General features: G+C 36.2%; 1 protein-coding gene and 1 non-coding gene across 2 annotated transcripts; one reads left to right on the plus strand and one right to left on the minus strand.

Annotated features, from left to right (window-relative positions):
• Nucleotides 1-20,367: 20,367 nt before the first annotated feature.
• Nucleotides 20,368-23,535, minus strand: LOC130625665 (uncharacterized). The gene is made up of 3 exons (XM_057440765.1): nucleotides 22,437-23,535; nucleotides 22,242-22,284; nucleotides 20,368-21,957 (listed from the first exon to the last, which is right to left on the minus strand). Exons 1-3 carry the CDS (start codon nucleotides 22,641-22,643, stop codon nucleotides 21,854-21,856), a joined length of 354 nt encoding a protein of 117 aa, XP_057296748.1. The 5' UTR covers nucleotides 22,644-23,535; the 3' UTR covers nucleotides 20,368-21,853.
• A 1,379-nt stretch (nucleotides 23,536-24,914) lies between these two features.
• On the plus strand, nucleotides 24,915-24,987 carry Trnaa-cgc (transfer RNA alanine (anticodon CGC)). The gene has a single exon. It is a non-coding gene; the product is annotated as a tRNA-Ala (tRNA).
• The last annotated feature ends 47,102 nt before the right edge of the window (nucleotides 24,988-72,089 follow it).

Here is a 72,089-nt window from a genome sequence, read left to right on the forward strand (position 1 = left end):
GCCAAGCGGCACGCATCTCCACAAAAATAGCCCTCGTACACGTACTCACCACCATCGCCCATATGAGCGACCATGTTTTCCATCACATGAAAAAAGCCAGATTTCGTCGTATGTTTTGTACTCACCTGTGGAGGGTTGTATCTCGTGGGGCACCTGACGTTGTCTCACAGTTCTACAGAGCACCAGTAACAGATTACTATTTTATATACATTGCAACAAAGTCCGAAGATTGCTGAACCTCACTGCTCATGCGTTGATTTGCGTTGATTATTAGTACACTATAAGGGAACTCGCGCCTGTAGTATGCGCTAGAATATTATTCATTTTGGTATGATTTAATAACGTCATCACTCACTAGGGACTTTACCCTATCCAGCACCGCATGATAGGGACTTACCCCTTGAATTCTACAGCTTAGCATTGGATAACCATGGCTATGCACCGCATGGTACTGGATTTGTTGTGACGACACTACGTGTGCGTGCGCGATTGTGCTAGAACATACATTTCCCCATCTCTATAGTACAATAAAATAATTACAAATATATTTAAGACCTTCAAACAATGTATGTTGCATACCGCACAGACAATTTACCCGATCCATTTTGCAACCGTCGGCAAAGGCACTATATGCTAAAGGCGAAGTTGTAGATAGGGGCAGTGGTTCTTTCTTACGTGATTCGATGATCCGCTGCTGAATGATCCGACGGCAGCTTACAGTAATTTTACTTACATTAATGATGTAATTATCAACTTTTATAAACAAACGTAAATATCGTATCTCGTGTTTCTTGTCGCATAATACTCAGTTTGATCACGTAAATTTGATTATACGGTAGTTCATCCAGTGAAGATTCTCATTAAACTTTATTATTTTTGTCACAAGCCGTATGTCATAAGCGAATTAGCTCATACGGCAGAGCGCTCGATTTGCATGCGGAGGTACTTGGAATGATGCCTGGATTCTCCACCATTCTGTATCATTGCGTATAGTGGCATATCATGTGCATATGGTCAATCCAAATGTTTCCAATAGTATAGTGAAATAACTACGAATATATTTAAGACATTCAACCAATGTATGTTGCATACCGCGCAGACAATTCACCCGACCCATTTTCCAAACTTCGGCAAAGGCACTATATGATAAAGGCAATGTTATAGATACCCACCAAATGGCGGATTTTGCAGAAATTCTGACTCTGTTGAATAAACTGCGATTGGAAAGAAAAGGCCAGAACTTAATAAATATCGCATAACTGGCAAAAAAGACATACAACTGGACAGAAGAAAAAACTGTAGAAGAACTGGAGAACGCAGAGAAAGAAAATGTGATAAAGAAATGGACGGTAAATAATCGTACTTCCTATCGGTCGACTAAAGAGGTAGTCCGTATTGTCGATAACACAGACAGCTGTGCCACTCAAACAGAACAGGATAACATGGATTATGGTGATTTTCAGTCTGATTTTATCGATTTTAAGAAACATGTTTTTCAAGATTTGAGTTTTTTAAAATCCTCCTGTAAATATTCATCTCCAACTCCTGAAATTAATCATGATTCTTTCGTGGTGCAATGTTTAAAAAAACCACATAAGCTCTCCAGAGAGGCAATTAGCGGATAAACAAAAAACTATTGACAGTTTATTAGGTGCAAAAAATATTTTACCGCATATCGAAATTGGTAATAAAAGTTTAAACGATGATCTTAAAAATTCTACAAATAAAACATCTATAGAGAAGTCGAAATCTCCTGTTAAAAAAAAATTAAATATAATGGTGCTAAACTAAAAGTTTAGCACATGTTAATTGTGGTTACAGAAGGAAAGGTGTGTCTCCATTTACTCCTAGTATAAGACTAACCTGGTTCACTAGTGTTTTGTCATTCTGCATTATTAATTTTACAAATGTGTTGGTGACCTATGACTAATAGTCAACACTATATTAATTTAACCAAAACATTAGACTGCCTTAAGCTTGTTACTTAAGGTCATAGATCCATACCACAAGCAGGGGGGTGTAAATATGGAGTAGAACACAGTAAGCCTCTTGCTCTTGAACAGTTCAGACGTTTTGCAGAACACATTCAGAAAGTGGCTGCTTTTTAACATTGGTGTGAAATTGCTCAATTCAAATAATACTTAATGGCATCTAAAAAAACAAAAAGCAAAGGTAAAACTCTTTTAACATGCGACGAAATGATGGCTGAGCCTCATCTTAGAACTGTTGGCGAGTGGTCAGAGTTAGGCTTTGAAACTCTAACCATGATTGCGAAATCCTTTCAAATTTCAACTGAAGGCAAAACATTGCAAGATATCGCATTCCTTGTTTCAAAAAAATTTCAGGAGGCAGAAAGCCTACCAGAATACAATATCGAAAACCTTGAACAGAATTGCGACGAATACGAGGCGAATTCTGCAGAAGGCGGTGAAGAAGACATCAGTTTCATATCACAGGGCTCCTCTTCAGAAACAAAGAGAAAATCTTTAAAAGCTAAATTTAAGAAGAAAAAGACTTTGCCACACGAACTTAAATCTTTTTTAAGGAATGAGATTCAAAACGAATTTAGAAAACAAAAAATAATGTCACAGCAGGAAGCTCCGACTTACCGTCCACAGTCACGTCAGCCATCTTTTCGTGTTTCCCCCCAGCGATCTCCGACAGCCGGTTTTGTGGAACACGCCAATCTTAAAGATGGCGTGTCAGTCGCAGATCGTTCAGTTGCTGGCCTCACTACTAATGCTTCAACTTTAGCTACTTCGGGTTTGTCTGCGGAAGTGGTAGGGTAAACTTTATCAATTTCTCTCCATCCAGTTCCTAAGCGAATTTTGGATAAGATTAAGGGCGGTGAGTATGTAAATTTCGACTATTTATTGCCTCCATCGCTCAATGCCTTAACAACGTCCTTGTTGTCCTTGCCCATGGACGATGGAGGTGAGTACGAGATGAGGATGCGCACCGTGGATGGCACACCCACATTAGCTATGTGTAGAAAAAACATAACTAAGTCTCGTATTAAGGATTATGCTTCGTGGAGTTTGGCTTGGAGCTAATATCTTAGTTGTATGCTCCAGTACTCACCACACTTAGCTCAGCAGTTAGTCAGATATCAGACGTACATTGCCCAATTTGCCAACCAGTATAATTTTTCATATGTATATGCCTTTGACCAACTACACAGAACACATCTGGCAAATGATACCAGCAAGAGGTGGGATGTTATTGATGACCTGCTATACAACCAGCACCTTAGAGGCGCTCCTGTGTTGCCAAAAAGGAATGCTGTTGCTTGGGGGTCATCGTCATCTACATCCTCCAGCAGGTCGAGCTATGCATGTTTTATCTGCAATGAAGTAGGGCACTTCGCTAACCAATGCCCCACTCGAAATGGCCGGTTTACGAAGGCTGATGAGCAGCAGTTTCGGAATGTCCCCCACCAGTTTCGCAGTAATTCCCAGCAACCACGGTGCATTAAATTTAATAGAGGACTCAGTTGCACATATACCCTATGCACCTACTCTCACAGGTGTTTTTCCTGTGGATCTTCAGGACACCCAGCACTCCATTGCCCACTCAGGTCCTCTAGGCCAAATACCAAATGAATTCTTTCCTGTAAAATCGCTTGTCACAACCCCGGTTAAGGTTGATGTATTAGAGAGTCTCTTGACTGGTCATTCAAACAAAACATTAGTGCGGTTTATTGTATCAGGTTTTAGATATGGATTCAAACTTGGTTTTCAGGACAATGAGTTGAAGTCATGCATAAATAACAACAAATCTTCCATAGAGTATGAAACCAAAGTTGATGAGGCGATTTTGAAAGACCTGAATAGGGGACATACGGTGGGCCCATTTGCTTCACCACCATTTAAATTACATTGTTCTCCCCTGGGTGCTGCACCAAAAAAGGATGGGACGGTGCGAGTGGTATTAGACCTTTCTTCACCACATGGACATTCAGTTAACGATGGAATTACCAAAGAGGACTATTCGGTCTCCTACTCATCATTCGACGATGCGGTTGAAATGGTTAAAAGGTTGGGTAGAAATTGTTACGTGGCTAAGTTGGACATAAAGCACGCTTTTAGACTGTGCCCTGTGCATCCTAGTGATTGGCACCTATTAGGTTATAAGTGGAAGGGAAGATACTTTTTTGACGTAGTTCTTCCTTTTGGTGGGCGTTCCTCTCCTTTCATCTTTAACAACTTTGCTAATATTCTAGAGTGGATATTATTGTGGATTTATTTTGTCAAAAATCTCTTACATTATTTAGATGATTTCATCACAGCTGCACTGTCTAAAAATATATGTCAGGCTATAGTAAAGTTGATTAAGGACGTTTTTGACTTGCTTGGTGTTCCGTTGGCTCCAGATAAGATGGTAGGACCCTGCAAAGTAATTACATACCTGGGGCATTGAAATAGACACAGTAAATTTTGTTGTTCGTCTCCCACAAGATAAGTTCACTGAATTACTATCTTCACTTCATAATTGGTTAGGGATGAAGAAATGCACAAAGAGAGAACTGTTATCTCTCATAGGGTCTTTGTCTTTTGCGTGTAAGGTTGTGAAATGTGGTCGAATGTTCTTACGACGTCTTATTGATCTCTCCACTACAGTTCGTTCCTTGCACCATCATATTTCTCTTACAACAGAGTCTCGCAAGGATATTCAATGGTGGTGTGAGTTTCTCCCCACTTGGAATGGCATCGCTATTATCCACACTGAAACATTAGACTCCTCTTCCATAAATCTTTTTACTGATGCTTCTGGAGTAGGCATAGGAGGATTTTTTTCTGGTGCATGGTTATCAATTGCCTTAAACCTTATTCATGAGTATAGTATCACCTTCATTGAGTTATTGGCCATAGTTGTAGCAGTTTTTTCTTGGGGCGAGGCAAGGAAAAACAAGCAATTAGTGTTATACACAGATAATTTGGCTATTGTTCATGTGTGGTCCTCTGGGTCGTGTCGTTGTCCAAACATCATGCATCTTGTACCTTTTTTATTTTTCTACATAGCAGAACACAATATAAACCTCCTGGTACACCACATTAAAGGCCAGCACAATACTTATGCAGATCTTTTGTCTCGATTGCAGGTACAACACTTCAAACGTCTATGCCCAGAAGCCGAAGCAGATCCAACACCAGTTCCTTCATCGATACTACAACTCTTCAAAGAGATTTAAGTCATTATTTAAACTCGTCCATTTCAACAAACACCAGGGCAACATATCGGTCAGGATATCTCTCCTTTGTGAAGCTACATCTGTACCTACCTTTCCTCTGACAGAATCAACACTTCAACTGTTTGTGACATATTTGGCAAGACGCGTCAAATTTGCCACTATTAAAGTCTATCTTTGTGGGGTTCAGTACGAGAGTGTAATACGTGGCTTTGACACGAAGATAGCCCACATGGGTCGCCTGTACTATGTTTTGCGTGGCATTAGAAGATGTCATCCAAATTCTGCTTCTCAGAGACTACCAATTACACCAGCTGATCTGCGCAAAATGATAATGTTTATAAAAAACTCTATGTTTTCCAACCACGACAAAGCAATGTGGACTTGTCTTATCTTAGTGGCATTTTTTGGCCTGTTAAGGGTGTCAGAGTATGTTTGCCCCACCACGTCCACTTTTGATACAGAAACTCACCTCACACCTGCTGACATATCCTTTTCCACGTGTGGTTCAAATGCTGTAATTAACCTTAAGTGCTCTAAAACAGATCCGTTTAGGCTAGGGTGCAAGATTCGCTTAGCAAAAATTGGAGGCTCTCTTTGTCCTTACAAAGCCATTCAAAATTACCTAGCATTCAGAGGAACCAAACTAGGGCCCTGGTTCACGTTTAGTGACGGAAAGTTTGTTACCCGGAAGTTTGTTTCTTCATTTCTTACAATAAGCTTGCCTAACAATATTAACATTAACACGTATAGTTTTCGCATTGGTGGTGCTTCGGCTGCAGCTTCCTGCGGGATACCCGATTCCGCTATTAAAATTATTGGACGCTGGAGTAGTGATTGCTACAGAAGGTATATTCACCTGTCAGACAACGCTTTGAAAGAATGGTCTACTCGCATAGCAGAGTTAAATGGACTGACAAAAATCTGGGACATTAAGTCTGTGCTTTAAGCTGAGTTTAACTTAACTTAACTGAGTATATATAGTATGTAGGTTATTACAATCCCCTAACATATACAATTTTGAGTTTCAAACGTCTGTAAGGATACTGTAAATGTTGCACTATTCTTTGTATATTTTCCAATATGACAGCAGTTTATTAGTTGCAGATATTTATTTACGATTACGTGTTGTGTTAAATCATAGTATGTAGCTAATGTCGTACTTATAGAAGACTACATATTAGTCAACTCTTGGTTTTTCAATTTGGGGAAATTTGGGGGTGCTGGGCTTCCTTCGTCAGCCGGTTTAGGTGCATATGTCTATTTTGTCGACAGTGATAGAGTTAATTAAGTATTTTGTAAGTATAGAGCGTGTCAGTTCATGTCAGTCTGTTATAATGAGACAAACGTTTAATTGTCATTAATTGTCATGTACTGTCAAAAGTCGGTTGTCAAAATGTCAAAAGAAGCCAGTGGCCATATGGTGAAGGAAAAAGAAGCCCGTGGGCCAATCGTTACGATAAAAACCTCACCATAATAGACATGTAGTGTCATGAGTTCGTTGTCAAAATGTCTAAAAGAAGCCAGTGGCCATTATGTGCAGTAAAAAGAAGCCCATGTGCCAACTGTTTCGATAAACACTCACCATAGTAAGAAATATGTGTCAAGTGTCATGAGTCCGTTGTCAAAATGTCTAAAAGAAGCCAGTGGCCATGTGGTGCAGTTAGAAGAAGCCCGTGTGCCAACTGTTACGATAAACACTCCCCATAATAGACATGTAGTGTCAAGATTCAAGAGTCCGTTGTCTAAAGCATGTAGTGCGAATTGTCTTGTCTGTTAAAATGTCAGTAATTTTTTAATTGTCTAGTCTGTTACAATGTCAGTAATTTATTTCAGTACTTAATTTTTAACGAAGCCCTAGCACCTCAACCCATACCCCAAAAATATAACTGCAAACTATTTAAGAATACATTTTCTACCACTACTTTGTGTCGTTTTTACTTCTGAACCATACCAATTATTATGATCGTAAAATTACAAACGATCAAAAAAATCTAATCATTGGAGACTCGATGTTAATTGGTTTGGTTGAAAAAGGTTTTAAAGAAAATAAAGTGTCGATTAAAGCGCACTCTGGAGCTTCAACAGATGATATCTATCATTACATAAAACCCGAAATTAACAAATCCCCTGACGTAATAATAATACACGGTGGAACAAATGATTTGTCGAAAAACATCAAAACCGTCGACCACTTTAAAATGATACATGACTATCTCAAAGTTCACTCTCCATCTACTAGGTTAGCTATTTCTGCTTTAACTACAAGAAAGGATATACCTGGTTTTGAGAACAAAGTTACAGAATCAAACAGTCGATTAAAAAAGTTTTCCGTAAATAATGACATCGATTTCATTAGTAACAACAATATTGATGATTCGTGTTTAAGTACAAAGAAATTACACCTGAGCAAGAAAGGAAATTCATACTTGGCAAATAATTTTAATAACTATCTTAACTATTTGAAAGATTAAAAATTCGAGATGCAAATAATAGCGAAATCATTGACAGCACTTATGTTGATCGTGATGATATCAGTGCTTTTATGAAAGGTTTGATGTTATCTCATCCAAAAAATGTTATCTTATCTTACGTAAATGTTAATTCGATTATGAATAAACTGGATGACTTGGGCAATGTAGTTTTACAAAATGTAGATGTTCTTTGTATAGGTGAAACTAAGCCTGACGAATCTTTGCCTGGGGGGCGGTTGATGCTAGATGGCAACAAAAAACCATACAGGCTAGGCAACATTTGTTCATATACCTCCTAAACAGGTTGTCTATCGTAGTTTCAAAAAATTCTCTGAAGACGCTTTTTCAAATGATCTTAAGGCAAGTCTTGTGACATCCCAAAGTGGAAATTTTACCTCTTTTAATGAAATGCTTTCAAATACTCTTAGCAGACATGCCCCCTACAAAAAGAGAATCATACGGGGAAATAATAAACCACATATTAGTAAAAAGCCATAATGAAGTGTTCTCGACTAAAAAACATTTATAATAAAACAAGAAGCGTTAATGACTTTAACAAATAAAAAAGTCAACGGAATTATGTAGTAAATCTGAATAAACTTTCAAAGAGACAGTTCTTTGAAAAGGTTGAACGTAATAAAACGAGCAGCAGTTCTAAAGATTTCTGGTCAGCTTGTAAACCCTTTTTTAGCAACAAATGTATTTCAAATGAAGCTGTCTCTTTGATTGAAAATAGTATTGTTGTTCAGAATGAAAAAGAAGTTGCAGATATTTTTAACGATTATTCCACGAATGTTACGTCTTCTCTAGGCATTGTCAAGTGGAAAAATGATTATGTTTGCACTGAGTTATATCAGATCCTAGATAAGTATTCAGATCACCCGAGCATTAACAACATTAAGGATTTATATAATGACGGATCTACTTTCAAATTCTGTCATATTCACCCATGGGAGACTTATCAAGTCATTATGAGTATTAACCACCCCCCCAAAAAAAGTGGTCAAATTTCGACTAAAGTTCTCCAATCTGTTGCTAGGATTTGTGGTGTTCCTCTCACTGATTGCATTAACACGTGTATCTTAGAAGGCACTTTTCCAACGGAGCTAAAGTTAGCTAGTGTCATTCCTATTCATAAACAGGATGACACTACTCTAAAAAAGAATTATAGGCCCATTAGCCTCCTTCCAACCTTATCGAAAGTTTTTGAAAAGCTTCTCTCTTCAATTAAATGTTTTTTTCCAAAAAATTTTTTCAAGTAATTCTTGTGGATTCCGAGCAAAATATAGTACACAGACAGCCCTGATAAATTTGCTCCATTAATGGCAATCTTGTCTTGATAATTCTGGTAAAGTTGGTACTGTTCTTATGGACTTATCTAAAGCATTTGACTGTCTACCACATAAACTTCTAATTGCAAAATTAGCAGCATATGATTTCAGTCAAAATAGTTTAAAACTTCTTAGGCATTATCTTAGTAACTGATTCCAGAGAGTGAAGATAGGATCAGCTTACAGTATGTGGCTTGAGATCCTTCTAGGAGTGCCTCAAGGTTCAATATTAGGTCCTCTATTATTTAACATATTTATAAATGATTTTATTTTGTTCATGCAAAGGACAGAAGTTTGCAATTTTGCTGACGACAATACCCTGTACAGTTGTGCATCATCAATCGATTCTGTTATTTCTGATCTAGAAGTAGATATGGAAAACTCATTGCGTTGATTTAAAGCTAACCAACTCGTTGCTAACCCAGCTAAATTTCAGCTCATGTTCTTGGGCATGGATAAGAGAAAATTAGCTTTGTACATCAATCAGAAGCAAATTATTCCTTCCTACAGTGTTAAATTATTAGGAATACATATTGACAAGAAACTTAAAGTTGATATACATATAAATACTATTTGTAATCAAGCTACCAAAAAGTTGCGATGTCTCCAACGTATTAGGAAATTTGTTACAGATCAACAAGCAATACGCCTATGTAATGCGTTTGTTTTATCAACTTTTAAGTATTGTCCTCTTATATGGATGTACTGTAGCAAAACCTGTAATAATAATGTTAATAGGGTTCACAAAAGAACATTAAGAACAGTAACTGGAGAGTATGAGTGTTCTCTGCGTGATTTTATCTACTGGCGGTGTTACAATACACACCGCAAATATAAATATTATGTTATCAGAAATTTACAAAAGCTTGTTCGGATCAAATGCAGACTTAATAAAAAGTCTCCTTTAATACAAGAACACTTCTCACACACTACGTAATTCGAGTGTACTCTGTCTTCCTCCAACTAAATCAGTACGTTTTGGAACAAACTCGTTGTTATTTAGAAGCTGTCAATTATGGAACTTGCTTCCTCAAAAAATAAAGTTATCTGGTTCTATTGAGGACTTCAAAAAATCGCTAGTATCTTGGACTGGACTAAAGTGTTTATGTCCGCTTTGTAAATAATAGCCCTATTTATATTTGGACAACCTCCTTTATGAAAGTCACTGCGACACAACACCATCCTAAGACCCGTTGTATCTTTTTTATACCTTACAGCGAGCGCAGCGGAGAAAAAAGACAAAAAGTCCCGGGGCGAAGTTACCTGCGACCGTGCAATAACGTCTCGTTTCTATCATTTACATTACTCGCCAAAGAACTTTTCAAAATTCTGAATTTTGGTCAAATCTCCATAAAAGCGGACATCTCGATAAAGCGGACAATCCTTTTTTAAGCTAACGATTTGGGGATATTAACATAAAACTATTTCTTCCTACACTCAAATTTCAAAAATAACTTTTTTTGAGAGAATTTATGTTAAATATTGCAAATTTATGGACTTAGGTTCTGACTATTATATTAATACTCCAGTTCCGTCTGTCTGTGTGTCTGTCCGTCCGTCGGCAAAACAATTAGTCGGTAAAAAAATATTGGTCACTTGGACGAAATTTGATCACTTTTGGCCGACTAAATTTTTGAATTTAGTCACAAATAAAGAATAATTGCATAAAATTGATAAAAAGTAGCAACGAGAAAGGAAAAACGGCAAAAAGTTGGTCGAAAAAAAAGTTAGGTTTTTAATTTTTCTCTATAAAACGTCTCCTAAAAACTATAATCTATTAGCTATAAAACATTTTGTTCACATTTTAATTAGAACAAATCATGTGATAAAACAAATCGACTTGGTCATCTGTATTGTGTATTGTATGCTAAGTTAAATTTTCCGTGATGGGTTTATAAATTAATGTACCGGCAAAGTAACGAACAATTAACATTGTTATCGTGACAAAAATTTATCTATATATATACACGCCATCCGGATAAGCTACTGCGTGCGTTGTAAGCATTTTGCCACACGTAGTGTAGTGGATTCGTCTGTTGCTCTCAACTTTTGGGGCCGCGGATCAAATTTTGCTCACTGTCTGAAGTATGATAATTTAAAACGTTTATTTGCCTTCTTTAATGAAATTAATGATTTAAAAACAAAATTCCACACGGAGAAAAAATACATATTTAACGATAATAAGAAAACTACAAAAATTCTACCCTTTTAAAGAGTTAGCGGATAATTCAATATGTGAATTTTTGTCAAATCTTATTATCTTCCAGCCAAAAATGCATGCAAACCAGTATCCTCTTTCGGGCAAAACGAAGGTATACTCTGCGGAGACAATAAACTTTAGAATCCCCCCTCCCCACCTCCTCACACACATTAAAAAAAAACTGTTTCCTAAGGCACGGATATGTGCGTGGAATAACTACATGTGATATGATGAGTTTTCAATAGATTTAAAAAATTTATACACTGCAAAGTGGAGCATCTAGAGTTAGGTCAAAGAACTAAGAACAGCTTCCTTTGGTCTTTTCTAAATTGGCATAAACCAAAAACACCTGCATATACAGAGGCGAGTTTTGACAACTTTTTTATTGTTACTCAGTTTCGCAAGTGGGTCCCGACTTGCCTAAATCGCCTAATATGAAGGAGCAGCAGGCAAGTGTTTGAGTTTTTTTCGATTTTTTTGTCTGTTCTCACCTGGAAATGCCCGCGCCTGTTCGATTCACCGTCTCGTACCGCCAAAGTTATTAGCTCTAGTTAATTCGGACCTTTAATGGTTTTTAAAGTGAGAGTTTTTTTAACCACCGACGTTCAACTGAAAGCCCCCACGGTACCTTCAGCGTTTCCGGCAAGTACCCTTTTTCATAATCTTAAGCACTATCCTAAACTTGCCATTCCCGCAATGCAATTTGTGACAACGAACGGGGGTGGGATGGGGGTGGGGGCGTCTAAGTTCCTTGAAGGGAAGGTCGACTCATTTTCAATTTTTTATTTTTTATTTTTGTGCATAAAAAGCTTGGGTACGACCCGTGGCTTTGAAGGATTGAATGTTTTTAAAGGATTAAAAGTTTTTAACCGATTAAGTAGTTTTATGGATTAAAATTTTGAATAACTATCTTCCACATGTTTTTAGACAGAAGCAAGTAGTATTTAAGATAAATTTTGGGTGGGACTTTACGCATCCAACCACGGCGGTCATAGAAACCATTTTTTGTTATTTTAATGGTACTTTCCTGCTTTATGTTAGATGTTTAACTTTTGAGCCTCTTACTAAGACAGTATATTGCAGTAAATAATGAATGTTAAATGTGGCGTTGTAGAAGTAGTCAGAAAGCCTCATCCTAAGCAAACTCAGACAAACAGTACAGCAACCTTTTGCCACAATTTTTCTGTTGTTGAAGGCATTAAAGCAAGAACGATTTCTTTATTGGCGTTTTAAGTTATTCTGCGGATAAATTACTGGGTTTTCCTCTGTTTCGGCGTCCTTTTTCTCTTAGAAATTCCGCATCAACTCTCCGAAAGATGATTTGACATTAGTAAAATCCGTTACGTTCAATCCACACACGTGACCCTAGGGATCATAAATGTACTGTCTCAAGTTATGACATTCTCGTTAAAAACCTTGTACAGCTGGCCCTCGTCATAAAACAACAGCGTTGTTGTTTTAATTTTCAAATGTATTTCGTTCCACACATTTTCCATTACAGATCATATAGATTGCTGCCCCAGTGCAAAGAGTGAAAGTGTAAGAGTGACTTCTAATGAAATACTATGGAAGGGTCTCTCTTAAAGTGCATGACTTTTCCCAAACGTTAATTTGCTAGATTTCTGGGACCGCAAGTAAGGAAGTAAGCCAGAAAAGTAATTTAAAGGTGTTTTTTAATCAGAAACATAAATACGATGGAAGTTAACTTCAAAACAAACGGAAAGTAAAAAGTTTAGAAAAAAAAATTTTGGTCCCAGAAATCTCGTGTAAAACAAACGAAATAGTAAAGGTGAAAAATGTTCCGATTTGAGTTTTGTGGGACCTCGCTTAGATTTGTTTTTTTGAAGTCGCGGAACCATAAAACTATCAAAAACAACAACTTTTTTTCTGGGACCGGCAGTGGTCCCAGAAAACTTTTCGGTCCCAGAAAAGCAGCTTGTAAGTGAGAAAAGGTCCCAGTAATCTACCAAATGTACAAACTTACTTACTTACTTACTTACATACATACTTACTTACTTACTTACTTCACTTTAATTACTTCACTTTAATTACTTCACTTTAATTACTTTAATCTGTTAATTATTTGTTAATGGTAACAGAATAATAGAGTATATAATCAGTCTCATAGACATCATTTGACAACATTTGTATGACCTATTCATAATTTTTTGCCAGCGCTTCTCCTGACAAAAGCTTCTTGAAATTTTTGGCTGACTGTTTTTTTTTAATTGGAAAGTTTAGTTAATTTATATACATACTGTACCGGTTTTCAAAAGACTACCACCTACACCAGTAGCAACAACAAAAACAACAACGTAGGCTGAAAAATGATCAGAGATTACAGTAAAACATGGGAGAAAAAGAGAAAATATACATTCATTGCTTATACGCTTCACCTTTTTGCGGTGGGCATAGACCAATCTGCTGTAATTGTGACATTATGGGCTTATTTAACGACTTGGAATGGCCTCGAAAATCTCGAATTGTTTTATGGAATAATCGGCGCCTCATATTATTTTCCCACAGTTTTATTTTCCACCTTTATCGCAAGGTTTGCGGACAGAACAAGACGTACAACATTAATTATATTAATGTGCAATTTTCTTGGCATATTTGGATGTTTTTTGTACATGATCCCCACATCTCCTATCTTTGCCGCAGTGGGACGATTCTTTGTTGGATTTACTACAGTTATGAGAATAGTAATCCGTGCAGAAGTAGCTAGGTCGTATCCGCCCGATGAAATGAAGAGAAAAATGCCAGTTTTAATGGCGTCATTTTTTCTAGGAATCGGACTTGGTCCGATCATTGTTAGTTTTTTTCAAAATATTGATGTTGTCGTTTTTAGTCTGCATATAACTATACATAATGTTTGTGGTATCATCTCCCTATTTCTAATTATTGTGTCACAAACAGGTATTCTCTTACTAGCGAGCGACCTATCCAAAGAATATGACTTAAAAGAAGAGACTGGGGAGGAAGATATTAGAAATCGAAGTTACAAAAAAGAATCGTTCTCATTTGTAATCAGAAAAATTGTTGAAAGTTTTGACTTTATGTTTATAATGTTTTTCACGTTTGTGTCTGCGTTTTGTCAAGAGATCTTCACGCGAAGTTTTCCAGTAATTATCACGGTGTTATCGTTACCTTATTATGTAAATACAATTTTTTACTTCTTCTACAGCCTCGTGATGTTCGGAATTATTGTAGCACTCACATTGACGAAGCTAACTTACAAAACGGTTTATATTTGTGGAATAGCTAGCGTTGTATTTGGTTTTCTGGCAGGATGTTTCCAGACTATATTAATAAAAGGACACCATATACACATTCCTATCATAATAATGCTGACAATAATTCTGGCTGTATGCATTACTATAGGAGAGATAGGAGAACAAATTTTTTTAGTTATTGTTGCATCATCAATGGTAGCTTCGAAACATCAAGCTTACGTTGAAAGTTTGAGATTTAATATATTAAATTTTTGCTTTGTAGTTGGAAGTTTAGCATCTGCTTATCTGGTCCAACATTGCTATACATTCATAGTTGGTTTGACATTGTTGTCTCCGGTCGTTTTATTTATTTTGATTGCAAGAAGAAAATCGTTTATAAACCCCAAAATCTTGATATAAACCACATACATTAGGTTTAAAAATATCGGTGGAAAAGGATATCTACATTTAATATCAGCTTTATTATTTTGTCATGTCTATACTGTTGACCTTTTAAACCTTTATAATTTGATGTATAATTATTTAATTACGATCTCTTTTGTAACGGCAACATAGTTGTGGTACGATACCATTGCTAACTTAAATTCGTAACAACGTGAATAAATTTCATTTAATATTATAAATACCTATGCTACTTTTAATAATGTCCGTTTTAAAACTGACAGGACTTAATCTAGTTGTCTGATGAAGAAATCTTTCTTTCATGGCTGAAATTGACAAAGAGCAAAAAATTTAATTTTTTGTTGATTTTTTTTCACATCCATTGAACTTTCTTTCTAAAATAATTCTTACTGTTCTAACCTAGCACATGCCAAATTTCATAAAAGGCTGACCATTGTAGCACACACAAACACCTTGTGGGTGCCACAATCTTTCTTCAAAACCTGCATACACAGCATGTTTCCGGTTAATTAAACACGTTATTCTTATAATCTGTATAGTTATATCAGCGCCTAAAGTAATTATAGGAAGCTGTCATAAATAATAATTATATAGCCAGAATTAGTTACTTGATCTCCTGAATCTTTTAACACAAAGACTAGCCTTGCCTTTTTAAAAGTTTACTATCATAGTTTAGCAAATTTAGTAGAGTTCTAAAAATTAAAAATATAAACTTCAAAATTAATATCTGCTTTGATTTTATGGAAAGGTTTCTTTGTTAAGCTAGTATCGAAAATCTGAAACATTTGTGTGGCAGGCAAAATAATGCCATTAAAGTAAAGATCCAACAAAGAAGAAGGTGTCTTTATCCCAAAAACAAAAAGCAACTTCTACATCTAAAAAGGTTTAAGTATCGTAAAAGCTTAAGAAAAGTTTATTACTGGCTTTCCATAGCTCAATGACCCACTGCGGCAAAAATAGAAGATGTCGAAGTAGTGACTTGCATAAAATACTATTTTGTATATAGACATGCTTACACAATTGTACAGTTGCTAGGATTTAGTTTATCCAATCCATCCACGGTATAATACTGTGTTAAAAAAAGTTTAAGTTTTATTAACATAATTTGATGCGATAAAAAATTTCTTTCTTATCATCTTGGATGACGTCCAAGGTGATAAGAAAGAAAATACTAACCCACTTAAAAATAATAAGATAAAAACATTGTGGCTTCACGATAAAATACCAATATTAGGACCAACAATGAGTATGTTTATTATTTTTTATTGACAATATATTTCGGATAAACATTATCCATCATCAGGTCTAAAAGCAAATAAATAATGTTAAAAACAAGTATAAAATTATTCAACATATCATACATAAATTACACCTCACACTACAACAAATCAAATTTACAAGAAAATCTAAAAACAAAACGAGTTTAGAAGAGAGTAAGGTAATTAAATTTTTATTACCAATGCTCTGCTTCTATATTCGTCTTTTGTATTTAAAACCGGTTTGATGTAATTGATCATTAACGCCTCAAGAGTCATTAAATGATAAACGTTCCGTGTTGATGAACATAAAATTGATACATTTTCCATTGTTAAAAGATTATTGCAATCGTCGAAATGGTTTCTGAATATAGAAGCAGAGCATTGGTAATAAAAATTTAATTACCTTACTCTCTTCTAAACTCGTTTTGTTTTTAGATTTTCTTGTAAATTTGATTTGTTGTAGTGTGAGGTGTAGTTTATGTATGATATGTTGAATAATTTTATACTTGTTTTTAACTGTTTTTAACATTATTTATTTGCTTTTAGACCTGATGATGGATAATGTTTATCCGAAATATATTGTCAATAAAAAATAATAAACATACTCATTGTTGGTCCTAATATTGGCACTTAAAAATACTTTAAATTACTGTGCTTCTTATGATGAACAGATGTTGTTGACTTTATTAAAAACGCCTACAAATAAGACGTTTTAAACAATACAGAAAACCACAAAAACAACGTTTAATTGCCCGTAACTATAACTACAGATTCATTTATAACAAAGAAGTTCACTCCCGGTGGTTTAAAAATTCGTCACGGCAAATATGAATAAGTATACCAATGCAAAATTCCTAGCTAAGAAAATTGCTTTGTTTCATCACGATTACTTCAGCCAAGTAGATTGAGGAGCTTTTCAAACTATACATTTAGGGTTCAGGCGTAAATCCCCCGTTTCTCCCTCTCTCCCCTGGCACCCCCCCGTAAAATGCATGACTCCAAATAAATTGGGCACGAAAATATTTTTGTTGTCATAGCAACCATATGAAGTCATCAAAATCTGCTGCTGCGCATGCGCGAAAAAGGACGTCATCCGACAAACCTCTGCGCATGCGCAAAAACCTTCACCAATAAATGACAGAGTGTGACGTCATAACCTTCAACAGTAAATTAAAAAAAAATGTGTTGATAAAATATTTCTCTGTAAATAAAATGACTGCTTCAGATTTATATTTCAATGTTCAAGACATATGTAACAAGGTTGTTGAGGAGTATTCCATCCTGCTCATGAATGCCCCAAGTCATTTAAAGAGCCAGGAAATGTGCAAAGAAGCAGTTGAAAAGAATCCCTATATATTCTGATATGTTCCCGACCTATTTAACGCACAGGAAATGTGCAATAGAGCGGTTGAAGAGGAACCCATTCGGCTCGAGTACGTTCCGTATCATTTAAAAACCCAGGAAATGTGTAAAGGGGCGGGTCAGGGAAATCCAAGGATGCTCGTATGTGTTCCAGATCAATTTAAGACCAAAACAAGAAGTGTGCAATGAGGGTGTGTGTTATAGTCTCGAGGATGTTCCGAATCCATTCAAGACCCAGGAAATGTGTATCAGGGCAGTTGAAAAAAATCCCTATATGTTCTCACATGTTCCAGATCGATTCAAGAACCAGGAAATGTTTAACACGGTAGTTGAATGGAATTTTAATCCGCTCGTGTTTGTTCCAGATTATCACAAAACGCGAGTCGTTGAATGCAATCCGTATATACTCAATCCGAAGTGGGTCCCGGATTGTTTCGTTACTCATGATTTATGTAGAAAGGTTGAATCTGTATTGCTCGATGTCTATTGGCAGCGGAAAGCGCAGAAGGTTCAAATTAAAAATGAATTGATGCCTTTAACATGGCATCAAGATCGATATTGGGATTGGTGCATGCTGGATGGTGAGAAACAATTCCAAAATTATGGGCTAAATCAATAAATTCAATAAAAATTTATTGATATAATGTTTTTGTATAAATAAATGGATGCCTCAGATTTATATCTCAGTGCTCAAGACATGGGGCTCAATTCAAGACCAAGGGAATGTGTAATAAAGCACTTGAAAAAACGCACGTATGCTTGAGTCTGTTCCATATCATCTAAAACCCCAAGAAATGTGCGTCAAAGCAGTTGATGCAGATCCCCTGGCGCTCGGGTATGTTTCAAATTGTTTCAAAACGCAAGATATGTGTAATAAAGCAGTTGAACACGGTCCCTGTATGCTCGAGCATGTTCCAAATTGTTTCAAAACCAAAAAGATGTTTATTAAGGCCATTACATATGATCACAATATAATTCGATATACTCCAGAAGAGTTCTGTTCATGATTCTAAGGAAAACATAAAACAAAACGATAAAAGAAGAGTGCGATGATTGTGAATGTGTGCTTGATGCCCATGTAAGTGCAAATGTGGGAGAAAATTTGTGGTGCAAAGTAAAATTTTATGTTGGCGTTGTTATCAGTCATATGTACTATATAACAGTGGTTTTTGTAAATGTTCGACGAAAAAATAAAAAAATTGTATTGTAAATTTTTCTCATATAAATAAAAGAGATGTTTAAATTTGGAGACCAAATGATTAAATCAAACGATTTTTATAGTAATGTGACACCCTACAATATCGAAGATGTGAACCTTGAAAACCTATTGGTGAGTGAGTCTATTCCGGCAAACAAAGGTAAAGATGAATGGTTTGTGATTGGCTATTATGATCAAGACGGCAACCTAGAAAATCTACTCCCAAGGTGTCTCTAAATATAGTCTGAATTCAGCGTTCACCATGTCGTTCGATCTTGTTGATTTTCCGGAATGTTTAGAAAAATATCAGGAAATCTTAAAAAAAGTGGAGTGGGAAAGCAGGGCTTGCTTCACCAACCTAGATGTGAAGAAAGATCGTTATATCAACCCCAATTTGAAAGAACTTAAAGGTAAAATTAGGTTGTGAGTGTACGGCCATCTTAAAAATAGGAAGTATTTATAGAAAAGGGTGCAACTTTTACATCCAAACTATAGGTATAGTGCTAATTATTGGAGTGAATCTGAGCATGATGTTGAAGACGAGAGCCTTATTGTGTTGTAAAGGTTTTATATAGTTGATAAGAACTATATGACTAAAATGAAAGTACTTCGAAAAGAAGCAAAAATATTGAAAATTTCTCGTTATTCTACACTGAATAAGGACGATCTTGTTGAGGCAATCCGCAAAGCTAACTACAAGGATATTTCAACACAAACAGACGGTCCTTATTGTAAACCTTGTGTTGAAATTGCATATGAAAAAAATCTTGAAAAATATTTTCAAGATTTCGCTAAAACATTGCGAACTATAGTACATGATGGGAATCTGCGGATCAATGCTGATACTGGTGATGTGATCGGTTGCGAGATCGAATATACACGCAGCATGTAGTTTTGTAGGAATATACTTCCTATAAAATTATACCAGACTATATCGAGGAATCTAAGTACCGCTGACATACTGTACAGATTAAATTTTTTCTAAAGATTCATCCTTACCTTCCTGTCTACCTTTTGCAAGTAACTGGGCACGTTCTTGTGCATTGATATTTTTAACAATACGCTTAACCCTATTCGGTCCGGGGGACGGATTCCGCGCCCCTAACGGTTTCTTTTAATAACTCCTTATTGCTATGTTATATGGTTATGAAACTTATTAAGTTTCAATATTTATCTATTAGACACCTGCATCCCAAATTCTTAAGTTCCATACCTTTCAGAGGCCTTGATATTGGGCATTACTCGAAACTACCCCTAAAAATCTGTATGAAATCCTTATGATGGGGAAAATTTAATAACTCCCGTTAGGATTATCCTTAGAACTTGAAACTTACGACACAACTTTGTTTCATTAAGAAGAATCATTTTATATAATTTGGATTATTCTGATTTCCCGACTTTGTCAGATTTTTCCCGAAAATCGGAAAAAACCGGATTTTCAGGCAATGTTTGGCAACATTTTATGCGATCCACGTAAAAACCGGAAAATGTGTTAAATAACTTTTATTTAGCGTTTAGAAACTTCAAACAGAATGCAAAAATTCGCTCTAGAACAAATGTAATTAAATTTTAAGCAGATAGTGGCATTTTTAACAAATTTTTAGCTGATGACGTCATAGAAAATGTGCTGACGCAAGCAAAAATTTATTGTTGCCATTTTGTTCCCTTTATGATGTACTATAAGTTTCAATTTGAACAACCCTATGAAAAGTTATTGAGGGGGGGGGGCGGATTCCGCCCCCGGTCATATTATGTTCGAGAAACTCCGGACCGAATAGGGTTAAGTCGTTAGGGAATTTGCTCTTTTAGCACCATATATCGCTGTTTTTCTTGCATGATTAGACTAAACTCATAGTTACTAATAACCCCGTTTTCGATTCCTTTGATGCAAAATCAACGGCGAAATTCAATTTTGATTCGTCTAGTAATCTAATACTCTCATGTCTCTGTGATTTGACATCTAATTTTTTTGAAGCATTCCTCTGGCCAGCCTGCCCGATTCCCATAGCCAATGCGTTACCCCCCATAGCAATGCACAGGGGAGCCCCAAATCCTGCTGCTAATGGCCCAATTCTGTCGCCCGTAGTGATAACATTGACGCCTAGTAATCCATTTTTCGCGACTCCATTCCGCTCTTTGATTTCCATTTGCAGATACTGTTCGATTTCCTCATGTTTTTAACCTATATTTTATCCTGCATAGTATCATTCTCTGGCGCGCACTTGATGGTAGGGTTGAATATAATTTCATAGTATCTATCTTCTTTTATTCCATAAGCATTTGCATCGTTAGTCCGGTAAAAGCAACATTTTTTTCAGGGTGATATTGATCGGTCAGCAGGAATTTAAATATACCTATTAGTTCTGGTATCTTGTTATTTAACTCTTCACTTGTGCCTAAAGGTAGGTAACGATTTCTTGTATTAGTTTCAGTCATAATTTGTGAGTGTATAAGTATAATACTTCTATTTGTATTTACCATTTTTATCTGCTTCGATAGGTGGAGAATTTACTTCATTACCTTAAATAAAATTAAAAAAATTAGTTTCTATTTTTGGAGAACGTAGCAACATTCTAACAATATTTATGCATCAAGTAAGTATAATCAACTTAAAATTAACTTTAACAACACAAAAAATTGCGAATACTTAGCAAATGAACTTAATGCTCTGTTTTTTATTTCTTCCCTCTTTTGATTAATGTTAATAGCAGTTACTGTTAGCCAGTCAGGATCTTCTTCGTCATCAGAAGATCCTCGGTTTAATATACCTTAAAAGGCAATAATTTGTTTTTAGGTGATGCACATAGGTGAAAACTGCTAATTCAAAAATGAAAAAGAAAAAAAGGGGAGGAAAATATTTCATACAAACTATGAAAAAACTTTACCTTTCCACTAAATATATCTTGCAGTTCTGAGCAATATACTGCTGCTTTTATATCTGCTTCTTCAATATCGATACTACCTGGAACTGAAAATGTTAAATGTTAAAGAGATATTAATTTTAGTCTCCAAAACCTCCATGAGAAAGACGAAAGACATACCCTTTCCAGTAGAATTTAAAGCAGGTTTCTAAGACAGAAATAAAATGAATACAGCAATAGACTGCACAGTTTACAGAATGGTAAAAATAATAAGTATATCATAATTAAATTGCCGCTGTTATTATATAGGGCTGCTGTCAACGAAATAATCAGAGATAATAATTGTCAACAGGGAAATATATATACCTCAATTTTATTTTTGTCTTGTTGATTTTCCACAACACTAACTAATGACTCAACAAGACCAGCTTTCTGGTTATTTATTTCACCTAAATTATCACATAAATTTGTGGAATAAATATTGAGTAAAAATATATACTGGATAAATTGAAGTTAACAAAAATTTGCACCAATTTAGTAATAATTCACCAAGCTTGTTTGCGCATACAACAGAACCATTATATAATTACTCTTCTACACTTTTTTTAGTCAAGACAAAAATCACAAATATAATTTGCACAAAGTTAAAATATATAGATTTGATCAAAAGTTATACTTGGTCACTCCTATTTTACACTCAAAGTCATGTATATATCCAACTTGACATACTTACCTTTCTCTTGGGGAAGCTGTAATTTGCCCTTGCATTTTTTAATCTAAGATAGTGAAAACAATGCTTTAATAAAATATCACAGTACACACGTCAAGCATGATTGAATGTCTGTGTACTTATTTTATTGGTAAAAGGTCAGTTAAAATAATGAGCAAGTAAAAGACACAAAAAAAATTTAACTCAGATAATTCTTACCATATTCCTTGTTTTTATATAACTCATTTTGAGATTTTCTAAAAAGTACAATTCAAACAATTTTTCATCAGCAATGTGGTATAGAGAGCTACAGTTACACGCTACAAAATGCACAAAAACATAACTCATTTCAAATATTAGTTTTAAAAAAGGTATTATTAACGTTTTTCCTTGTGCCATAAAATGAGGCCTGGTAATCATTGTCATAAATAAATTTATTATTCACATGGAATAATTAGCTGGGTGCCTATAATCATTTTAGAAGCAATTTACTCAATATTTAAAAAACAATAATCCTTTTGCTACACAATATTGTTTGTTATTGGAAAAGTTCAGTAGGCCAAGCAATTCCTTTGACCTACAACCCTCCACAAATATATTGAGAAAACTTTTGTTGTAAAAGGAAAAATGTCCCTACAAGTTAAGTAGACAGGCCCCCCTCCCCCAAATCCAATATTGTTTATATTAAAAGGCATGCATTGTATACCAGGGCTCGTACAACACCAAAGACCAGGTGGAAAATGATACCATGACAGCAACATGGCATGTACTTGATTTTTTAAGGAAAAATACCCGCAGACGAGAAGAAAAAAATCGTCCTGCGTGGTAAATGTTTCGCAGACCTATCATTGTCACATGTAACGTGTGAAGCACTTCTATTTCTACTTTTATTTATGTCTTACTTTGTTTTGTTTGAGCCATCCTACACTGACAAGAAGTCCTAAGAAGCAGTTGTAACTAAACACAAGTCCATAAACATAATATAACCAAAACCTATATATACACAAAACCTATTGTACACCTAATATATAAGGCAGTGACTTGAACTGGACTAAAAGAGACCACAACTGTTTTGCGATGGAAGTAATGGTGTATATACAGCGATTACTAAAGACAATCTTTTAATGATGAGATATCCCGCACAAGACATCAACATTGTATTTTATTCTCCACAGTATAGTCACGTTTATTTCTGCTGCCTTCTAATATTTCGTTAAAACGTTTTCCCTTGGCTTAAATAAGCAACAAAAACTATAAATCCACATAGTGTAAGGCCAAATGTCACAAATAAGTCTGCCATTATGGATTTATCAAATAACTGCTTATCACTGCATCGTCAATGTCAGTAGTAGTTTACAGAACGAAAAATCAAAGACGGTGGCCCCGCAGCCTAGTGGTTATAACTCTTGCACTTTGTGCGGGGAGACTGGGGTTTGGTTTTGGTTGAAAAAAGGGAGCATAAATGGAATTTAGGGAGCACAAAATATGGAAATAGGGAGCAGGGGATTCCTTACTTACTTACTTACTTACATACTTACTTACTTACTTATCGAATCTCGTGTTTCTTGTCACATAATAGGCAGTTTGTTCACGTAAATTTGATCATACGGTAGTTCGTCCAGTGAAGATTCTCATTTAACTTTATTATTTCTGTCACAAGCCGTGTGTCATATGGGACAAAGCTCATATAGTAGAGCACTCGCTTCGCATGCTAGAGGTACCGAGATCGATGCCAAGTTTCTCCAACATTCTGTATTATTGCATATAGTGGTCGATTATGTGCATATCGTTAAGCCAAGTGTTTCCAATAGTATAATAAATTAATAACAAATATATTTAACCCCTTCAACGAATTCATGTTGCATATCGCGCAGACAATTTATCCAATCCCTTTTGAAAAGGTCACCAAAGGCACTATATTATAAAGGCGAAGTTGTAGATAAAGACGGTGTTCTTTCTTAAGTGATTCGATGATCCGCTGCTTAATGATCCGACGATAGCTTACAATGATTTCACTTACATTACTGATTCGATTCTCAACTTTTATAACCAAACGTAAGAACAGGACCGCGAGTTTTTTTATCACATAATAGGCAGTCTGTTCACGCCAATTTGAATACAAGGTAGTTCGAACAGTGAAGATTCTCATTCAATTTCATTATTGCTGTCACAAGCCACATTTCATAGGGGAATTAGCTCATATGGTAGAGCGCTCGCTTCGCATGCGAGAGGTACCGGGATCAATGCCCGGATTCTCCAACATTCTGTATTATTGCGCATAGTGGTCGATCATGTGCTTATCGTCAATTTAAATGTTTCCAATGGTATAAAAAATAACTACAATTATATTTAAGACATTCAACCAATGTATGTTGCATACCGCGCACACAATTTGCAGATCTGTTTTGCAAAGGTATCCAAAGGCACTTTATGTTAAAGGCAAAGTTGAAAATAAAGACAGCGTTCTTTCTTAAGTGAAATAATTATCTGCTGTTGAGTGATCCCACGATAACTTACAGTGATTTTACTTACATTAATGATGCGATTCTCAACTTTCATAACCAAACGTAAGAATGGGACCTCGTGGCTCTTTTCGCGTATTAGGCAGTCTGTTCATGTAAATTTGAATATACGGTAGTTCGTTCAGTGAGGATTCTCATTCACTTTCAATATTGCTGTCACAAGTGATGTGTCATAGGGGAATTAGCTCATATGGTAGAGCGCTCGCTTCGCATGCGAGAGGTACCGGGATCGATGCCCGGATTCTCCAACATTCTGTATTATTGCGTATAGCGGTCGATCATTTGCATATCGTCAATCAAAGTGTCTGCATTAGCATAATAAATTAATTAGAATTATATTTAAGTCCTTCAACCAATGTATGTTGCATACCGCGCAAACAATTTATCCAATCCCTTTTGGAAAGGTCGGCAAACGCACTATATTTTAAAGGCGAAGTTGTAGATAAAGACGGTGTTCTTTCTTAAGTGATTCGATGATCCGCTGCTTAATGATCCGACGATAGCTTACAATGATTTCACTTACATTACTGATTTGATTCTCAACTTTCATAACCAAACGTAAGAATAGGACCCCGTGCTTCTTATCACAAAGTAGGCAGTCTGTTCACGTCAACTTGAATATAAGGTATTTCGTCCAGTGAAGACTCTCATTCAATTTCATTATTGCTGTCACAAGCCATATGTCATAGGGGATTAAGGTCATATGTTGTAACGCTAATTTGGTATGTTAGAGGTACCGGGATCGATACCCGGAATCTCCAACATTCTGCATTATTACGTTTAGTGTTCGATCATGTGCTTATCGTCAATTTAAATGTTTCCAATAGTATAAAAAATAACTACAATTATATTTAAGACATTCAACCAATGTATGTTGCATACCGCGCACACAATTTACCGATCCGTTTTGCAAACGTCTCCAAAGGCACTTTATGTTAAAGGCAAAGTTGAAAATAAATACAGCGTTCTTTCTTAAGTGACATGATGATCCGCTGTTGAATGATCCCACGATAGCTTACAGAGATTTTACTTACATTAATGATGTGATTCTCAATTTCATAACCAAACGTAAGAATAGGACCTCGTGACACTTTTCACGTATTAAGCAGTCTGTTCATGTAAATTTAAATATACGGTAGTTCGTCCAGTGAAGATTCTCATTCATTTTCAATATTGCTGTCACAAGTCATATGTCATAGGGGAATTAGCTCATAGGATAGACACTCGTTTCGCATGCCAGAGGTACCGGGATCGATGCCCGGATTCTCCAACATTCAGTATTATTACGTATAGCGGTCGATCATTTGCATATCGTCAATCAAAGTGTCTGCATTAGCATAATAAAATAATTAGAAATATATTTAAGTCCTTCAACCAATATATGTTGCATACTGCGCAAACAATTTACCCGATCCATTTTGCGAACGCCAACAAAGGCACTATATGTTGAAGGCGAAGTTGTAGATAAAAACGGTGTTCTTTCTTAAGTGATTTGATGATCCGCTGCTGAATGATCCGACGATTCCTTACAATAATTTCACTTAAGTTAATTATGTGATTCTCGACTATCATGTCCAATCGTAAAAATAGGACTGCGTGTTTCTTGTCACATAATAGGCAGTCTGTTCACGCAAATTTGAATATACGGTAGTTCGTCCAGTGAAGATAATCATTCAATTTCCTTATTGCTGTCACAATTATATGTCATTAAGGAATTAGCTCATAGGGTAGAGCGCTCGCTTCGCATGCGAGAGGTACCGGGATGGATTCCCGGATTCTCCAACATTGTTTTATATTGCATATAGTGGTCGATCATGCGGATATGATCAATCCAAGTGCTTCCAATAGTATAATAAAATAGTTACAAATATATTTAAGACCTTCAACAAATGTATGTTGCATACCGCGCAGACAATTTACCCGATCCATTTTGCAAACGTCGGCAAAGGCACTATATGTTAAGGGCGAATTTGTAGATCAAGACAGTGCTTCTTTCTTAAGTGATTCGATGATCCACTGCTGATTGATCCGACGTTATCTTATAATGATTTCACATAAATTAATGATGTGATATTCAACTTTCGTATTCAATCGTAAAAATAGGACTGCATGTTTCTTGTCACATAATAGGCAGTCTGTTCACGTAAATTTGAATATACAGTAGTTCGTCCAGGGAAGATTCTCATTCAATTTCCTTATATTTGTCACAAGTCATATGTCATTGGGGAATTAGCTCATAGGGTAGAGCGCTCGCTTCGCATGCGAGAGGTGCCGGGATCGATGCCCGGATTCTCCAACATTCTGAATTATTGCATATAATGGTCGATCATGACCATATCGTCAATCAAGGTGTCTGCATTAGTATAATAAAATAATTAAATATATATTTAAGTCCTTCAACCAATATATGTTGCATACCGCGCAGACAATTTAGCTAGTCCATTGTGCAAACGTAGGTAAAGGCACTATACGTTGAAGGCGAAGGTGTACATAAAGACGGTGTTCTTTCTTAAGTGATTCGATGATCCGCTGCTGAATGATCCGACGATTCCTTACAATAATTTCACTTAAGTTAATGATGTGATTCTCAACTATCATGTCCAATTGTAAAAATAGGACCGCGTGTTTCTTGTCACATAATAGGCAGTTTGTTCACGCAAATTTGAAAATACAGTAGTTCGTCCAGTGAAGATTCTCATTCAATTTCCTTATTGCTGTCACAAGTTATATGTCATTGGGGAATTAGCTCATAGGGTAGAGCGCTCGCTTCGCATGCAAGAGGTACCGGGATTGATTCCCGGATTCTCGAACATTGTTTATTATTGCATATAGTGGTCGATCATGTGGATATGATCAATCCAAGTGCTTCCAATAGTATAATAAAATAGTTACAAATATATTTAAGACCTTCAACAAATGTATGTTGCATACCACGCAGACAATTTACCCGATCCATTTTGCAAACGTCGGCAAAGGCACTATATATTAAAGGCGAATTTGTAAATAAAGACAGTGCTTCTTTCTTAAGTGATTCGATGATCCACTGCTGAGTGATCCGACGTTATCTTATAATGATTTCACATAAATTAATGATGTGATATTCAAATTTCGTATTCAATCATAAAAATAGGACCGCATGTTTCTTGTCACATAATAAGCAGTCTGTTCACGTAAATTTGAATATACAGTAGTTCGTCCAGGAAAGATTCTCATCCAATTTCCTTATATTTGTCACAAGTCATATGTCATTGGTGAATTAGCTCATAGGGTAGAGCGCTCGCTTCGCATGCCAGAGGTACCGGGATCGAAGCCCGGATTCTCCAACATTCTGTATTATTACGTATAGCGGTCGATCATTTGCATATCGTTAATCCAAGTGTTTCCAATTCTATAATAAAATAATAACAAATATATTTAACCCCTTTAACGATTTTATGTTCCATACCGCGCAGACAATTTATCCAATCCCTTTTGGAAAGGTCGGCAAACGCACTATATTTTAAAGGCGAAGTTGTAGATAAAGACGGTGGTCTTTCTTAAGTGATTCGATGATCCGTTGCTTAATGATCCGACGATAGCTTACAATGATTTCACTTACACTACTGATTTGATTCTCAACTTTCATAACCAAACGTAAGAATAGGACCCCGTGCTTCTTATCACATAGTAGGCATTCTGTTCACGTCAACTTGAATATAAGGTAGTTCGTCCAGTGAAGACTCTCATTCAATTTCATTATTGCTGTCACAAGCCATATGTCATAGGGGATTAAGCTCATATGTTGTAGCGTAATTGGGTATGTTAGAGGTACCGGGATCGATACCCGGATTCTCCAACATTGTGCATTATTACGTATAGTGTTTTACCATGTGCTTATCGTTACTTCAAATGTTTCCAAAAGTATAAAAAATAACTACAATTATATTTAAGACATTCAACCAATGTATGTTGCATACCACGCACACAACTTGCCGATCCGTTTTGAAAACGTCTCTAAAGGCACTTTATGTTAAAGGCAAAGTTGAAAATAAAGACAGCGTTCTTTCTTAAGTGAAATGATGATCCGCTGTTGAATGATCCCAGGGTAGCTTACAGTGATTTTACCTACATTAATTATGTGATTCTTAACTTTCATAACCAAACGTAAGCATGGGACCTCGTGGCTTTTTTCACATATTAGGCACTCTGTTCATGTAAAATTGAATATACGGAGTTCGTCCAGATAAGACTCTCATTCATATTCAATATTGCTGTCACAAGAAAGATGTCATAGGGGAATTAGCTCATATGGTAGAGCGCTCCCTTCGCATGTGAGAGGTTCCGGGATCGATGCCCGGATTCTCCAACAATGTATATTATTGCGTATAGTGCTCGATCATGTGCATACTATAAATATATCTAAGTCCTTCAACCAATATATGTTGCACACCGCGCAGATAATATAGCCAATCCATTGTGCAAACGTCGGTAATGGCAGTATACGTTAAAGGCGAAGTTGTAAATAAAGACGGTGGTCTTTCTTAAGTGATTCGATGATCCGCTGCTGAATGATCCGACGATTGCTTACAATAATTTCACTTAAACTTATGATGTGACTCTCGACTTTCATGTCCAATCGTAAAAATAGAACCGCGTGTTTCTTGTCACATAATAGGCAGTCTGTTCACGTAAACTTGAATATACGGAAGTTTGTCTAGTGAAGATTCTCATTCAATTTCCTTATTCCTGTCACAAGTCATATGTCATAGGGGAATTAGCTCATATGGTAGAGCGTTCGCTTCGCATGCGAGAGGTACCGGGATCGATGCCCGGATTATCCAACATTCTGTATTATTGCGTACAGCGGTGGATCATTTGCATATCGTCAATCAAAGTGTCTGCATTAGCATAATAAAATAATTAGAAATATATTTAAGTCCTTCAACCAATGTATGTTGCATACCGCGCAGATAATTTAGCCAATCCATTGTGCCAACGTCGGTAAATGCAGTATACGTTAAAGGCGAAGTTGTAAATAAAGACGGTGGTCTTTCTTAAGTGATTCTATGATCCGCTGCTGAATGACCCGACGATTGCTTACAATAATTTCACCTAAATTAATGATGTGATTCTCGACTTTCATGACCAATCGTAAAAATAGGACGGTATGTTTCTTGAAACATAATAAGCAGTCTGTTCACGTAAATTTGAATATACGGTAGTTCGTCCAGTGAAGATTCCCATTCAATTTCCTTATTGCTGTCACAAGTTATATGTCATTGGAGAATTAGCTCATCGGGTAGAGCGCTCGCTTCGCATGCGAGAGGTACCGGGATGGACTCCCGGATTCTCCAACATTGTTTATTATTGCATATAGTGGTCGATCATGTGGATATGATCAATCCAAGTGATTCGAATATTATTATAAAACTAGCCGGGAAACCCGGCGTTGAAACGCCGGGGTAAGCCACAAATTAAGGTGTGACCCGCCATTGAACACTATGTGGAGTGCTTAATAAGAGCCGTAAACTATACTACACGGTCAGGTGGAGCGCTTTAGTACAGGTACGCAGCATGTCGTTAATCGAGTAAAGCGCACACAACACTATAGTGTTTCGGCTGTAGTGTATTTTTGAAAATATAACTCTACTGTAACTTTAGCCAAAATAAAAACACAATTTACAACCATTTGTTACCCCGTCATAGGAAAAACAATTGGTCAATTTTATTTTATTTTGCGAAATGAGTTTCAGTAAAGGTTAACAAATTAATTGTGACATTGGACTGAGCACTTAGTACAGGTAAATCGTGCGACACATGCGTTTAGGCTTAAGACCCTATTCAAAAAAACTATTGAAGCTTTGGTTTACAAAACACAGAATACACTCTGTTGAAACGCCGGGTTAAGCCACAAGTAGCTGTGTTACCCAGCAACACCAGATTGAGTGATTAATAAGAACCGTCAACTGTGCCACACATTCAGGTAAAGCGCTTTAGTACAGCCATATAGTGTGTAGAAAATCAAGTGAAGTGCACACAACTTTATGGTGTTTCCGGTGTAATATACTATTCAAAAAATAACTTTCAACAACTTAGGTAAAATAAAAACCCAGATTACAATTCAATGTTACCCCGTCATAGCGAAAGCAGCTGGCCAACCTTCTTTATTTTTCAGGGAATGTTCCCGGGAAAAGTTCAAAAAAATGTTAAGCTGAGCGCTTAGTATAGGTAAACAGTGTGTACTTTTTTTCTGTAAAAAACGTTATCATAACTTCGGTTAAACAGAAACACAGAAAACAGCCCGTTGTTACCACCGAACTAAGCGCTTAGTACATCTAGACTGTGTCGCACATGAGTATAGGCATAACACCATTTTTAAAAAAACTTTATCGCGACTTCAGTTTAAAAAAAATCAGGAAACTGCCTGTCGTTATCAAGTTCAGTTAAAAAAATATATACTCAGCAATTTTATTTTTCAGCATAAGCTTTCATAGCAGTAATAAAATTGGTAGCTGCCTATAACTGCATTTAGCTACTTTCACTTTTTAGCCAGAGGTAGAGCTGAAAGGAGCTAGATAGGTAGACCCAACTTCAACATAAAAATAAAGAACAATATACCAAACTGAATAAAAACTTTAAAAGAATAGGAATAAATAAAGATAGCTATAGCTAGCTGCCTCAAAATGTACGTTGTGTAGCTAGCCAAAAACTTAAAATTAGTTTGTTTAAGATTAAGAAAATGTGATGAAATATTCACCTTAACATGTGAAAACAAACTAAATAATCCTATAGGATAAAAAGTACTCAGAAGAAATAAGGAGGATTGAAAGGAAACCTACAAACTTCACACCATCACTTCCAAACCAAAATGGCCTTAGGGGTAGCATGTTTCCTCCCGTCGGCATGTTGAGGCCGCGAAGCACTTGGATTGGTCATTAGTGAAAATGGAGCCTCGTGATTGGTTTATTACAATGAGCGGCAAAGCAAGGCCGGTAAAAAAACGGGGTCTGCCGGGGATTCGAAATAAAGCTGCAGGGCCGCGGGGATTTTCGGCGGGTCTCGCTACTTGCTCCGCCATGTTGCGCAGAGACAGACAAAATACGGCTATTATTAAAGAGATAGTTACAAATATATTTAAGACCTTCAAAAATGTATGTTGCATACCGCGCAGACAATTTACCCGATCCATTTTGCAAACGTCGGCAAAGGCACTATATGTTAAAAGCGAATTTGTAGATAAAGACAGTGCTTCTTTCTTAAGTGATTCGATGATCCACAGCTGAGTGATCCGACGTTATCTTATAATGATTTCACATAAATTAATGATGTGATATTCAACTTTCATATTCAATCGTAAAAATAGGACCGCATGTTTCTTGTCACATAATAGGCAGTCTGTTCACGTAAATTTGAATATACAGTGGTTCGTCCAGGGAAGATTCTCATTCAATTTCCTTATATTTGTCACAAGTCATATGTCATAGGGGAATTAGCTCATAGGGTAGAGCGCTCACTTTGCATGCCAGAGGTACCGGGATCGATGCCCGGATTCTCCAACATTCTGTATTATTGCATATAATATTGCTGTCACAAGTCATATGTCATTGGGGAATTAGCTCATAGGGTAGAGCGCTCGCTTCGCATGCGAGAGGTGCCGGGATCGATGCCCGGATTCTCCAACATTCTGAATTATTGCATATAATGGTCGATCATGACCATATCGTCAATCAAGGTGTCTGCATTAGTATAATAAAATAATTAAATATATATTTAAGTCCTTCAACCAATATATGTTGCATACCGCGCAGACAATTTAGCTAGTCCATTGTGCAAACGTAGGTAAAGGCACTATACGTTGAAGGCGAAGGTGTACATAAAGACGGTGTTCTTTCTTAAGTGATTCGATGATCCGCTGCTGAATGATCCGACGATTCCTTAAAGTAATTTCACTTGAGTTAATGATTTGATCCTCGACTATCATGTCCAATCGTAAAAAAAGGACCGCGTGTTTCTTGTCACATAATAGGCAGTCTGCTCACGTAAATTTGAATATACGGTAGTTCGTCCAGTGAAGATTCTCATTCAATTTCCTTTTTATTGGCACAAGACATATGTCATAGGGAAATTAGTTCAATTGGTAGAGCGCTAGCTTCGCATGCGAGAGGTACCGGATCGATGCCCGGATTCTCCAAATTCTGAATTATTGCATATAATTGTTGATAATGTGCATATCGTCAATCAAAATGTCTGCAATAGTATAATAAAATAATTATAAATATACTTAAGCCCTTCAACCAATGTATGTTGCATACCGCGCAGGCAATTTACCCAATCCATTTTGCAAACATCGGTAAAGGCACTATACGTTGAAGGCAAAGGTGTACATAAAGACGGTGTTCTTTCTTAAGTGATTCGATGATCCGCTGCTGAATGATCCGACGATTCCTTAAAGTAATTTCACTTGAGTTAATGATTTGATCCTCGACTATCATGTCCAATCGTAAAAAAAGAACCGCGTGTTTCTTGTCACATAATAGGCAGTCTGCTCACGTAAATTTGAATATACGGTAGTTCGTCCAGTGAAGATTCTCATTCAATTTCCTTTTTATTGGCACAAGACATATGTCATAGGGAAATTAGTTCAATTGGTGGAGCGCTAGCTTCGCATGCGAGAGGTACCGGATCGATGCCCGGATTCTCCAAATTCTGAATTATTGCATATAATTGTTGATAATGTGCATATCGTCAATCAAAATATCTGCAATAGTATAATAAAATAATTATAAATATACTTAAGCCCTTCAACCAATGTATGTTGCATACCGCGCAGGCAATTTACCCAATCCATTTTGCAAACATCGGTAAAGGCACTATACGTTAAAGGCGAAGGTCTAGATAAAAACGGTGTTCTTTCTTAAGTGATTCGATGATCCGCTGCTGAATGATCCGACGATTGCTTACAATAATTTCAGTTAAGTTAATGATGTCATTCCCGACTTTCATGTCCAATCGTAAAAATAGGACCGCGTGTTTCTTGTCACATAAAAGGCAGTCTGTTTACATAAAATTGAATATAAGAATATAAGGTAGTTCGTCGAGTGAAGATTCTCATTCAATTTCATTATTGCTGTCACAAGCCATAAGCTCATATGTTGTAGCGCTAATTTGGTATGTTAGAAGTACCGGGATCGATACCCGGATTCCCCAAAATTCTGCATTATTACGTATAGTGCTTGACCATGTGCTTATATAGACGGATATATGAAGACGGTGGTCTTTCTTAAGTGTTTCGATGATCCGCTGTTGAATGATCCAACGATTGCTTACAATAATTTCACTTAAATTAATGATGTGATTCTCAACTTACATGTCCAATCGTAAAAATAGGACCGCGTGTTTCTTGTCACGTAATAGGCAGTGTGTTCACGTAAATTTGAATATACGGAAGTTCGTCTAGTGAAGATTCTCATTCTATTGCTGTAACAAGTCATATGTCATAGGGGAATTAGCTCATATGGTAGAGCGCTCGCTTCGCATGCGAGAGGTACCGGGATCGATGCCCAAATTCTCCAACATTCTGAATTATTGCATATAGTGGTTGATAATGTGCATGTCGTCAATCAAAATGTCTGCAATAGTATAATAAAATAATTATAAATATATTTAAGTCCTTCAATCAATGTATGTTGCATACCGCGCAGACAATTTCCCAATCCGTTTTGCAAACATCGGTAAAGGCACTATACGTTAAAGACGAAGTTGTAGATAAAGACGGTGTTCTTTTTTAAGTGATTCGATGAGTCGCTGCTGAATGATCCGACGATTGCTTACAATAATTTCACTTAAATTAATTATGTGATTCTCGACTTTCATGTCCAATCGCAAAAATAGGACCGCGTAATTCTTGTCACATAATAGGCAGTCTGTTCACGTATGTTTGAATATACGGTAGTTCCTCCAGTGAAGATTGTCATTCAATTTCCTTATTGCTGTCACAAGTCATATGTCATAGGGAAGTTAGCCCATATTGTAGAGCGCTCGCTTGGCATCTGAGAAGTATCGGCATCGATGCCCGGATTCTCCAACACTTGGTATTTTTGCGTATAGTGGTCGATCATGTGCATATCGTCAATCAAAGTGTCTGTATTAGTATGATAAGACAATTAGAAATATGTGTAAGTGCTTCAATCAATGTATGTTGCATACCGCGCAGGCAATTTACCCAATCCATTTTGCAAACATCGGTAAAGGCACTATATGTTAAAGGCGAAATTGTAGATGAAGACGGTGTTCTTTCTTAAGTGATTTAATGATCCGATGCTGAATGATCCAACGATTGCTTACAATAATTTCACTTACAATAATGATGGGATTCTCAACTTTCATAGCATTCTGTATTATTGCGTATAGTGATGGATCATGGACATATCGTCAATCAAAGTGATTCAATGATCCGCTGCTGAATGATCCGACGATTGCTTACAATAATTTCACTTACAATAATGATGGGATTCTCAACTTTCATAGCATTCTGTATTATTGCGTATAGTGATGGATCATGGACATATCGTCAATCAAAGTGTCTGCAATATTATAATAAAGTAATTACAAATATATTTAAGTCCTTCAACCAATGTATGTTGCATATCGCGCAGACAAATTACCCAATCCATTTTGCAAACGTCGGTAAAGGAAGTATACGTTAAAGGCGAAGTTGTACATAAAGACGGTGGTCTTTCTTAAGTGATTCGATGATCCGCTGCTGAATGATCCGACGATTGCTTACAATAATTTCACTTAAATTAATGATGGGATTCTCAACTTTCGTACCCAAACGTAAGAATTGGACCACGTGTTTCTTGCCACATAATAGGCCGTGTTTTCACGTAAATTTGAATATACGGTAGTTCGTCCAGTGAAGATTCTCATTCAATTTCCTTATTGCCGTCAGAAGTCATATGTCACAGGGAATTTGCTCATATGGTAGAGCGCTCGCTTTGCATGCGAGAGGTACCGGATCAATGCCCGGATTCTACAACACTCTGTATTACTGCATATGTTGGTTGATAATGTGCATATCGTTAATCAAAAAGTCTGCAATAGTATAATAAAATAATTATAAATATATTTAAGTCCTTCAACCAATGTATGTTGCATACAGCGCAGACAAATTACCCAATCCATTTTGCGAACATCTATAAAGGCACTATGTGTTAAAGGCGAAGTTGCAGATAAAGACGGTGTTCTTTTTTAAGTGACTCGATGATCCTCTGCGGAATGATCCGAGGATTGCTTACAATAATTTCACTTGAATTAATGATGTGATTCTCGACTTTCATGTCCAATCGTAAAAATAGGATCGCGTGTTTCTTGTCACATAATAGGCAGTCTCTTCACGTAAATTTGAATATATGGAAGTTCGTCTAGCGAAGATTCTTATTCAATTTCCTTATTGCTGTAACAAGTCATATGTCATAGGAGAATTAGCTCATATGGTAGAACGCTCGCTTCGCTTGCGAGAGGTACCGGGATCGATGCCCGGATTCTCCAACAATGTTTATTATTGCGTATAGTGGCCGATCATGTGCATATTATAAATATATTTAAGTCCTTTAACCAATATACATTGCATACCACGCAGACAATTTACCCAAATCCATTTTGGAAACGTCGGTAAAGGTCCTATACGTTAAAGGCGAAGTTGTGGATAAAGACGTTGTTCTTTCTTAAGTGATTCAATGATCCGCTGCTGAATGATCCGACGATTGCTTACAATAATTTCACTTACAATAATGATGGGATTCTTAACTTTCGTACCCAAACGTAAGAATTGCACCATGTGTTTGTTGCCACATAATAGGCCGTGTTTTCACGTAAATTTGAATATACGGTAGTTCGTCCAGTGAAGATTCTCATTCAATTTGCTTATTGCTGTAATAAGTCATATGTCATAGGGAAGTTAGCCCATATTGTAGAGCGCTCGCTTGGCATCTGAGAAGTATCGGCATCGATGCCCGGATTCTCCAACACTTGGTATTTTTGCGTATAGTGGTCGATCATGTGCATATCGTCAATCAAAGTGTCTGTATTAGTATGATAATACAATTAGAAATATGTTTTAGTCCTTCAACCAATGTATGTTGCATACCGCGCAGACAATTTACCCAATCCATTTTGCACACATCGGTAAAGGCACTATATGTTAAAGGCGAAGTTGTAGATGAAGATGGTGTTCTTTTTTAAGTGATTTGATGATCCGATGCTGAATGATCCAACGATTGCTTACAATAACTTTACTTACATTAATGATGGAATTCTCAACTTTCATAGCATTCTGTATTTTTGCGTATAGTGATGGATCATGGACATATCGTCAATCAAAGTGATTCAATGATCTGCTGCTGAATGATCCGACGATTGCTTACAATAATTTCACTAACAATAATGATGGGATTCTCAACTTTCATAGCATTCTGTATTATTGCGTATAGTGATGGATCATGGACATATCGTCAATCAAAGTGTCTGCAATATTATAATAAAGTAATTACAAATATATTTAAGTCCTTCAACCAATATACATTGCATACCACGCAGACAATTTACCCAAATCCATTTTGGAAACGTCGGTAAAGGTCCTATAAGTTAAAGGCGAAGTTGTGGATAAAGACGTTGTTCTTTCTTAAGTGATTCAATGATCCGCTGCTGAATGATCCGACGATTGCTTACAATAATTTCACTTAAATTAATGATGGGATTCTCAACTTTCGTACCCAAACGTAAGAATTGGACCACGTTTTTCTTGCCACATAATAGGCCGTGTTTTCACGTAAATTTGAATATACGGTAGTTCGTCCAGTGAAGATTCTCATTCAATTTGCTTATTGCTGTAACAAGTCATATGTCATAGGGAAGTTAGCCCATATTGTAGAGCGCTCGCTTGGCATCTGAGAAGTATCGGCATCGATGCCAAGATTCTCCAACACTTGGTATTTTTGCGTATAGTGGTCGATCATGTGCATATCGTCAATCAAAGTGTCTGTATTAGTATGATAATACAATTAGAAATATGTTTAAGTCCTTCAACCAATGTATGTTGCATACCGCGCAGGCAATTTACCCAATCCATTTTGCACACATCGGTAAAGGCACTGTATGTTAAAGGCGAAGTTGTAGATGAAGATGGTGTTCTTTTTTAAGTGATTTGATGATCCGATGCTGAATGATCCAACGATTGCTTACAATAACTTTACTTACATTAATGATGGAATTCTCAACTTTCATAGCATTCTGTATTTTTGCGTATAGTGATGGATCATGGACATATCGTCAATCAAAGTGATTCAATGATCCGCTGCTGAATGATCCGACGATTGCTTACAATAATTTCACTTACAATAATGATGGGATTCTCAACTTTCATAGCATTCTGTATTATTGCGTATAGTGATGGATCATGGACATATCGTCAATCAAAGTGTCTGCAATATTATAATAAAGTAATTACAAATATATTTAAGTCCTTCAACCAATGTATGTTGCATATCGCGCAGACAAATTACCCAATTCATTTTGCAAACGTCGGTAAAGGAAGTATACGTTAAAGGCGAAGTTGTACATAAAGACGGTGGTCTTTCTTAAGTGATTCGATGATCCGCTGCTGAATGATCCGACGATTGCTTACAATAATTTCACTTAAATTAATGATGGGATTCTCAACTTTCGTACCCAAACGTAAGAATTAGACCACGTGTTTCTTGCCACATAATAGGCCGTGTTTTCACGTAAATTTGAATATACGGTAGTTCGTCCAGTGAAGATTCTCATTCAATTTCCTTATTGCCGTCAGAAGTCATATGTCACAGGGAATTTGCTCATATGGTAGAGCGCTCGCTTTGCATGCGAGAGGTACCGGATCAATGCCCGGATTCCACAACACTCTGTATTACTGCATATGGTGGTTGATAATGTGCATATCGTTAATCAAAATGTCTGCAATAGTATAATAAAATAATTATAAATATATTTAAGTCCTTCAACCAATGTATGTTGCATACAGCGCAGACAAATTACCCAATCCATTTTGCGAACATCTATAAAGGCACTATGTGTTAAAGGCGAAGTTGCAGATAAAGACGGTGTTCTTTTTTAAGTGACTCGATGATCCTCTGCGGAATGATCCGAGGATTGCTTACAATAATTTCACTTGAATTAATGATGTGATTCTCGACTTTCATGTCCAATCGTAAAAATAGGATCGCGTGTTTCTTGTCACATAATAGGCAGTCTCTTCACGTAAATTTGAATATATGGAAGTTCGTCTAGCGAAGATTCTTATTCAATTTCCTTATTGCTGTAACAAGTCATATGTCATAGGAGAATTAGCTCATATGGTAGAACGCTCGCTTCGCTTGCGAGAGGTACCGGGATCGATGCCCGGATTCTCCAACAATGTTTATTATTGCGTATAGTGGCCGATCATGTGCATATTATAAATATATTTAAGTCCTTTAACCAATATACATTGCATACCACGCAGACAATTTACCCAAATCCATTTTGGAAACGTCGGTAAAGGTCCTATAAGTTAAAGGCGAAGTTGTGGATAAAGACGTTGTTCTTTCTTAAGTGATTCAATGATCCGCTGCTGAATGATCCGACGATTGCTTACAATAATTTCACTTACAATAATGATGGGATTCTTAACTTTCGTACCCAAACGTAAGAATTGCACCATGTGTTTGTTGCCACATAATAGGCCGTGTTTTCACGTAAATTTGAATATACGGTAGTTCGTCCAGTGAAGATTCTCATTCAATTTGCTTATTGCTGTAACAAGTCATATGTCATAGGGAAGTTAGCCCATATTGTAGAGCGCTCGCTTGGCATCTGAGAAGTATCGGCATCGATGCCCGGATTCTCCAACACTTGGTATTTTTGCGTATAGTGGTCGATCATGTGCATATCGTCAATCAAAGTGTCTGTATTAGTATGATAATACAATTAGAAATATGTTTAAGTCCTTCAACCAATGTATGTTGCATACCGCGCAGGCAATTTACCCAATCCATTTTGCACACATCGGTAAAGGCACTATATGTTAAAGGCGAAGTTGTAGATGAAGATGGTGTTCTTTTTTAAGTGATTTGATGATCCGATGCTGAATGATCCAACGATTGCTTACAATAACTTTACTTACATTAATGATGGAATTCTCAACTTTCATAGCATTCTGTATTTTTGCGTATAGTGATGGATCATGGACATATCGTCAATCAAAGTGATTCAATGATCCGCTGCTGAATGATCCGACGATTGCTTACAATAATTTCACTTACAATAATGATGGGATTCTCAACTTTCATAGCATTCTGTATTATTGCGTATAGTGATGGATCATGGACATATCGTCAATCAAAGTGTCTGCAATATTATAATAAAGTAATTACAAATATATTTAAGTCCTTCAACCAATGTATGTTGCATATCGCGCAGACAAATTACCCAATCCATTTTGCAAACGTCGGTAAAGAAAGTATACGTTAAAGGCGAAGTTGTACATAAAGACGGTGGTCTTTCTTAAGTGATTCGATGATCCGCTGCTGAATGATCCGACGATTGCTTACAATAATTTCACTTAAATTAATGATGGGATTCTCAACTTTCGTACCCAAACGTAAGAATTGGACCACGTGTTTCTTGCCACATAAAAGGCCGTGTTTTCACGTAAATTTGAATATACGGTAGTTCGTCCAGTGAAGATTCTCATTCAATTTCCTTATTGCCGTCAGAAGTCATATGTCACAGGGAATTTGCTCATATGGTAGAGCGCTCGCTTTGCATGCGAGAGGTACCGGATCAATGCCCGGATTCTACAACACTCTGTATTACTGCATATGGTGGTTGATAATGTGCATATCGTTAATCAAAATGTCTGCAATAGTATAATAAAATAATTATAAATATATTTAAGTCCTTCAACCAATGTATGTTGCATACAGCGCAGACAAATTACCCAATCCATTTTGCGAACATCTATAAAGGCACTATGTGTTAAAGGCGAAGTTGCAGATAAAGACGGTGTTCTTTTTTAAGTGACTCGATGATCCTCTGCGGAATGATCCGAGGATTGTTTACAATAATTTCACTTGAATTAATGATGGAATTCTCAACTTTCATAGCATTCTGTATTTTTGCGTATAGTGATGGATCATGGACATATCGTCAATCAAAGTGATTCAATGATCCGCTGCTGAATGATCCGACGATTGCTTACAATAATTTCACTTACAATAATGATGGGATTCTCAACTTTCATAGCATTCTGTATTATTGCGTATAGTGATGGATCATGGACATATCGTCAATCAAAGTGTCTGCAATATTATAATAAAGTAATTACAAATATATTTAAGTCCTTCAACCAATGTATGTTGCATATCGCGCAGACAAATTACCCAATCCATTTTGCAAACGTCGGTAAAGGAAGTATACGTTAAAGGCGAAGTTGTACATAAAGACGGTGGTCTTTCTTAAGTGATTCGATGATCCGCTGCTGAATGATCCGACGATAGCTTACAATAATTTCACTTAAATTAATGATGGGATTCTCAACTTTCGTACCCAAACGTAAGAATTGGACCACGTGTTTCTTGCCACATAATAGGCCGTGTTTTCACGTAAATTTGAATATACGGTAGTTCGTCCAGTGAAGATTCTCATTCAATTTCCTTATTGCCGTCAGAAGTCATATGTCACAGGGAATTTGCTCATATGGTAGAGCGCTCGCTTTGCATGCGAGAGGTACCGGATCAATGCCCGGATTCTACAACACTCTGTATTACTGCATATGGTGGTTGATAATGTGCATATCGTTAATCAAAATGTCTGCAATAGTATAATAAAATAATTATAAATATATTTAAGTCCTTCAACCAATGTATGTTGCATACAGCGCAGACAAATTACCCAATCCATTTTGCGAACATCTATAAAGGCACTATGTGTTAAAGGCGAAGTTGCAGATAAAGACGGTGTTCTTTTTTAAGTGACTCGATGATCCTCTGCGGAATGATCCGAGGATTGCTTACAATAATTTCACTTGAATTAATGATGTGATTCTCGACTTTCATGTCCAATCGTAAAAATAGGATCGAGTGTTTCTTGTCACATAATAGGCAGTCTCTTCACGTAAATTTGAATATATGGAAGTTCGTCTAGCGAAGATTCTTATTCAATTTCCTTATTGCTGTAACAAGTCATATGTCATAGGAGAATTAGCTCATATGGTAGAACGCTCGCTTCGCTTGCGAGAGGTACCGGGATCGATGCCCGGATTCTCCAACAATGTTTATTATTGCGTATAGTGACCGATCATGTGCATATTATAAATATATTTAAGTCCTTTAACCAATATACATTGCATACCACGCAGACAATTTACCCAAATCCATTTTGGAAACGTCGGTAAAGGTCCTATACGTTAAAGGCGAAGTTGTGGATAAAGACGTTGTTCTTTCTTAAGTGATTCAATGATCCGCTGCTGAATGATCCGACCATTGCTTACAATTATTTCACTTACATTACTGATGGGATTCTCAACTTTCGTACCCAAACGTAAGAATTGCACCACGTGTTCGTTGCCACATAATAGGCCGTGTTTTCACGTAAATTTGAATATACGGTAGTTCGTCCAGTGAAGATTCTCATTCAATTTCCTTATTGCTGTAGCAAGTCATATGTCATTGGAGAATTAGCTCATATGGTAGAGCGCTCGCCTCGCATGCGAGAGGTACTGGGATCGATGCCCGGCTTCTCCAACAATCTGTAATATTGCGTCTAGGTTCGTTCATGTGCATATCGTCAATCAAGGTGTCTGCATTAGTATATTAAAGTAATTACAAATATATTTTTTAGTCCTTCAACCAATGTATGTTGCATACGGCGCAGACAAGTTACCCAATCCGTTTTGCAAACATCGGTAAGGGCACTATATGTTAAACGCGAAGTTGCAGATAAAGACGGTGTTCTTTCTTAAGCGATTCAATGATCCGCTGCTGAATGATCCGACGATTGCTTACAATAATTTCACTTACATTAATGATGGGATTCTCAACTTTCGTACCCAAACGTAAGAATTGCACCACGTGTTTGTTGCCACATAATAGGCTGTGTTTTCACGTAAATTTGAAAATACGGTAGTTCGTCCAGTGAAGATTCTCATTCAATTTCCTTATTGCTGTGGCAAGTCATATGTCATAGGGGAATTAGCTCATATGGTAGAGCGCTCGCTTCGCATGCGAGAGGTGCTGGGATCGATGCCCGGCTTCTCCAACAATCTGTAATATTGCGTCTTGTGGTCGATCATGTGCATATCGTCAATCAAGGTGTCTGCATTAGTATATTAAAGTAATTACAAATATATTTTTTAGTCCTTCAACCAATGTATGTTGCATACGGCGCAGAAAATTTACCCAATCCGTTTTGCAAACATCGGTAAGGGCACTCTATGTTAAAGGCGAAGTTTCAGATAAAGACGGTGTTCTTTCTTAAGTGATTCGATGATCCGCTGCTTAATGATCTGACGAAAGCTTACAATGATTTCACTTACATTACTGATGCGATTCTCAACTTTCATAACTAAACGTAAGAATAGGAGCGCGTGTTTCTTATCACTTAGTAGGCAGTCTGTTCACGTCAATTTGAATATAAGGTAGTTCGTCGAGTGAAGATTCTTATTCAATTTCATTGTGGCTGTCACAAGCCATACGTCATAGGGGATTAAGCTCATATGTTGTACCGCTAATTTGATATGTTAGAAGTACCGGGATCGATACCCGGATTCCCCAAAATTCTGCATTATTACGTATAGTGCTTGACCATGTGCTTATATAGACGGATAGATGAAGACGGTGGTCTTTCTTAAGTGATTCGATGATCCGATGTTGAATGATCCAACGATTGCTTACAATAATTTCACTTAAATTAATGATGTGATTCTCGACTTTCATGTCCAATCGTAAAAATAGGACCGCGTGTTTCTTGTCACATAATAGGCAGTCTGTTCACGTATGTTTGAATATACGGTAGTTCCTCCAGTGAAGATTGTCATTCAATTTCCTTATTGCTGTCACAAGTCATATGTCATAGGGAAGTTAGCCCTTATTGTAGAGCGCTCGCTTGGCATCTGAGAAGTATCGGCATCGATGCCCAGATTCTCCAACACTTGGTATTTTTGCGTATAGTGGTCGATCATGTGCATATCGTCAATCAAAGTGTCTGTATTAGTATGATAATACAATTAGAAATATGTTTAAGTCCTTCAACCAATGTATGTTGCATACCGCGCAGGCAATTTACCCAATCCATTTTGCAAACGTCGGTAAAGGCCCTATACGTTAAAGGCGAAGTTGTGGATAAAGACGTTGTTCTTTCTTAAGTGATTCGATGATCCGATGTTGAATGATCCAACGATTGCTTACAATAATTTCACTTAAATTAATGATGTGATTCTCGGCTTTCATGTCCAATCGTAAAAATAGGACCGCGTGTTTCTTGTCACATAATAGGCAGTCTGTTCACGTATGTTTGAATATACGGTAGTTCCTCCAGTGAAGATTGTCATTCAATTTCCTTATTGCTGTCACAAGTCATATGTCATAGGGAAGTTAGCCCTTATTGTAGAGCGCTCGCTTGGCATCTGAGAAGTATCGGCATCGATGCGCAGATTCTCCAACACTTGGTATTTTTGCGTATAGTGGTCGATCATGTGCATATCGTCAATCAAAGTGTCTGTTTTAGTATGATAATACAATTAGAAATATGTTTAAGTCCTTCAACCAATGTATGTTGCATACCGCGCAGGCAATTTACCCAATCCATTTTGCAAGCATCGGTAAAGGCACTATATGTTAAAGGCGAACTGTAGATGAAGACTGTGTTCTTTCTTAAGTGATTTGATGATCCGATGCTGAATGATCCAACGATTGCTTACAATAATTTCACTTACATTAATGATGGGATTCTCAACTTTCATAGCATTCTGTATTATTGCCTATAGTGATGGATCATGGACATATTGTCAATCAAAGTGTCTGAAATATTATAATAAAGTAATTACAAATATATTTAAGTCCGTCAACCAATGTATGTTGCATATCGCGCAGACAAATTACCCAATCCATTTTGCAAACATCTATAAAGGCACTATATGTTAAACGCGAAGTTGCAGATAAAGACGGTGTTCTTTCTTAAGTGATTCGATGATCCGCTGCGGAATGATCTGACGATTGCTTACAAGAATTTCACTTACATTAATGATGGGATTCTCAACTTTCATTCCCAAACGTAAGAATTGGACCACGTGTTTGTTGCCACATAATAGGCCGTGTTTTCACGTAAATTTGAAAATACGGTAGTTCGTCCAGTGAAGATTCTCATTCAATTTCCTTATTGCTGTAACAAGTCATATGTCATAGGGGAATTAGCTCATATGGTAGAGCGCTCGCTTCGCATGCGAGAGGTGCTGGGATCGATGCCCGGCTTCTCCAACAATCTGTAATATTGCGTCTAGTGGTCGATCATGTGCATATCGTCAATCAAGGTGTCTGCATTAGTATATTAAAGTAATTACAAATATATTTTTTAGTCCTTCAACCAATGTATGTTGCATACGGCGCAGACAATTTACCCAATCCGTTTTGCAAACATCGGTAAGGGCACTATATGTTAAAGGCGAAGTTTCAGATAAAGACGGTGTTCTTTCTTAAGTGATTCGATGATCCGCTGCTTAATGATCTGACGAAAGCTTACAATGATTTCACTTACATTACTGATGCGATTCTCAACTTTCATAACCAAACGTAAGAATATGAGCGCGTGTTTCTTATCACATAGTAGGCAGTCTGTTCACGTCAATTTGAATATAAGGTAGTTCGTCGAGTGAAGATTCTTATTCAATTTCATTGTGGCTGTCACAAGCCATACGTCATAGGGGATTAAGCTCATATGTTGTACCGCTAATTTGGTATGTTAGAAGTACCGGGATCGATACCCGGATTCCCCAAAATTCTGCATTATTACGTATAGTGCTTGACCATGTGCTTATATAGACGGATAGATGAAGACGGTGGTCTTTCTTAAGTGATTCGATGATCTGATGTTGAATGATCCAACGATTGCTTACAATAATTTCACTTAAATTAATGATGTGATTCTCGACTTTCATTTTCAATCGTAAAAATAGGACCGCGTGTTTCTTGTCACATAATAGGCAGTCTGTTCACGTATGTTTGAATATACGGTAGTTCCTCCAGTGAAGATTGTCATTCAATTTCCTTATTGCTGTCACAAGTCATATGTCATAGGGAAGTTAGCCCTTATTGTAGAGCGCTCGCTTGGCATCTGAGAAGTAACGGCATCGATGCCTAGATTCTCCAACACTTGGTATTTTTGCGTATAGTGGTCGATCATGTGCATATCGTCAATCAAAGTGTCTGTATTAGTATGATAATACAATTAGAAATATGTTTAAGTCCTTCAACCAATGTATGTTGCATACCGCGCAGGCAATTTATCCAATCCATTTTGCAAACATCGGTAAAGGCACTATATGTTAAAGGCGAAGTTGTAGATGAAGACTGTGTTCTTTCTTAAGTGATTTGATGATCCGATGCTGAATGATCCAACGATTGCTTACAATAATTTCACTTACATTAATGATGGAATTCTCAACTTTCATAGCATTCTGTATTATTGCCTATAGTGATGGATCATGGACATATCGTCAATCAAAGTGTCTGCAATATTATTAAAAAGTAATTACAAATATATTTAAGTCCTTCAACCAATGTATGTTGCATATCGCGCAGACAAATTACCCAATCCATTTTGCAAACATCTATAAAGGCACTATATGTTAAACGCGAAGTTGCAGATAAAGACGGTGTTCTTTCTTAAGTGATTCGATGATCCGCTGCGGAATGATCCGACGATTGCTTACAAGAATTTCACTTACATTAATGATGGGATTCTCAATTTTCATACCCAAACGTAAGAATTGGACCACGTGTTTCTTGCCACATAATAGGCCGTGTTTGCTCGTAAATTTAAGTATACGGTAGTTCGTGCAGTGAAGATTCTCATTCAATTTCCTTATTGCTGTCACAGGTCATATGTCATAGAGGAATTAGCTCATATGGTAGAGCGCTCGCTTGGCTTGCAAGAGGTACCGGATCGATGCCCGGATTCTCCAACATTCTGTATTATTGCGTATAGTGGTTGATACTGTGCATATCGTCAATCAAAATGTCTGCAATAGTATAATAAAATAATTATAAATATATTTAAGTCCTTCAACCAATATATATTGCATACCACGCAGACAATTTACCCAATCCATTTTGCAAACGTCGGTAAAGGCCCTATACGTTAAAGGCGAAGTTGTGGATAAAGACGTTGTTCTTTCTTAAGTGATTCAATGATCCGCTGCTGAATGATCCGACGATTGCTTACTATAATTTCACTTACATTAATGATGGGATTCTCAACTTTCGTACCCAAACGTAAGAATTGCACCACGTGTTTGTTGCCACATAATAGGCCGTGTTTTTACGTACATTTTTGAGAGGATTGTATGGTTGTCAGTTTATATTGTTCGTGTTGCAAAATGCTGTTTTTTTGAAATTTTGTGTAAACTTTTGTGGAAATAGACCACATGCAATATATATACTGAAAAAACAAATCTTTGTAGAATCAGACTTCACTGTAAGCTGTTGTAAAGCTGATGTCTTTATCGGTAAAAATAACAGCCATATTTTACTAATTAAGAAAAAATAAAACGAGTTTGAAAGTTAAAAAGTATTTATTTGTTAAGCTTTTCGTACACTAAGTACATCTTCAGACTATATAAACAACTCTGTCTTTATATTTCGTATTATAAATTATTGTTTGGGAGAACTAACTGTATGTGATGTAATTTTTGCTGGAAGAAAATTCCATGATTTCACGTTTTTGTTTTTCTTGAGAATTTTACAAAATTTTGTAGGGATAAATGTTTGCTGATAATAAAAAATTATATACTTAATGTTCTGACTGAAACTGTTTTTGTTTTTTATATTTTGTAATCTAAACGTGAGGACTGTATGCACTGAAATCACTGATTTTTTTAAATGTGTTTCATAACCTTTTTGTAGAAGATTAATGGGTAATGGCAATATACGACATGCTGAATGAACTTATTTTTGTTAATTTAGATGTGTTTCTCAAAAACTGATCTGTTTTACATTTTGTGTAAACTTTTGTTTACGAACCATATACAATGTTTCCAAAATAATGATCTTTGTTGATTCAAGTTTATTCTTTGCTCATTGATTTTTTGACATGTAGGTTTGAAATTGTTGGTAAAGGGCAGTACGGAACTAAAAAGGAAAATTTTTGTGTTCTTAACTGGTTGATTTTTACATTTTGTGTAAATTTTTGTGGGAGAGGATGGTATCCAAACGTAATGACTGATTTTTCTAGATTTAAATTTGATGTTTTCGAAACTATGGCTTTTTCATATTTTTGTATAATCTTTTAAGGGAAAGACAATATTTAAAATGTGTAAAATAACTTATATATTTGTTGATTTGCGCTAACTCTTGCAGGCCTCCTTTTTGACATTTCAGAATAAAATACTGAGGGTTTTCAACGTAATCACTTAAGATGTACATATTTGAGATGCGTTATTTCTGAGATTATTATTATCTAACTGTCGGTGTTCTTATTGTCGGTTTTGTGAGTATTGGTGTTGTGAGTGTCGATGTTGTGAGTGTCGTTGTTGTAACTTTTTGTGGAGAGAAGCGGAGGGCGCGTCAGCGCCCGGAGCGTAGCGGAGCCCATTTCCTCATTGCGGAGAGAGAGCCATTGCTCGAACGGAGCTATTTTCCTCGTTCCCATAAATATATTAGAGCGTAACGAATTTCCGCGTTTTCTCCTAGTACATCAAATTTTAAAACGTCCGATTTTTGACCCACTTACCCAAATATTTTTTATGGTCATTTCTTCCGTGAAAATCCGGTTGGTCGAGACACGCCGTTTTCAGTTAAGATCAGGTCGGCATACAGCATTAGCCACGTGATTCATAAGTTACTCTTACTAATATCACATGACATTTCCTCAGATACATAGCGCTTGAAACGAAAATTTAGTTGATGATAGCTTGATGATAGGGTAGAAGGGTATTTTGAGAAAAACGAAGAAAGGGTATGTACAGCTAGTAGATCACTATTTCTTTACATTGATGAACCCCTTCTTATCCTTACTGCCACCTAAAGCTAGCTAGTATAAAACTGCCCACTTAGCTGGCATAATAACAGAACTTAGATAACATAAAGCTAGCTTACTTTAACCGTTTAGCTAGCTATAAAAAAAGGGCTATAGCATAAAACTAGCTACAAAGCTAGCATAAAATTAACTACATAACTGGGATAAAACTACATTAAGGGGGAATAGAGAGCCATATTTTCATGGACGATTGTAGCTAGCTATATATATTGTAGACACGTCAGGAAATAAACTTTTTTAACCCTGCCGCTGCGCATACACCAGTGCGGCTAAAGTTACAGAAGGGAAAATTATTTCAATACTCGTTCAATCGTCAACATGTATTAAAAATCTCCAAGTGTATTCATTCTTTCTTACCTAATTTCACGATATGTATACAAATAATGTCCCAATAATTTCTGTTTTTGTAACTTGACCCGATCCTTACACATGTGGCTCTAATGATGTTTTTGTTCAGTCTGAAATAAGATATTTTTATCCTATTGTCATGAAGACTTGTTTGCAAACAAAACATATAGTGCTATTTGATTTTTAGCTGCACAGGCTAACAACAGGCTGTTTCTGCTGTGTTTTTGTAAACCGAAGTTGCAGTAAAGATTTTTTTTAAAAATGTATTACGGCTGTCCGATTTTATGATATTTTTGATCTAACACAGAAACTTTTCCTATAAAATATTGCAGGATTCTTTAGGAGCGTAGAAACAGGTTTTGAACAGTGTTTTTATTTTTAAATGTTACAAAAACTTTTCCGCAAAATAAAATTGCTGAATGATTGTTTTAGCTGTGTTGGATAACAACAGGGTGTTTACTGTCTGTTTATTTGAACCAAAGTTTTTTCGGATGTGCGCCACAGTATATTTGTACTAATCACTCAGCCTAGTGTTAACGACAAGCTAATACCTGTGTTTCTATTTAACAGAAGTTGTGCTAAAGTTTTTTTGAAAGGGTTTGTTTACCTATACTAACGGCGCACCACAGATTAAAGTACATATATATTTTAACTTTTACCGGGAACATTTTGTGAAACAGTTTTCGCTATGACATGGCACAATATGTAAATTGTGTTTCTATTCAAGCTAAAGTTGAAGGAAATATATATTTTGTGAATCTGAAAAATATAATTACACACCCGACACACCTTTAATGTTGTGTGTTTCACTCGATTTATGATATACTGCACACCTGTACTAAAGCGAGCCACCTGAATGTGTGGTACAGTTTAAAATTTGTATTAATTGTTCCATCAAGCATTTAACGCCAGGTAACACAGTTGCTTGTGGCTTAACCAGCGTAAATTCCTAAGTGTATATAATACTCACCTGTAAAGTTTTGTATATATATTTATGTTTATGCCCTGCTGGTCTAATGGCTATGACACTCATGCAAATGAGAGATCCAGGTTCAAATCCTGGACAGGGCTAGGAAAAACATAATTATCTTGCACCTACAACAACCAGGTTTTCATATAATAGGTAATCTTTGAGTAAGACTTCTCTGATTATTTCTATATCTTGACTTTTTAATGTTGTTGTCATTGGAACCAAGTTAATCTCAGATTTATCAAAAAATGATATGTCGTTATGACCAATTGTTTAAATACTTGTAATGGCACATAATTCTGCTATGATTCACTGTGTATTGACCTGAGATAAATTTGAGACTTTTTTTTGAGATATTGAACTTGAAATATTTGCACCTCAATATTTTCTATACTCCTGGACTAATATGATACTTAACTTAGACATATTGAGTATACGCAATGTTTGAGTTGTAAGGTGGAGATTTTCTATTAAAGTCATGCACCCCTGCCTTGCCGTTCCATTGCCTTGCCAGCACTGACCGTGCCTTTCTTTGCCTACCCTTCCTATGCCTTTTCTGGTGCCTGCCTACTATGTCCTTGCCTGTGGCTCCCATCATGCCTTTCCTACCCCTGCCTTCCTGATTCCTATTTCCTTGCCTGCCTTTGCCCTTTCCTTGCCGTGCTTAATGCCTTTGCCTTGGCAACCTCTCCGCAACACTTTCTATATTGATAACTACAGTAAAGATTTTTTTGCGGAGAGAAGCGGAGGGCGCGTCAGCGCCCGGAGCGTAGCGAAGCCCATTTCCTCATTAAATAAGCCAAATATAAAAGAAAAAGGAAGTACGGTGGAGAGTATATAGGATTTCTATACGATTTCCGCGCCTCGTCCCCCTATACATCAAAAATATCCAAAATTCGGCCGTTTTTGAGTCAGTTTCCCAGCGATTTAATATGGTCATTCTTAATTACATTTTTTAGTAAGCGAGACAATATGATTTTAGCACGGCGATGGAGTTTTTGTTGTTTTTTAACCAAGCGTAAGTAGTGCTGTTTCTAGTTGAGATTAAGTTTGCCTACAATTTTTAGCCACGTGATACACATATTAATTTTACTAATATCACATGACTTTTTTCTCGGACACATAGCGCCTCAAACTCAAACTTTCGTTAATCTAAGCTATATCGCAACTGACGGAAGGGCTTGTTCAAGAAAACGAAGAAAGGGTATGTTTTTAGCTAGCTAGTATATCACTATTCCTTTACATGTAATGAACTCTTTCTTATTCTCACTCACACTTAAGGCTAGCTAGCATAAAACTACTGACTGAGCTGGCTGGCATAAAATAGAGCAATAGAACAAACATATAACATATACAGCTAGCATAAAACTGGCTACAGAGCTAGCATAAATTTAACTACTTAGCTGGCATAAAATTAGCTAATTAGGCTAGCATAAAATTATCTACATAGCTAGCTAGCATAGAAAAATTCTTTTGGACTGATTTTCAATGAGATAGGCCACCTAGCTTATACTTATGACACAGTATATAAGTGATATAATTCTACTCTGATTAGGAATGTCCCATTACATAGCTTGTTCTAGCGACAATCCACAATCGTCCAATTTTATACCAAAGTTCAAGGGCAAAAAATGTTTAGCGAAATCAGCAAAAGTACATACCTATATATAATTCTACAGATACTTCCCTTCCCACTTACGAGGTCAAGTTGGGAACTTTATAACATTGAATGTTATAGAGGGGGTGAGAGCCATATTTTTGTGAATGATTGTAGCTATGATGTAGGAACATCACAAAAGAAGCGGTGTAGTAGACATTGCCATGTTATAGATCAGGAAATTAACTTTTTTAACCCTGCCGGTGAGCATACACCGTGTGGATTAAATGACAAATGGAAATTATTTCTATATTGACATCTATATTTTTTATTAAGCCATTTTAAATTCTGACAAGTGGTTCTTGTGCAATCGTCAACATGTATTGAAAATCTTTAAATATCTATATATATATCGCATTCATTTTTTGACAGAAATTATTTCTATATCAAATAACCTTTTTTTACATCAACGTCTACAATTTCTGTTACAGGGAGCGTTCACATATTACGTAATCAAGTAGGGGGAGGGGGGTCAACTAAAATCAGCCAAAGTGGTTTAATAACATAAGCAAATCAAAAAAAATTAACAGCATATTTTATCAAGAGTGTGAAACATATCAATTATATCTAAAACATTTGTATTGGCCTTATTCTATATCTTAAATGTAAAATATAAAAGTAAAATATAAAACTGTAAATATTTAAAACTTTTGTAGGGTCTGGTATAAATACTAGCATCTGTTTTAAGACAAACAGTATTTGTTTTCATTCATAAACTAATGCTTAACGGATTTTTTTTAGGGGGGGTTAAGTAGATGATGACGTAATTTTGGGAGGAGGGTCAACCAAATGATTACGACTGATTACATGGGGGTGGGAGGAGTAGAAAATAGGCAAATAATTTATTACGTAATATGTGAACGCTCACTTAAAAAGGTTATTTAACTAGACGTTACTGTTAAGTTCTTGTTATGATGTGCAACTGTAAAATTATGCACGCATTTATCCCCTGTTGGTCTAATGGTTAAGACACTCTTGCAAATGAGAGATTTAGGTTCGAATCCTAAACAGGGCTAGGAAAAAAACTTGCACCTATAGATATTGAGACAAGTGAATCTTTGGAAAATATAAAATTACGTACAGCACACAAACCACGTGCTGGTGATCATTTCGGGTAGAAATAGTCATTATGACAAATTAGAGCATTTGTTAGTCTGTCCTAAAAAACTTATATTCTTTTTAGCAGAAGAGCCTGAACTTTATTATGAATAAAATGATAAATTCAGCCTTTATAATGTTTTTTTACAACTTTGCCCCTAGTATTTCTTTGCTTTTGTCATGAAAATTATGGTGAAAACGAAAGGTTATGTAGAGCTAGCATATCACTATTTTTTCACATGTAATGAACTCCTTCACCTTCAAAGAGATAATTCACACCCCTAAAGCTACCTAACTAAAGCATGAGAGAATTTGTTAGTGACATGCCTAGATTTTCTAGCTAGCTACACATACTAAACTGAATACATAGGTAGCTAAATTTTATTAAAATCACCAGCTTCAGCGTGCTAAGATTAAATTTTTAGAGACCTTGATATTTACATCAAATATACATCCTAACAAACAAGTTTTATTCTGAAAATAAAATGCCATAATATTTAATTAAGATATCATGTATCCAATGTAATAAATTTTTAATAGAGGAAAAAAAAACAAAAAAACTAATACATAAGCGTAAATAATTTTTCCAAAACAAACATATATTGATTTAATTGGATAAAATGGATCACGTGAAGTTTTTGAAACACAAACATTTTTCGCTTTGATTGGACAAAATAGATCACGTGATTTAGCGACCGAAATATACTTTTTCGGCGCCACTTTTTTTTCAAACCCTCTGGTAATTTACCAGAGCGCGTTGGTTTTGTTTGTTTGAACTTTTGGATACTTCACAGATTATTGGATAAGTATTATTTGATAATTTTTTCTGTGTCTTTTACTAGCAAACAAACAAACATTTAGGTGCAAAGTGCAGCTAGGTGCATCTTTTACTAGATTATTATTTACTGTTTAAATCTTATTTAGGTGCAAAAAACTGCAGCTAGGTGCATCGTTAATACTAATTTACTTGTAAAAAAAAAACAATCATGATATCAGTTCAGGCATATCGTGCCACCATCGGTTCGCTTTATAATGTAGCTGCTATTCATTCCAGTAATGATATTAAAAATAAAACAAATTTCCACAGCCATACAGGAATGTTTTTTGACAATCTGGATAATAGCAACCACTTCATTTATTTTTTGAAACTTTTTAGTTTATTAATTTTTATATGTTGTCTAAGCTGTAACATCAATCTTGCATGTTTGAAGTTACTGTTATTGTTATCAGGGGATATTGAAAGCAATCCTGGACCCTTCAATAACAATGATATTGACTTCCAAATAGCACTACAAGAGTCTTATGCTGCCCATCTTTTAAATGAGTCAAATTCTGCAGACCATATTATTGCTTATGCTAGAAGTATTGGTCTGTCAAATATAACATATCGTGAAGTGACGATAGGAGATGGCAACTGTTTTTATAGAGCAGTAGTACAGCAACTTGATCGGCCTGAGATCAGACAAATTGTCCCCTCTGAACTTAATTTCCAGAACCATGTTGAACTACGAGCAGCTGTGGTCAAATTTGTCCGCAAAAATAGCAACATAGGAATTTTTCAAAATAATAGGACCTTTTATTTAAAAAGCTCTGAAGAGTGGGAACGTGACTTACAAATTCAGTCAAAACCTACTGTCTATGTTGAAGAAATTTTCATACGAGCTGCCGCAATAATGCTGGGCGTCAACATTTTGATAACATCTGATACCAGTACTGCGATGCACCCATATACCCTTATTAGTCCTACTCATGATGAAACACATGATATTGCTGGGGAACAGCAATTGGCACATCTATTGTCTGATGGTACCACTGCAGGTGCTTTTATTTTGCTTGGGAGAGTAAATAGAAATCACTACCAATCATTGGTCTTTGATGACAATTTGAGCCTTCCTTCTGTTGCATCATCCACACCACTCAGTCCACCTAAAAAAATTCCCTGTTTGTCATCGGGCAATTTAATTCAACCTAAAGATACAACAAATAAAAAATATGGTAAAGAGAAAGTGATTACTTTAAAGGAAAAGCAAGATCTTCTAGTGGAAAAAGTAATGAAATCTCATATGTCTGTTGTAATACAAAACAGACCTAAAACTAAAAATTTTTTAAATAAAGAACTTGCTCTAAAGCAAAAGTGTCTTCAGTTGAATATTAAATATGAAGAACCAGAAGTCAATGAAACAATTACCAAAACAAAAAATAGGCGCAAGCGAATAACTTATAGATGCAAAAAAGCCGTTTGTAAAACAGCTGTGGGTAAACAGAAAAATTCAATTTTAAAAAACCCGCCTGTTACACTGCCAATCACTACACACAATCAGAATAATATTTTGTCAACAAATTTACCAACTACACACTCCATATCAACAACTCAGTCAATGCCAACAAGTTCATCAATTGCACAGACGATACCAAAAAATTTGCCAACCTCACAACAGTCAATACCAAAAAATTTGCCAACCACACAACAGTCCATACCAAAAACATCAACCATACAGTCAATGTCAACAGTTGTCACAGGCAACCAGTCCAGTGATCAAGACATTTTTGGAAGTAAAACTGCCACCATTCATCAAAATCCCAATGTAGTGGCTGCTGTAATACAGTTTGAAGAAGGTGAGAAATTACATAGTTTATCAACCTGTAAAACTTGTTTTGAAACTCGACCAGTATTTCACGCAACACCTCCAATAAGACCTACTGCAAAAAATGAAACAAAACCAATTGCTGTTAAGCCTTGGAAAATATTCAGCGATGGTAGGTGTGATAGGTGTCACAGGGAGAGTCTTAGTCGTTTTAAAAAGAATGTTAAGACACCTGCTAGATTTTCAGGTATACTGTCAGCTGATAATGACGACTTGGGTCCGTTACACGATAACATTCGTCATAATGATATGCATTTTTTACCAGTACCACCATATCTCCAAAATTTGACCATACTAGAAGTAGCATTAATTCGTCGTATTACTGTCATTATGAATATACACCTCCTGCGGTATGGCATGCTTGCATCAAAAGGTCATTGCATCAGTTTTCCTCAAAAGAATGCAAATTGCTACTGAACTGCCATCATTACCGTCAGAAGTTGGAATAGTGGTTATTAAAAAGAAAGGAATTCAAAATTCAGTTCAACAGTATACTGTGCAAAGGGGTAAAGTTGAAAACGCATTACGGGGACTGTGTTTTGGATACCCAGAAGGGGGTGTTGAAGGTCCAGATACTAAAACTAAACATCAATACAATGGCTCTGATCACATTGACAAACCTTTAAAAGGACGCTACTTCCAGTTCCTGCCGAATGAATACTATAAGGATGTCTCAATAAAATATGACCGCATTCAAAATTTACCAGAGATGCGTTCTGAATTACCTGATTTGCCAGTTGTGGAATTGCCAAATATCATACCAGAAGGAGATAAGGGTCCTGCTGAAAATCAATTTCAACAAAACTTACCTGACGATGACGAGAGTATAACCCGTTCTGGTTTAGTTTGCCCGGTTGAACCTAAAGATGCTGACAAAGAGTTACGAATAGTACTGGAGAAGCTCTTGGGTTCTGAAGATGCAGTTAATCAAGCTCTTCAACATGGCACAGTTGCGAATGCAAATTTAGAATATACACGAGAACGGCCTATTCGGGAATTAAAAACTCCTGGGTTTTTTACTATGGCATACCCAACTGTTTTTATTAATGGAAATTGTGACTTAACTGTTCCAAGGTTAAATAAAATTAACTTTGAGGAATACATCGAACATATATATTATTATTCTGATAATCGTGTAGCACGTCATCCGTACTTGAAATTTTTCTTATTAAATATGCGTTTGCGAATGCAAGCATTGCAGCAGGGTAGCTTTCTTGTTTCCCAACAATTAAATGATGCTCATCTCACAATCGCCGAACTTCGAGATAATTTACAAAATGATGATGATTCAGTTCCACGTAAAATTATTAGTATTGGAAAAAACCTGGTAAATACCGATCCATACTGGAGAGACCAAAAAAAAAAATTGGATGCCATGCTGATTTTTAGACGAAATGAATTTGGTGATTTACCAGCATATTTTGATACCAACAGTTGTGCCGAATTTCATTGGAAACCATTGCATGAACTACTTATTAAGTATTATGCGTTGATAAACAATGTAAACGAAGATGCTGTACGCCAGCAAATGGAAAGTGATAATAAATTCAAGCGGGAAATGATTCTACAAAATCTTCATATTGTGACACAGTATTTCGATGCAAGGACTATAAATTACTTCGCCACAGTTAGTAAGGAAGTATTTCAATATGATGACTATTGGTTGCGATATGAATTTGCTAAAAGTCGAGGTGAGATACATGGACACGCAATAATATCGTCATCTAAACATGCCCGGAAAGTCAAAACTATAATGGATAGCTTGTCTGATGATGTTGCAGACTCACAAGCATTAAAACCTGCAGCGCAAGAACTTCAAAATTGGTTACAAACAACAAATGAAGACAGTAATGACATTTTTTCACCAATGTTTACTTCACTGCATCCTGCTGGTGGAAATGAAACTATAGATACTTCTGGAATTAGAACTTGGGTTCCAAACAAAGATCAATGGGCCAGACCAGAGGGGACCCAAGCTCCACCGGACCATAACCCATTGGCACAAGAACTTTCGGATGTTGCTAGTCATGAAGGTGGTATAAAAGAGCAACATACCCATCTTGTGAACAGAATTGGCCTCCATAATTGTAATTCCAATTGTTTGCGTTATCGCCGTAAGAATAAAAAAGATACTGCTTCAAAGAAGTACTGTCGCTTTCATTTTGGCGATCTTGATCCACAAACCAAAAAAACAAGTGGTAAAGAGATTCATCCTTTTAATGCTGTCATAACAGAAGAGGAACATCCTAGATATGAGGGACCACGGGATCATCCTCGCTTGATGATGCATGTAAAAACACGCCTACTTAGTTGGCTAGCAAATTGTGATAGTCAACCCATTATCGATCAGAACCTTCTCGCTCTACAAAAATACATTGCTAGTTATGGTTGCAAAGGTGCTGCTTCAACGGAAGATTTAGTACATGTTTATCGCCATCTCATTGAAAACACTGATGATGGAAGCACTGTTAAAAATTTGGCTCAACGACTACTTCAAAAAATTGCGGGTTTAGTAGATGTTCCAGGTGCTGCGGCGGATTTCATTAATAGTGGTGGTCGTCTGACTAGATGTACCAGGAATTTTCGATACATTGGTATCAGTGGTTTCCGAGCCTTGGATACGTCTGGTGAAGATGGAACTGTTACAAAAAGTAGCGCATTAGACAAATACTTAAGTGATAAGCGGAGAGAAACTGAGCCAGAAATATCATTATGGAACTGGGACAAAAAGTGTAATTGTACCTGCAAAGTAGATCACGTCCCAGTTTTTACAGGAATATCTACAAAACCTGTCTGGCCTGTTACTGAGGACTATGCAAAAGCTATGCTCATTATATTTTCTGTTGGAACGTGGCACAATACTGAAGATTTGAAGGGACAACATGAGTCATTTGCTGCTGCTTTGGCTTCCCTTGTTCAAACTGAAGAATGCCCATCAATATTAATTGATTCATTGAAAGAGGCTAAACAATCATTCGATAAAAAAAGCGAGAGAACACAAAGTCACACCCGTGCAATCAATATTGAAACCAATACTCAGTCTTCGGATCAATCATCACAATATACAGATGCAAGTTCCCAATGTTCCCAAAATTCTGCCATTGCACAAATGAACATAGGTAGAACAATAATGAGAGATATTGCTAGGCACCATGTTGCTGATATCAATGAGCCAAATGTACAACAGGTTCTTCCTGATGGTGGGCCTACATTTAATTGGAATAATTATGCAATTCAAAGTTTTGGTAGTCAATGGCCAATTAATGCTGACTTATGGTTACAATCTATATCTGAAGAAGCAGAAAAAAATGAATTGCAGCATGCTAATGATTGTACTTTACCCCAAATAAACATCTTAAATGCTAATGAATTACAAAGAACAGTCATTGGTATAAATTTTCAGCATTTATTACAAGTCGCAAAAGGAACTGTGCCAACAGGTACCCAGCCAATACGTTTATTAATACAAGGAACAGCCGGTGTCGGGAAAACATTCATCATTACCGCGCTTACTAGAATCTTTCGTCGTATTTTTAAGCGAAATTCTGCTTTTATGAACTTGGCCCCAACTGGGGCAGCATCAGTCCTCATACCTAATGGTCGCACTATACACTCAATGACTCCACCACCACACAAACTTAAAAAAGATAAGAATTTAAATTCTGTCCAGCTTTCTGACTATCCGTTGGGTGATGTAGCTCTAAGAAAGCTAAGAAAATATACAGGCATGCATGAAAACAATGAACTGAAATTGATTCAACTTAATATTGATGAACGTAGCATGCAGTCGAAGCTTCTAGTGGCTTGGTGCAGCCAAAGATTATGTGAGGCAACAGGAGACTTTGATAATTATTATGGAGGTGTACCAACTGTCAATTTCTTTGGGGACCTTGGTCAACTTGGACCAATTCGTGCTTTGGATTTACATCAGCCGCCGAAACATGATGATTCCACAATCAACTTTGCTGGTTATGCAATCTATCGCTCATTTCACGATGTTATTGTTCTTACAGAAACAATGCGCCAAGGACCAGATCAGTTGGCCCTTCTACAGCGGCTACTTAGAATACGCAATGGATCGATTACTCAACAAGACTGGCAAGATATAAATAGTCGTTATGAAAATGCTTTGCCCCATGCCGAAAAATGTAACTTTTTGCATGGTCGCGTCCTTACATTAATGGAAACATGGAATGAAGTTAATGAAGAAAACCATAATAAATTAGCTAACCTTGGTGTGCCAGTTGCTGTTATTCCATCAAGAGGACGTGGTAAACATCACTCTTTAACTGATAAGCAACTGGGTCAAATACCACTACGATCTTTAATGGCAGTTGGTGCAACTGTAATCCTTACCAAGAACCAAAAGGGTCTTACAGGCCTTGGCCTAAATAATGGTGCCATGGGAAAAGTAATTGCAATCCTTTATTCACCAAATATGTCACCACCTGAATTTCCAATAGCTGTTGTAGTCGATTTCCCAAATTATAAAGGCCCGTCATGGATTCAAGAACATCCGAAATGGATACCAATTACTGCTGTTGAAGGTCGATGTGAGTCTGATTGTTGCAGCAGAAATGGCCTGCCGTTAATGCCAGGATATGCAATAACTATTGCCAAAAGTCAGGGTATGTCAATTGGAGATGGTAAAACTGCCACCCACATGCGTATCAAGTTACAACAATCAATTCAGATGGAAAAAAATAACCTTGGTACAGCTTACACTGCATTCTCCAGATGCGAAAAAGAAAGAAATTGGGCACTTGTCGAACCAATTACTCAAGAACGACTCTTGTACATTAATACACATCCCCGTATGAAAGCCAGACAAGAGGAAGAGAAACGCCTGAAGGCATTATCGAATAAAACCGTCAAAAAATACAATATCACTATGGAAAAGTATATCAACTTGTTGAAAGAACTTGACCAGTTTTGTGATGATGGTATTGAAGATGCAGTTTGTCCTTCACCATCTGTAAATTGCACATGTAGAATATGCCTATCTCATTCATAATGATAATTACAATATGAATTCACCTATTTTGCAGACAATCACAATCTTGGCCCCTAAAAACCATTCTAATCTGAACAAGGTGCAAATGCAACCTGAACAAGGTGGATTGACATTACAGCATTATACTGATTATTAATGGTGTTGTTGGAGGTGGAGGTGGAGGGTCATAACACAGCCTAACAAAGTTCTGTGATTGTTTCATTAACCATGGATACATTTGATATCCAGTTGCATATCTATTTCATCCATATCACATCGATCATCATACCACAATACCATACCGTTTTGACTTATCGCAATCAACATAATCGTCTGTACCCTACCGATCATACCACAATTACCATACTGCATGACTGAATTCAACCTTGCATTAACATTACACCTTTGTGCTGATTATTAATGGCGTTTAGGCCAATTGCAACCTGAACAAGGTGAACATTACAGCTTTATGCCTATTATTAATGGCGTTGCTGGAGGTGGAGGGTCATAACACAGCCTAACAAAGGTCTGTGATTGTTACATTAACCACTGATGCATTTAATATCCAGTTGCATATCTATTTTATCCGTATCACATCGATCGTCATACCACAATTACCGTACCATTTTGACTTATCGCAATCAACATATCGTCTGTACCCTACCGATTATCATACCACAATTACCATGCTGCATGACCGAATGCAACCTGAACAAGGTGCATTAACATTACAGCTTTGTGCTGATTGTTAATGGCGTTGTAAGCCAATTGCAACCTAAACGAGATGCATTAACATTACAGCTTTGTGCTGATTATTAATGGCGTTGTAAGCCAATTGCAACCTGAACAAGGTGCACATGCAACCTAAACAAGGTGTGCATTACAGCATTGAGCTGATTGCACAAATTTTTTATAAGCAACTTAGGATTGTAGTCAGATCTTAAGTTATTTTTTACCCAATACCCAGGTCTGAAGGTTCTTAATGGTTGTTTAATTTTATTTAACTAATTTTTGTAATATATCTAAACGGGGGAAATGAAAAGAAGTCATATTGCTGTTAAAAAAAAAAATTCTTGAAAAAAAACAGAAGTTTTTTAGTTTTCTTTTCTTCTTTTGTTCAAAAAGTGTGTCTTTTTTCTATTTTCTCAAAAGAAAAAAATTTTTGCTTATGCTTTTATTTGTACAAAACTAAATTTTTTTAAAATTCAGTTCAGTTGCTTATAAAAAGAATGTGTATTAACATAAAGGTTTAAATTTAAAACCTTACCATACATACGGCCTTATCGCAATCAACATATTGTCTGTACCGTCCCTGTCATACCACGATTACCATGCTGTTTTGACTTATCGCAATCAACATCTCGTCTTTACCTTATTGGTCATCATAACACAATTACCATACCATTTCGACTTTTTGCAATCAACATATTGCCTTACCGTACCGATCATCATACCACAATTACCATTTCGACCTAAAGGATTCAACATAAATCGTCAGTACCCATCATACCACAATTACCATACCGTTTTCACTTATCACAATCAACGTATCGTCTGTACCTTACCGATCATCATAACACAATTACCATACCCTTTCAATTTACCAGATTCAACATATCGCCTGCACCCATTATACCACAATTACCATACCGTTTCGACTTATCCTAATCAACATATCGTTTTACCATACCGATCATGTACCACAATTACCATACCCTTTCTACTTACCAGATTCAACATATTGTCTGTACCCATTATATCACAATTACTTAAACAAGGTACATTAATATTACAGCTTTATGCTGATTATTCATGGCGTTGTAGGCCAATTGCAACCTGAACAAGGTGCATTAACATTACAGCTTTGTGCTGATTGTTAAAGGCGTTGTAAGCCAATTGCAGCCTGAACAAGGTGCATTAACAATACAGCTTTGTGCTGATTATTAATGGCGTTGTAAGCCAATTGCAACCTGAACAAGGTGCAATGCAACCTGAACAAGGTGCATTACAGCATTGAGCTGATTGCACAATTTTTTTTATAAGCAAATTGGATTTTGGTCAGATCTCATGTTATTTTTTAGTCAATATCTAAGTCTAATTTTTGTTAAACATATATATAATAAACGGGAAAAAGAAACTAAGTCATATTTTTGGTAAAAAAGATATTTCTTAAAAATAAACTGAAGTGTGCAAAAAAAATTATTCTTGCTTGTGCTTATATTTGTCCAGAACTAAAATTGCTTAAAACATTTCAAATCCAGTTCAGTTGCTTAAAAAATGAGTTGCTTATTGAAAAAAATTGTGTATTAACATAATCCAATTTCAAAACCTGAACAAGGTGCATTACTATTACAACATTATGCTGCTTATTAACATATCGCACCATATGCAACCTAAACAAGGTGCTTTAACATTACAGCATTATTCAGTCTCATCCGTACCCTACCGATCATCACAGCCCAATCACCCTACCATAACGACTTATAACAATCAACCTACCAGCCATCACACCTCAGTTACTGTAAGTTATGCAACATCAAGTAAACAATTACATCACCAAAATGGGGTAACTCTTTTTTACTTAAAATGTTAATTGCAACATAAATCTGTCCTTTATTTTAGGTGTGACCTGCTTAGTCCCATTGGCTACCTTCTCGTGGTGCAGGTTGTCAAGAAGAGCTTGTAGACATATGACATTTTTACTTAGGATATTAAAATTTAATAAATACATGTTGTTTTGAAGTAGAGTAGAAATGTGTCTACACGCTCTTCAACCAACAGCCAGGGCAATAAAACTCTCTTTGCATGAAATGTTTGCAAACATTCTTTTTCTTTCAGTGCTTTTAACTCCCATTAAAAGGTGTTGTATTAGAAATTTACCTAATCGCTTAATATTAGTTTTAAATTTATATTTAGTGACATAATAATAATTATGAATAACCAAATTGTTGATGTAAGTATTTTCATAGTTTGCTTTTTACCTTTTCAATACTGAAATTGCATTTCTTTGATGCAAAATTTTGCATTCATATAAAGCTTTTTGTATTAAAATTTAATACTGAGGAAGGTTTGAGACACATTTGTGTCCTATGTTTCTGTGTTATATCTTTACAGCAATTGCTAAAAAATTTGCAACATAACGGCGATGTTAAATAGACTAGTTGTTTCTATTTGGTTGGTTTCCTGAGTGCCATAGATTGTCATCTCATTATACGTAATAGATAAAATTGTAATTGAAACAGCAAATATATACTACCACTACTACTTTTAGCGGCCATATGAGATAATATAAAACTTAGTTAGATTAGCATACAAGAATTAGCATATGAAAGTACAGTATTAAATTAATTTGAGAGGAATCTTTATGTAGGAGTTAAAACAGCGAGTTGAAAGGCTTGAGGAGACAGTTGGAAGGTTGGAAGAGAAGGTGAAAGTAAGTTATACACTAGAAATAATTGCTTTGAAGTGTAGAATGTGGTAAAACAGTAAATATAACTTAATGAATGATTAGAAAAGTCGATCAACTTTGCATGTTTTTGGAAGTTTTGAATGTAGCACAATTGGATCGTGTTTTTAGGAATTATCAGCTGAGAAAAAGGATTTATCTTGGGACGCCTTCCGGGACTTTTGTTCCCTAAATAAATCTTTGGGAGCTTATATAAGCTCACAAAATTACAAGTCCTGGAAGGCGTCTGGTGGCTTCCGCACCTTCACCGAGGAGGACGATGTGCGGGAGCGGATGAAGCTGAAGAGGAGCAGTGGAAGTGGAAGAGGAAGAGGAAGAGGAGGGTATCGGTGGTGAAAAAAATAAAAAAATGCTAAAACTTGCTGTTCTTAATTCATTCCTCTCAACCCATCCCCAGACTTTTCTTCTTATAAATTTTTTCTTTTGCACAACAGCATGCGTTTTTTATATTTAACGTAGTGTATAGTTATATAGTCAGTTAGCAAGCTTAACTTTAGGTTATAAAATTCTTGACTCGTTAATTTCATGGAATAACGTAGTTTGTTTTGATAATAGTCGTTTCTTTACATGTTGGGAAAATTTTCAATAAACATACTTAGTTTTACCTCAAGTTTTGGGATTAAGCCTGAAATACACGATCCTTTAAAACGAAAGGTCAAAACCTTATGGATAATAACCAATATTTTTTAAAAGCTTAGTTAATTAGACACAAGTGTAAACATTTAAGTATATGTAATTAACAAAATTACATAATTATTACGCCCTGTTGGTCTAATGGCTATGACACTCTTGCAAACGAGAGATCCAGGTTCGAATCCTGGACAGGGCATGAAAAACAATTATCTTGCACCTACAACAACCAGGTTGTATTATATTGGCACATAATTCTGCTAATATGATTCACTGTATATTGACCTTATATAAATGTAATACCTTACATTGAGTACATCTTTGAGTTGTAGGGGGAGGGAGTTTCTATTAAGGTGCCTGCCCTGCCTTGCCGTCCCTTTGCCATTGCCTAACCTTCCTATGCCTTTTCTGTTGCCTGCCTTCTATGGTCTTGTGTTTGCCTACCATGCCTTGCCTACCCCTGCCTTGCTGATTCCTCTTCCTGTTTCCTTGTTCCTCCTCCTGTTTCCTTGCCTGCTTTGCCGTGCCTTGCCGTGCCCTTTCCTTGCCGTGCTTAATGCCTTTGCCTTGGCAACCTCTCCGCAACTCTTTCTATATTGATTATCAACTATATTTTACACCTTGCAAACTGTTCTTTTTTACTTTGTGTAAGATTTGTGTGGAGGATTTAATGCGATTTGACATTTGATGTAAGATTTTAAGAACATTTTTTTTTGTATATGCACTACTGACGTCAGCAACACATCTAAAGCAACCTATTTTTCATTGGCCTTTTGCCTAGGTGGATTTTTCCACGGGCCTTATCGACTAGTTCTGTATTATTGCGTATAGTGATGGATCATGGACATATCGTCAATCAAAGTGTCTGCAATATTATAGTAAAGTAATTACAAATATATTTAAGTCCTTCAACCAATTTATGTTGCATATCGCGCAGACAAATTACCCAATCCATTTTGCAAACGTCGGTAAGGGCACTATATGTTAAAGGCGAAGTTTCAGATAAAGACGGTGGTCTTTCTTAAGTGATTCGATGATCCGCTGCTTAATGATCTGACGAAAGCTTACAATGACTTCACTTACATTACTGATGCGATTCTCCACTTTCATAACCAAACGTAAGAATAGGAGCGCGTGTTTCTTATCACATAGTAGGCAGTCTGTTCACGTCAATTTGAATATAAGGTAGTTCGTCGAGTGAAGATTCTCATTCAATTTCATTGTTGCTGTCACAAACCATACGTCATAGGGGATTAAGCTCATGTGTTGTAGCGCTAATTTGGTATGTTGGAAGTACCGGGATCGATACCCGGATTCCCCAAAATTCTGCATTATTACGTATAGTACTTGACCATGTGCTTATATAGACGGATAGATGAAGACGGTGGTCTTTCTTAAGTGATTCGATGATCCGCTGCTGAATGATCCGACGATTGCTTACAATAATTCCTCTTACATTAATGATGGGATTCTCAACTTTCGTAACCAAAGGTAAGAATATAATCGCGTGTTTCTTGTCACATAATAGGCAGTCTGTTCACGTATGTTTGAATATACGGTAGTTCCTCCAGTGAAGATTGTCATTCAATTTCCTTATTGCTGTCACAAGTCATATATCATAGGTAAGTTAGCCCATATTGTAGAGCGCTCGCTTGGCATCTGAAAAGTATCGGCATCGATGCCCGGATTCTCCAACAATCTGTAATATTGCGTCTAGTGGTCGATCATGTGCATATCGTCAATCAAAGTGTCTGTATTAGTATGATAATACAATTAGAATTATGTTTAAGTCCTTCAACCAATGTATGTTGCATACCGCGCAGGCAATTTACCCAATCCATTTTGCAAACATCGGTAAAGGCAATATATGTTAAAGGCAAAGTTGTAGATGAAGACGGTGTTCTTTCTTAAGTGATTTGATGATCCGATGCTGAATGATCCAACGATTGCTTACATTAATTTCACTTACATTAATGATGGAACTCTCAACTTTCATAGCATTCTGTATTATTGCGTATAGTGATCGATCATGGACATATCGTCAATCAAAGTGTCTGCAATATTATAATAAAGTAATCACAAATATATTTAAGTCCTTCAACCAATATATGTTGCACACCGCGCAGACAATTTACCCAATCCATTTTGCAAACGTCGGTAAAGGCCTTATACGTTAAAGGCGAAGTTGTGGATAAAGACGTTGTTCTTTCTTAATTGATTCAATGATTCGCTGCTGAATGATCCGACGATTGCTTACAATAATTTCACTTACATTAATGATGGGATTCTCAACTTTCGTACCCAAACGTAAGAATTTGCAGCACGTGTTTGTTGCCACATAATAGGCCGTGTTTTCACGTAAATTTGAATATACGGTAGTTCGTCCAGTGAAGATTCTCATTCAATTTCCATATTGCCGTCAGAAGTCATATGTCATAGGGAATTAGCTCATATGGTAGAGCGCTCGCTTTGCATGCGAGAGGTACCGGATTAATGCCCGGATTCTCCAACACTCTGTATTACTGCATATAGTGGTTGATAATGTGCATATCGTCACTACTAAATCAGTTGCGTGAGTACGTCCTTATAATACTTATTTCAAATTAGTTGTGGAGATTAAAATTTCTTTCTATATTGAAGAATGTTTCTAATTGTTCTAATTCTCGTAATGCGATTTCCTCTGATTACTGCCAATTTATAGGCGTACTTAATTAATATCACAATAATATTACATCTGTAGGTGGCATTAGTATAACCATTCTCATCAAGTGACTCAATGTAATTAAAGTTGACGTACCATTATTACAACTAAAACTTAAGGACGCAAACTTCTGATACACTACAGATACTTCACAAAGCACATGTAAGGGTTTTGAGGAATGAATCCAGTTGAAAAGAAGGGATTATTGCAAACTTAATCGAGTATTTAGTATAGTGTCCTTAGCAAAATAAACCAATTAAAAGGAAGACAATGAACCATGGCTCGTTCCTGCTGACATTCTCAACTGGTTGTGATTCGCCGCAGTTGTAATTCCAGTCGCGACACACAAGTCCCAGCATTAATTTTTATTTCATCGTTGGAATAAAGAGTTTAGTTCTTTTGCTTCTTGCCATGCGTATTTGGATTCTTGAAGGGAAAACACATTTTCGTTTGAAAATACTTATTATCAACCTATTTTCAACTGAAAATGTTTACAGATGTTGCATAATTAATCTTAATTAGTATTGTTTCTTTAGTAGATTAGTTAAACCTGTCTGGACACTTGATGAAAAATTGGTAAATATTTTTTCTATTACTAATTGTGTGTTCAACCTAGTTTTTAATTAGGCATCCCCCTCACATAACAACTTTATTCTATATTTTTCTCCTTGCGTGTCATTACTATGTCAAGAATAATGTATTATGTGGATATATTAAATGGATTCAGACGTTGATCATAATGTCAAGTTTGAAATACATGTAACAGCTGCAAATCTTTACCCTTGTATTAAATATCAACTGACAGTAAACAGGAATATTGAGGTTAAAAAATGAATGCCAAATTAGATTAATTAACAACAATATTTTGTTTTCCGCAGTCACATCTTGTTCATTTTATGCATGCATTAAGTAAAAAGAACACATTTTATCTAATTGTAAAATCTATGACTCTTTTGTTATTAATTAGGTCAATTTCGACATTATAAAATATAGAATATGAAATATAGGATCATTTCTCCAAGAGAATTTATAGAAGTTAGAATGTTTACCCTGGGAAGCTTTCCCAGGGTAAACATTCTAACTTCTATTAATCTTTGAATAAAAAGCTCATATTGCAGATGTAGCTTTTAAATTACTTTTGGCAGCTCCTCCCTTCAACCCTCACCTTTAGTCAATAGTGGATTTATTACGTACGATTGTACGGTTGTCGCGTCATATTATCCATTCTGGTCATGTATATACCTTTCAAGCAGAACTAATTTTTCTATTTCTATTGCCTCTGGTCATGTATATACACTTCACCATTCCTTGTCAAAGAATCAATTTTTTTAGTTCGGCGCAAATTGCCTTTTCTGATGTTGAACTGTTTATTCATAACTTCTTTTTCATTATTCATGTGCTTTACAACATGCGAAAATTAAGATTATTGAGAATTATTATTCAGCAAAACTTGAATTTTGATGCAAAACTAGGGCTTTAGCAAGAGAATAAAGATGACTACTAAGGAAATCTTGAGGTATGCATACCTGCGTATTAAGACGTCTGCCTTTTCAACTTTTGCTTCGGCAAGATCATGGCTCTCACATTGCGTCACGTCCATATTATAATACAGAGTAGTCACGTCGTTCTTTATATCACCATCAATAATACCTCTAGCTTCCAATTTTTATTTTTAGATTAGTAGATTTCGAAAATTTCAAAGTAAACGACAGGACAATACTATCTATAATCACCTGCTTTATAAATATTTTTTCTTCCCAATTCAAATCAGATCAATCAGTTTTAAGTGAATGTGAAATAAATATCTTTGAAATCCATACAGGAATACTCATCATTCGTGATTGTGCTCTATCGGCTTCAAGAGGTGTTTTTAGAGCAGTTGGTAGTGTAGCTGATTTTGCTTGATGTTCGGCTTGAATCCTTTTGATCAGTAATTTACGCTTTCGTCGAATAGTATTGGTATGTACTTTTTCATTAACTAACAACATGTTATGAATACATCCAACGAAATAGCTTTTAATATTAGATGTCCTTATGTGAGATACCTGTTCCCCCGTCATGTGTTGGATTATTCTGCTTTTTTTCATATTTAATTTTCAAAAAAATGCTTGTCCTGCACTAATTTGACACTGAAATTTTAGGAGTTTCTGTAAATTATTTAACAATTTTTTCAACATTTGAGCAGATGCATTAAAAAGTTTGATAATGCATGTCATGTTTACTCAGTTCTCTTTGTCGACTCCGCACTTACTTGTACACTCTTTCTACATCTTTGGCTTTACTTTTTCCCTGCGTTAGATATATGTCCAAATTTTTACACTATATAAGACGTAGAAACCCAGTATCTATGTAAGTGAAGGGATTGTTATTTTAAGATACCACCAACAGTCATAAATGCAATGATTCACACCTAGATAAGTTGCGTTAAAATGATTGATAAGAGCATCCAGGTTATTCAGCAAGTGACAACAAATCGAAAGGAAGGAACATTTTTTAATACCTTGATTTTATCAATCAATTTATAAAGACAGGAAAAATATTTGCATAAAAAAAGTAAACGCCAGGTTTTCACGTTTCACTAGAACGGAAGTGTTACTGGTTGGTACTAGAACTAGAATATATAATGCTATAATTTTTTGTATCTCTTCATTTCTAAATTTTACAGTGATTACAATTTCCTTGCCATTTGTTAAGCCCTTTTTCTATTTACATGATCTTTTTGTCTACACACTAACGCCACAGATGGGTACGAAAATTAACCCCATGTAGAAACAAGGTCTGCATCAGATTGATATTAAGTATAATTGCATAGATTAATTATGATCAGCAAATTAATTGCTCATCACCTAACATACAACGCCCTCAGCAGATAAGGATATTTCTAGAAATCCTTCCGTTCCCGGTCCCAATGTATACCCATATAAAAGGCGCAGTGTTGCTTTGCTGTTCACTAGCAAGTTCGCTGCAAGAATAATTCAATAGAAAAAGAAAAGGAAAAGAATGAATAATATGGGTGTGGTCCTTAACCACATTGTGCTTACTATTATTCTAACACAGGGTAGTGGTTCCTGCTTTACTTTGTGAAATTTTGTGGCGTATTATATTCTTGGAAAACCCAAGAAAGTAATTCTATTTCATAAAATTTGCATACTTTATTGGAACTTTTGTGATGGGACCCTTGGCATGTAGTGATAACAGTAGCTATGCAAAAATAAACATAAAACATTAAGGCAAGCCTTCTTTGAATTGTAACCGATGAAAAGCGTTAAAAGTGCATAATTCGCAGTTTCAGCGATGTTCACATAGGGAAACAATTAACGCGTTGGTCCGCAAAAGTCCAGGAAAGTGGAAAATTAGGCCATGTTGACCTGAAGAAGAATTATCGTAGTTTGAGGTAACGGACCTAGTCATGAGTCTGTTGTGACCATTTGCAAGCTCAAAGTGCGCGGGTATAATATCGCAACTCCGTAAATCATTGCTGGCGGGTATGGTCTTCTAAATTTAGCATAGTCCAATAATTTTTTAAACCTTGGTGAACTGTATTATTCCTTGTCACTACAAAGTCGGGATCCACAAGAAAAAAAAAGGGTAAATGTGGCTGAAAAGCACATAACACCTCCCAGGAACTGTCCAGATACTATGACATGCTTTGGATTTGTCACAGCCACTTATAAACCGCAAATGGTTCGCAGGAAGGCAAGAAGCGCTGGTATCTCACCAACACGTTCAACGTTCCGAAAAATGCCCTATTGCCCTCCAGGATTCACTTGTTCTCGAACGATGAGAGCGAAGTCTGCACTGGTAAAGAAAACGTCCTTTTTAACTAAACAAAAGAAACACGAAGGAAATACCGTCAACCTTTACTACCATGTAAAGAAACGACGTGAAAGACGAAGTTGACATGGCTAGATGCAAGAATATACTTAGACCTAATTGGGGTAGGTGAATATCTTGATATTTACATTTTCGGCGCTCTCAGATGTTCGTGATCTTTCCTAAACCATACTGGCATGGCTTTTAATGGAAAAGATTAATTGAAGATTAATTGAACAAATTTATGCATTGTTGACCTGCTTCCGGGTTAAATGAAATATTTTATTTTCCTAAGCATATTTTTTTAGTTTCTTCAGGTGGCCTTTTGTGTCTGTTTTTTAAAAATTATGCGGTGTAAGGTTATATATAAGTATTTGGTACATCTATTGGAGAAAATATACAAAATTTATAAACTTTTCCTATATTTCTAATATTTTACCAAACAATATCAGCCTTGTTTTCAATATAATACTGTAAACATTAAACAAAGCAACATATCTAGACAATTTTCTTGTATCCTACTCGAAGTAAACAAAGTCTTGATCAAATTTTTTATTATTATACAGCACTACTCTTAAGAAAAATACGAACAAATGTATTACCGTACACAATGGTCTGAAAATATTTTCAAAATAGTGTTTGAAACATTGAAGATGGTGTAGAAATTTCACCGTGAGCAAATGAGTTAATTTGTTAATAAAGGAAAAGTTATTAAACATCAAAATT

The sequence above is a fragment of the Hydractinia symbiolongicarpus genome, chromosome 14 (assembly GCF_029227915.1).
Source record: "Hydractinia symbiolongicarpus strain clone_291-10 chromosome 14, HSymV2.1, whole genome shotgun sequence".
Lineage (NCBI taxonomy): Eukaryota > Metazoa > Cnidaria > Hydrozoa > Anthoathecata > Hydractiniidae > Hydractinia > Hydractinia symbiolongicarpus.

Excerpts from the sequence above, each read along its gene's own strand:
- LOC130625665 (XM_057440765.1), bottom strand. The coding sequence starts at position 22,643 with ATGACAATGATTACCAGGCCTCATTTTATGGCACAAGGAAAAACGTTA. Across the intron at positions 22,285-22,436 it reads ATATAAAAACAAGGAATATG|ATTAAAAAATGCAAGGGCAA; the intron begins GTAAGAATTATC and ends TCACTATCTTAG. Across the intron at positions 21,958-22,241 it reads ACAGCTTCCCCAAGAGAAAG|GTGAAATAAATAACCAGAAA; the intron begins GTAAGTATGTCA and ends GTGATAATTTAG.